The 72,089-nt window shown below is 43.1% G+C and overlaps 2 protein-coding genes across 2 annotated transcripts; both read left to right on the plus strand.

The window, feature by feature from the left end:
• The first annotated feature begins 18,469 nt into the window (after positions 1 to 18,469).
• On the plus strand, positions 18,470 to 24,181 carry LOC137361315 (probable G-protein coupled receptor 139). Its single transcript, XM_068026205.1, has 4 exons — positions 18,470 to 18,539; positions 19,441 to 20,300; positions 22,905 to 23,043; positions 24,087 to 24,181. The coding sequence occupies exons 1-4, from the start codon at positions 18,470 to 18,472 to the stop codon at positions 24,179 to 24,181; spliced, it is 1,164 nt and encodes a 387-aa protein (XP_067882306.1).
• Positions 24,182 to 60,466: 36,285 nt separating this feature from the next.
• LOC137361310 (probable G-protein coupled receptor 139) lies at positions 60,467 to 66,462 on the plus strand. The gene is made up of 2 exons (XM_068026199.1): positions 60,467 to 60,536; positions 65,558 to 66,462. The coding sequence occupies exons 1-2, from the start codon at positions 60,467 to 60,469 to the stop codon at positions 66,460 to 66,462; spliced, it is 975 nt and encodes a 324-aa protein (XP_067882300.1).
• The last annotated feature ends 5,627 nt before the right edge of the window (positions 66,463 to 72,089 follow it).

Here is a 72,089-nt window from a genome sequence, read left to right on the forward strand (position 1 = left end):
AGTATATTACCCCCAATCCCACGTGATTTAATTTTGCACACTAACCTCTTGTGTGGGACATTGTCAAAAGCTTTCTGGAAATCCAAATACACTACACCCACTGTTTCTCTCTTATCTATTCCACTAATTACATCTTCAAAAAAGCAGATTTGTTAAGTATTATTGACCTTTTTTAAACCCATGCTGACTTTGCCCAATCCTGTTTATGCTTTCCAGATGTTCTGTTATCACATCCTTTACAATAGGCTCTAGCATTTTCCCCACTACTGATGTAAAGCCCACTGGTCTGTTGTTCCCTGTTTTTTCTCTCCCTCTTTTTTTAAATAGTGAGGTTACAGTTGCCACCCTCCAATCTGTAGGGCCTGCTCCAGAGCCTATAGAAATTTGGAAGATCACCATCAATTCATCCACTGTTTCGAGCACCACATCGTTTCGTGCTCTGGGATGTAGATTATCAGGTCCTGGGAATTCGCCAGTCTTTAACCCCATTAATTTTCCTAGCATTATTTTTTTACTAATACTAATTTCCTTCAGTTCCCCTCTCTCATTAGACCCTTGGTTCCCTAACAATTCTGGGAGGATATTTGTGTCCTCCTTTGTGAAGACAGAACCAAAGTATGTGTTTAATTGTTCTACCATTTATCTGTTCTCCATTATAATTTCCACGTTTCTTACAGTAAGGGACCTACATTTGTCTTCACTATTCTTTTTCTCTTCTCTTATTTCTAGAAGTTTTTACAGTCAGTTTTTATATTCCCCGCAAGTTTACTCTCCTACCCTATTTTCCCCTGCTTAATCAACCACTTTGTTCTCCTTTGCTGAATTCTAAAATGCTCCCAATCCTCAGATTTGCTGCCTTTTCTGGCAATTTTCGATGCCTCATCTTTGGATCTAATACTAGCCCTAATTACTTTTGTAAGCCACGGTTGAGCCACCTTTCTGTTTTATTTTTGGACCAGACAGGAATGAATAATTTTTGTAATTCATGTACACATTTTTAAAATTTTATCCATTGCTGATTCATTGTCAACTCTTTTAGTAAGGTTCCCCAATCGACTTTAGCTAACTCGAGCCTCATACCTTAATAGTTTCCTTTATTTAGATTCAGGAGCCTAGTTTCGGATTCAACTACTTCATGTTCCACCTTAATGAAGAATTCTATCATGTTATGGTCGCTCCTCCCCAAGGGATCCTGTACAACAAAACTGTTAACTAACCCTTTCTCATTGCACAGTATCCAATCTGTTCTCTAGTTAGTTCCTCAACATATTGGTCTAAAAACCGTCACGTACACATTCCAGGAATTCCTCCTCCACAGTATTATTCCCAGCATTATTATTGCAGTATTATTGATGAGTGGCAGGTCAGATGATTTGTTATCATATCAAGAACGGCAGAGAATGACTAAAAGGTCAAGCAGGAGAAAGAAATTAGTGTGTGACCGGAAGCCAGCTACAAATTTAAAAACAAATAGCAAGAGTTTCTACAGGTATTTATAAAGTAAAAGACTCAGTAAATTGAGTGTTGGTTCTCTTGAGAGTGAGAATGGGGAGTTACTGAGATAATGAGGAAATGGTGGGTGAAATGAACAAACATTTTGCTTCTGTCTTCAATACAGAGGAGACTAAAAACATTCCAGGAAAAGATATAGATCAGGAGGTGAAAGGAAGAGAAGAACTTGGTGAAATTACAATCCCCAGGGAAGCAGTACTGAGAAAACTCATGGAGCTGTGGGCGGGTAGGTCCCCAGTCATGATGGGCTTTATCCCATGGTCTTAAAAGAGGTGGCTACTGAGGTAGTAGATGCGTTGGTGTTAATTTTTCAAAATTCACTAGATTCTGTGAAGGGCCCTCCAGACTGTAAAGTAGTAACTATAAAGCCTCTATTCAAGAAGGGATTGGGGTTGGGGTGGGAGGCACAAACAGGTCAGCTAGCTTGACGTCTGCTATGGGGAAGGTGAGAGAATCGATCATTAAGGAGGCTATACCTGTGCACTTAGAAAAGCTCATGGTAATCGGAAATAATTGGCAGGGTTGTGTGAAAGGGAAATCACGTTTCATAAATTTATTGGAGGTCTATGATGGTGTGCTATGTGCTGTGGATAAAGGGGAGTCTGTTGACGTACTCTACATGGATTTCCAGAAGGAGCTTGATAAGGTGCCATGTAAGAGCTTATTGTGTAAAGTAGGAGCTCGTGGTGTAGGGTGTAACATATTAGCATGGATTGGTTGGCTGGCAGGAAACAGAGAGTATGCATAAATGGGCCCTTTTCTGATTGGCAGGATGTGACGAGTGAAGCCCTGCAGGAAAACATCAACTTTTACAATTTATATCAATGACTTAGATGGGGGGAGCGATGGCATGATAGCTATCGACTGCAGAATTCCGAGGTGCAGAGGGATCTAGGTGTTCTAGTGCATGAGTCACAAAAAGTTAATATGCAGGTACAGAAAATAATAAAAAGGCTAATGGAATGCTATTCATTATAATGGAAGGAATTGAAAATAAAAGTGAGGATGTTATGCTTCAGTTATACAGGGCATCTCGAATACTGTGCACAGTTTTGGTCTCCTTGTTTAATGAAGGATGGAAAAACTTGAAGGACTCGGGCTCTTATTGGAAGCAGTTCAGACGAGGATCACTAGATTGATACCTGGAACTAGCGGGTTGTCTTTTCAGGGTATCTTATACAGACTGGGCTTGTTTTCACTGGAGTTTAGAAGAATGAGAAGAGACTTGTTTGAAGTATATAAGATCTTGAACTGTCTTGATAAGGTAGATGTGAGAAAAGGATTCTTCCTCTTGTCGGTGAGTCAGTTCTGGGGGCACTGTTTCAAAATTAAGCGTCACCTTTTCGACAGAGATGAGGAGGATTTTTTTTTCTCTCAGAGCGCTGTGCAACTTTGGAACTCTCTGCCTGAGAAGGTGGTGGAGGCGGGGTCATTGAATATTAGTAAGGCGGAGGCAGACAGATTCTTGTTAGGCAAGGGAATCAAAGGTTAGCGAGGGTAGATGGGAGTGTGGAAGTCAAGACAGAAACAGATGATCTTATTGAATGGTGGAGCAGGATCTAGGGGCCGAATGGCCTACTTCTGCTCCTAATTTGTATGGTCATCTGGTCATCCTTTTAATAATCATGGTTCTCTGAATCAAGTTAAATGAGAATAGCCTCTTACCATGTACCTCCTGGAACTCATCATCACTTCCCCAGCAGTTGGATGCTCGCAGGCTTGTCAGAATCTGTGCTCCAGGGGACCGGAGGCCAGATGATTTGGGCTTTTTCGAGCGCGCCAGGATTAAATGGAATTGGAAATGAGTGACTGGTAAAAAGGACACGGAATCACAGTTAATAAGTGAACCTCATTGATAATCGAAGGACTCGGGCGATTCAGAGCGTAAAGTTTTAAGAAGGTTCTTGAATATCAGAGTGAGACATCCTAACTTGTTTGAGCACACAGGTCATGCAGTAATTGCAAACACAACTAATGATAATTGGCTAATGATTTAAATGCGTTATAGATCTGAAAAATACATCTTGGCCTTTGTGAGTCAGAATATTTATTACAATATTGCAACTTTTATACATTTCCCTCACTCTCTGCAGGAAGCAACCTACATCATACTGCATGTTATATAACTGCATTAAATTGTTATGAACAAGTAGTTAATTAATTTATTACAATATTGCAGGTTTTATACGTTTCCCTCACCAGCAACCTACATCATACTTCATGTTATATAAATGCATTAAATTGTTATGAACAAGTAGTTAATTATTTTGAAATAGATTTCTCTATCTCCCACAACCTGTCCATAAACAGATTATGATTGATTTAATCAATTAGGAAGTTATTCAGGGAACTCAGCTGAGCACTTTCTCCCCTTCAGACAGGTCCTAGAAGAAAGTTTCAGCTAACCAGGCCTGCGGCTCAGGATCACTCTTACGAAGACCTATTACACCCGCTGGCTTTTCTTTTCACCACCAGCATTTAAGCCTGGAGTGACCCACTTTGTTGCAGTGGGAGCACTCTTGTCCCTGGGATTTCTTCTGGTAGACTTGGGGTGGACTCCATTCACCCTCGTTGTCCTTCCCTTTCCAGCTGTGGCTTCCATTTTAACCCATTCTTATTCCTTGTCCTCCCACTGCTTTTTTGGCTGGCTTTGGAAGGATCTGCCTGAGTTGCCAAAATTATGCCTGAGGTCATAGCTATCGGGAGAGACTGCAGCCTCTCCAGCTGTGCGGTCTCTCTGCTCCTCTAAGTGAATTCTCAGATTTGGAGGTCGCCAATTTTTGAATTTCTACAGCAATATTAGCTCGTGTATTTCATCATAGGTGTGCTAACAAAGAACAAAGAAAATTACAGCACAGGAACAGGCCCTTCGGCCCTCCAAGCCTACGCCGATACAAATCCTCTATCTAAACCTGTCGCCTATTTTCTAAGGGTCTGTATCTCTTTACTTCCTGCCCATTCATGTATCTGTCTAGATACATCTTAAAAGACGCTATCATGCCCGCGTCTACCACCTCTGCTGGCAATGCATTCCATGCACCCACCACCCTCTGCATAAAGAACTTTCCACGCATATCCCCCCTAAACTTTTCCCCTTTCACTTTGAACTCGTGTCCCCTTGTAATTGAATCCCCCACTCTGGGAAAAAGCTTCTTGCTATCCACCCTGTCTATACCTCTCATAATTTTGTACACCTCAATCAGGTCCCCCCTCAACCTCCGTCTTTCCAATGAAAATAATCCTAATCTACTCAACCTCTCTTCATAGCTAGCGCCCTCCATACCAGGCAACATCCTGGTGAACCTCCTCTGCACCCTCTCCAAAGCATCCACATCCTTTTGGTAATGTGGCGACCAGAACTGCACGCAGTATTCCAAATGTGGCCGAACCAAAGTCTTATACAACTGTAACATGACCTGCCAACTCTTGTACTCAATACCCCGTCCGATGAAGGAAAGCATGCCGTATGCCTTCTTGACCACTCTATTGACCTGCGTTGCCACCTTCAGGGAACAATGGACCTGACCACCCAAATCTCTCTGCACATCAATTTTCCCCAGGACTTTTCCATTTACTGTATAGTTCACTCTTGAATTGGATCTTCCAAAATGCATCACCTCGCATTTGCCCTGATTGAACTCCATCTGCCATTTCTCTGCCCAACTCTCCAATCTATCTATAGTCTGCTGTATTCTCTGACAGTCCCCTTCACTATCTGCGACTCCACCAATCTTAGTGTCGTCTGCAAACTTGCTAATCAGACCACCTATACTTTCCTCCAAATCATTTATGCATATCACAAACAACAGTGGTCCCAGCACGGATCCCTGTGGAACACCACTGGTCACACGTCTCCATTTTGAGAAACTCCCTTCCACTGCTACTCTCTGTCTCCTGTTGCCCAGCCAGTTCTTTATCCATCTAGCTAGTACACCTTGGACCCCATGCGCCTTCACTTTCTCCAGCAGCCTGCCATGGGGAACCTTATCAAACGCCTTACTGAAGTCCATGTATATGACATCTACAGCCCTTCCCTCATCAATCAACTTTGTCACTTCCTCAAAGAATTCTATTAAGTTGGTAAGACATGACCTTCCCTGTACAAAACCATGTTGCCTATCACTGATAAGCCCATTTTCTTCCAGATGGGAATAGATCCTATCCCTCAGTATCTTCTCCAGCAGCTTCCCTACCACTGACGTCAGGCTCACCGGTCTATAATTACCTGGATTTTCCCAGCTACCCTTCTTAAGCAAGGGGACAACATTAGCAATTCTCCAGTCCTCCAGGACCTCACCCGTGTTTAAGGATGTTGCAAAGATATCTGTTAAGGCCCCAACTATTTCCTCTCTCGCTTCCCACAGTAACCTGGGTTAGATCCCATCCGGACCTGGGGACTTGTCCACCTTAATGCCTTTTAGAATACCCAACACTTCCTCCCTCCTTATGCTGACTTGACCTAGAGTAATCAAACATCTGTCCCTAACCTCAACATCCATCATGTCCCTCTCCTCGGTGAATACCGATGCAAAGTACTCGTTTAGAATCTCACCCATTTTCTCTGACTCCACGCATAACTTTCCTCCTTTGTCCTTTAGTGGGCCAATCCTTTCTCTAGTTACCCTCTTTCTCCTTATATATGAGTAAAAGGCTTTGGGATTTTCCTTAACCCTGTTTGCTAAAGATATTTCATGACCCCTTTTAGCCCTCTTAATTCCTCGTTTCAAATTGCGCCTACAATCCCGATATTCTTTCAAAGCTTCGTCTTTCTTCAGCCGCCTAGACCTTATGTGTGCTTCCATTTTCCTCTCAGCTCGTCTCACAATTTCACCTGTCATCCATGGTTCCCTAATCTTGCCATTTCTACCCCTCATTTTCACAGGAACATGTCTCTCCTGCACGCTAATCAACCTCTCTTTGAAAGCCACCCACATATCAAAAGTGGATTTACCTTCAAACAGGTATATTTTTACAGGTCAGATCTACTAATCTAAAGTGATTTACCTTCGCCTTTCGCATTCCAGACAACTCTGCACAGGGTTCTATTGCAAATTCCTGAATTGCTGGCGATATGTCTCTGGGACCAATTCATATGCACTAAGGATGGCAGCTTTGGTCTGCTCGTAATTAGTAGAACTTTCAGGGGTCTGCATAGAATCGATCTTTTGAGGCTTCCCTGCTTACTGACCCCGAATTATGAGGGTCCACATTTCTTGTGGCTATCGTAGCTGTCCAATACCTTCTAAAAAGTGGCAAAAAAGGATTAGACCTTACCCTTTTGAAATTTTGGTATGAACGCAGCATTTTCAAGAGGCCCAAAGCCTGATTCCGGATTAGAGAGATTTGGGTGGTTACCAGGTGAAGAGAGACTTTCCCTAGCAGCCTCCAACTGTCTCACATCACTCTCTGCTTGAGCCTTCAGCTCTAGTTCCAATTTATTTATGGCTGCAAAACTCTTCTTCTCTCCGTTTTTTATCCCGCCCCCCCCCCAACTCTCTCTCCCTTTCCTTCCTTCATTCCTCTCGCTCTTTCCTTCTCCTGAAGCTCCAGTTGGATCCTAAATTTTGACAGTTCGATTCTGGCCATGGGAGATATGTAAGTTACAAGTGTTAATTCCTCATCAACCTGTTCCGGAATGGGACACTGCCCAAGGTGCTCAGACAGCACTTGAAGGTCTTCAGTTCGTTTTTCTTTGCTGGGCCGCTGCACTTGTATATCTCTAGCTAGAGCTTTTAACTGGTTTTACAACGTTTCAGCAGTGATATCACTTTGCGCTCCAAAAACATCTTTGAACCAAAATGAGACAGTTTCCAATGGTAGCGTAAGAGAATTTTGCTGTGGTTTTTTATTTGTCTTAACAATCTTTTCGGCTGCCAGCTTATCCCCTTCCAATCAATTGGTTTTAATTTCTGATACGTCCCTTTTCTTATATTTTGTCTGTTGCATCGGTTTATCATGGTCCTAGGCTCCCAATTTCTTGTTATGAACAGGTAGTTAATCATTAAAAACAAACTTCTCTGAATTTGCTGCAACCTGTCCCTAAACAGAGTATGATTGATTGTTTCCCTCCCTTGAACCCTGAGTAGTAAAGGTCCACAACAACAATACAGTGGTTAAAGTTAAAACAAAGACGTAGGGTTTATGAACACACTCTTAAACTCTTGAAGGGGATTAACTTCACAACACACTCTCACAAGAATACAAGGAAAGGTTCAAGGCATAAAACAGGCAAGGAAATATAGTAAATAGACAATTAGCTTAACTAGAAACTACCGTGAGTTTCAGTTGAAACTAAAGTCTGCTTTAATTAACAAAAGTCCAAAAACTGGAGATCACTGACTGGAAATGCCGACTGTTGTTGGAGTCGCTCAAAATACCTCTTTATTTACATTTGCTTCTTCTTGCACTCGTGGAGGTAAATGGATGAAGCTTAATTGCTGAAGTCACGTTTTTGATGGAGAGAAAACAGGCAGAAGCTGGTTTTCTTGCCGTTTTGCAGACTGTGCCTTCTTTTTGATTTTCATGCTGTTTTACAGACTGTGTCTTCCTTTTGAAATTCTTATTTGTACACTGCCTTCTTTTCCTCTGCTTCTTGCAGGAAGGCCTCGGAGAGAAGTCAATCAATGCAGCTTGGAGGCTGCAGTGGTGTCGAACAAGCTGTTCCCTCAACTGCTCGAGTTTCAAATTCAGGCAGGCTGAAAAGGGTGGCGTCTGGGTCCTGTGACTGGACCCCTTCAATCTCTGCCCCACCTCATTTCCTTCTTCCATTTTAAAATGTGGGATACCGAGGTAAAAACTTATCATGGCAGTTGACAATAACAGACAAGTGCACAAAACACAACTTACACTGGAATCTCACCTGTTCATAACAATGTTTAGTTGAATATGCCTCTGACCAGAAACTTCCCGGAACTCATCAGCACTTTCCCAGCAGCTGCAATGCCAGCAGGTTTAGCAGAGTCCTGGCTCCAGGGGACTGGAGGCCAGGTGGATTGGGCTTTTATCAGAGCATGAGGATCAAGTGGAATTGGAAAGGTGTGACTGATAAAAGGGACACGGAATCACAGTTCATAAGTGAACCTCATTAATAATTTAAGGACCCAGTCTATTGTTAGTGTAAGGTTTTAAATAAGGTCTTGAATATCGGTGTTAGGCATCCTAACATGATTGAGCTCACAGATCATGCAATAGCTTTTAAACATACACTTAAAAGGCAATAATTGCAAGCACACCTGATGATAGTTGGTTGAAGATTCACGTTACAGATCTGAGCTCAGTATCTTCGGCCTTTGTGAATCAATACTCATTACAATATTGCAGTTTTTGTGCATTTCCCTCACTCTTTGCAGGAAGCAATCTGCATAATACTGGATGTTACATGACTGCATGGAATTTAAAAATGCAACTTCATATCAGGAGTATTGAACTAAGTGATCCTTGATCAGTGACGATCGCTTTCTTCTGTTAACAAGCACTTTGTTTGTTGGACTAACAAGCTTAATGCCCTCAGACCTATGTTTTCCTGTTTGGCAAGCAAAGGATAATTGCTAATATTATTAGAATATAACGAGAAACCGATACAGTAGGACACTAGCAGACTTCAAGACAGTCTGATGATTCATTCCCAATAGTGCCCCAGTCTGTTGGTGCTGGAGTATTTAAAGTCAAGAATAAATAATACCTAAGCCAAAAGCAAAATGCTGCAGATGCGGAAATTTGAAATAAAGCACTAACTTCTGGGAATACCCAGCAGGTCTGGCAGCATCTATGGAGAGAGAAACAGAGTTAATGTTTCTGGTCGATGATCTTTCATTAGTTCTGATGTCTCGGGCAGTGGCTCAGCTGTCAAATACATTCGTTTCTTTCATTGTTCAATATAAACAAGGCACAATTGTTGCGTTGAGAAAGCTGTCAATTAACTACCCAAACTCCAATTTCCTGATGCTGAATGGTAATAAAATAGCAGATTGATTTTTGTGTGCGTTGTGGTCAGGTGATGTTCAGTGAGAATGAAAAGGGTTCACGTGGACAATCGTGGGTCTGTGGAATTAATGAAATCATACCAATATTGGTAATTCAATTTTATAGATCTATCAATACAAATAGATTGAAGTGATGTTGCGACCGGGCTGTTAAAGGGATTGGAACGAATAGCTGAGGTTTGTGTGTGTGTGTTGGGAGGGGCAGGGAGTGGGGATGGAATATGACGACAATACGTGGGAGGTCAAATAGTCCATTTCCCGTTATAACGTTCCAACTTTCACAGCAAAATCAATGCAGAATTGCCAATGACCACGATTGCAACACAATTCATTCTTTCTGTCATAAGAAAAACTTTATTTCCGATTTTGCAGCAGAATGGTGATAATTTATTGAGTGTAAATAGGACAGCAACATCCAGCACCCACATTTGCACATCTAAACACATACACACACACAATGCTCTCCGAGCGACCATGCTGAATTTTCTTTTCACGATGTGACACATATTACTTGCTGGCATCAAAATGTTACTTTTAAAAGTGTGGGGTATCATTGTGTCAGCGTTTAATTGTTGTTGGAGATTTAACAGTGTTTTTAATGTAGCTTTTATTCCCTCTCTTTTACTTCCCTCTCTTTATCCCATCTATCTTTCCAGCTCTTCGTATCTCATTTATACCTAATTTGGCAAATGATTAAATATTCTAATGTTTAGACGTCAGTTGTCTGAATCCGGATTCTTCAACCTGATTTGTTAATGAGACACACCATTACTTTCCTTGTGCACACAGATCCTCTGTAGAGGTTGCAGCACGCTTTCCACGCTCATTACTACATTTCGCAGTGCAAAAGTCTAAAAATGTCTGTGGGCACGAGAAAGTGTAGTGTACAACTGGGGACATTCATTCCCTGCTGGTCGCAAATGTAGGAGTTGGGTCAATATCAGTAATGTTAGAGTAGGTTCACCACCTGTAATTTTAGGATTAGCTCCAGCAATGACTGGCTACCAGCAGTAAAGTTAGAATGCAGTCATCACGTAGCATAACTAGAATGACGTCAAAACCAGTAATGCTAGTCCAGTTTCATAGACATAAACGTTGGTGTAGGTCAGCATTAGTATTGTTGCAGCAGATTTTCCAGAAATAATGAACACAACCACCATCAGTAATATCAGAGTAGGTTCACAAGCCGTAATGTTAGCATGGCCACCAGCAGAGCGTTTGTCATTCATTCACCTGCAGTCGTAGTCATAGAATCAGAATCTTGACATCAGTGTAGTACAGAAGGAGACCATTCAGCACATAGATTCCATGCTGGCTCTCTATAGTACAATCCAGAGAACTCTATTCACCTGCTGTACCCGTAGCCCAGCCAGCATATTTCCTTTACGTGCCCCTTTAATTTCATTGAAATCATTGATCGTCTCCACTTCCACCATGCTCGAGGGCAAGGAGTTCCAGGTCAGTACCACTGACTGCGTAAAAGGTCTTCCTCCTATCGTTTTGCATCTCTTTCCCAAAATTTTAAACATGCCCGCTATTCCTTGTATCATCAGCTAATGGAAACAACTTTTATTTTCTACCTGATCTAACATGTCATATTCTTTTACACCTCTATAAAATCTGTTTCCAATCACCTTTGTTCCAACAAGAACAAACCTAGCTTCTCCAACGTAACATTTTAGCTGAAATTCCTCAACCCTGGAACTTTCCTGGTAAATTGTCTGTACATCCACTCAAGGACACTCTCCTCCTTCCTAAAATGTAGTGACCAAAACTGCATGTAGTAATCCAGGCAATTAACCAGGCTTTTGCAGGTTCAGCATAACTTCCCTGCTTTTGTTCTCAAAGCCTCTGTTTATGAAGCGCAAGATCTCATATGATTTGCGAACCACTCTCTCAATATCGCCTATAACATTGAAACATCTATGTACATAGACTCTCAGTTCTCTCTGTTCCTGCATACTCTTTAGCACCGTGCCGTTACGTCCATAATGATCATCCTAGCCTCTCTGCCGAAAGGCATCGCTTCACACTTCTCTCTATTAAATTCCAATCTATCACTTGTCTGCTTATTCTGCTCGCATACCCATGTCATTTTGCAGTAGATTTGTATCATCCACTCTGCGTGCCTCTCCTCTACATATCAAAGAAACAGTTATCTCAGCACTGAACCTTAGAGAACACAAATATCTACCATTCTCCAGTCTGAAAAATTAACCATTAACCAAGCTCGCTGTTTCCTTAAGCAATTTTGCAAAAGTCAAGGCTGTTGCTGACCATCCTGTTCCATGATTATCCATGTATTTAACCTGCTTTTTAAGTGATGCTTTGTCAATCACTTCATTGAAATCCAAATCAGCAACATTCATTGCATTTCTATCATCAACCATCTCTGTTGCTTCATCCAAAAATGCATTTAGAATTCAAGTATGATCTGCTTTTTTACAAATCCGTGCTGCCTATCCTTAATTAATTCAAACTTCACCAAGTGCCAGGACATTTTCCCCTGAGGTTGTCACATTTTCAACTCTCCTATTTGTTGGCACCTCCGTCACATCTGAGGAATATTGGAAGATCATGGCAATGCCTTTATCTATCTTCACTCCATGTTCCTTTAGCAACATGGGATGCAAGCCATCAGAACCATGTTACCTATCCACTCTTACAATTGCCAGTCTTTCCAGTGCGTCACATGACTCAGTTTTAACCCCGTCCATTATCTTTAGCATCTCCACTTCGACCGATATTTTGTTAGATTCCTCTTCCTTCCGAAACACAGATACAAAGTAATTTTGAGAATTCAAGCCTTTGCCTATAAGCATATATCACGCTCTTTGGCCCTAATATGACCCCTTCCACCTCTTTCTACCCACTTAACCTGACGGTGGGAGATTTTTCGGTTCCCTTTTATGTTGACTGCCATTCTTTTCTCATATCTTCTCTTTGCCATTTTTGCCAACCTCTTCAATACCACTTTCAACCAATTGTATTTCACCTAGTTCTCGCTTGAATAATTCACCTGACATGCATCATACACCCTTTTTTGCGTTATCATAATCCCTATCTCCCTCGGCATCCAAGGATTACGGGCTTTGATTCCTATACATTTCACCCTTGCTGCCAGGTGCCCAGTCTGGACTTGATGCATCTACTCCTTAAAGATCACCCAATGCTAAGTTCCACATTTTTCCGACATTCTTTGGATCCATCTGAAGCTGGCTAGATCCTGATTCATTCCATTGCAGTTAACCCTCTTCAAATTTATACATTCCCCGTTAACCTGTCCTTGCTGTTCGACGTTACATTAGTTTAGTACAAGCAGCAGGGATATTAGGGGATGGTGTTGGCATAGAACCATACGCAATAGTGGTTAGGTTAGATTCACCAGTAGGAATGTAAGAGCAGGGCCCCCACCAGTAATGTCAGTATAGAACTACCAGCGGTAAAGTCAGAATTGGTTCACCAACAGTAATGTTACTATGCTTTTACCAACAGTTATGATAGTGTACGGCCACAACCAGCAATCCTGCATTCGATTCACCAGTGGTAATGTTAGGTAAAGTCACCACATTCAGCCTTTACGCAGGATCTTCATCTTCTTTGGCCTCCTGTCTTGAGAGACAATGGAGGTGGTCAGTGATTTGTGAAGCAGCGCCTGGAGTGGCTATAAAGGCCAATTCTAGAGTGACAGACTCTTCCACAGGTGCTGCAGATAAAATTGGTTGTCGGGGCTGTTACACAGTTGGCTCTCCCCTTGCGCCTCTGTCTTTTTTCCTGCCAACTGCTAAGTCTATTCGACTCGCCACACTTTAGCCCCGCCTTTATGGCTGCCCGCCAGCTCTGGCGATGGCTGGCAACTGTCTCCCACGACTTGTGATCAATGTCACAGGACTTCATGTCGCGTTTACAGACGTCTTTAAAGTGGAGACATGGACGGCCGGTGGGTCTGATACCAGTGACGAGATCACTTTACAATGTGTCCTTGGGGATCCTGCCACCTTCCATGCGGCTCACATGACCAAGCCATCTCAAGCGCCGCTGGCTCAGTAGCGTGTATATGCTGGAGATGTTGGCTGCCTCGAGGACTTCTGTGTTGGAGATACGGTCCTGCCACCTGATGCCAAGTATTCTCCGGAGGCAGCGAAGATGAAATGAATTGAGACATCGCTCTTGGCTGACATATATTGTTCAGGCTTCGCTGCCATCGAGCAAGGTACTGAGGATACAGGCTTGATACACTTGGACTTTTGTGTTCCGTGACAGTGCACCATTTTCCCACACTCTCTTGGCCAGTCTGGACATAGCAGTGGAAGCCTTTCCCATGCATTTATTGATTTCTGCATCGAGAGACAGGTTACTGGTGATAGTTGAGCCTAGGTAGGTGAACTCTTGAACCACTTCCAGACCGTGGTCGCCGATATTGATGGATGGAGGATTTCTGATGTCCTACCCCATGATGTTCATTTTCTTGAGGCTGATGGTTAGGCCAAATTCATTGCAGGCAGCCACAATCCTGTCGATACGTCTCTGCAGACACTCTTCAGTGTGAGATGTTAATGCAGCATCGTCAGCAAAGAGGAGTTCCCTGATGAGTACTTTCTGTACTTTGGTCTTCACTCTTAGATGGGCAAGATTGAACAACCTGCCACCTGACCTTGTGTGGAGGAAACTTCCTTCTTCTGAAGACTTGAATGCATGTGAGAGCAGCAGGGAGAAGAAGATCCCAAACAGTGTAGGTGCGAGAACACAGCCCTGTTTCACGTCACTCAGGATAGGAAAGGGGTCTGATGAGGCACCACTAAGCTGAATTGTGCCTTTCATGTTGCCATTGAATGAGGTGATGATACTTAGTAGCTTAGGTGAACATCCGATCTTTGCTGGTAGTCTGGAAAGACCACATCTGCTGACGAGGTCAAAGTCTTTGGTGAGATCAATGAAAGCAACATCGAGGGCCATCTGGAGAACATAGAGAACCCCGACATGGTCATCAAACCTGCAGACAAGGGTGGTGCTGTTGTTGTATGGCGTACCGACCTCTACCTTGCAGAAGCTCAACGCCAACGCAAGGACACTTCTTCCTACCTCCCTCTGGACCATGACCCCACCACCGAACATCAAGCCACCGTCCAAAGGACTGTCACTGACCTCATCTCCTCTGGAGATCTTCCCTCTATGGCTTCCAACCTCATAGTCCCACAAACCCGGACAGCCCGCTTCTACCTCCTTCCCAAAATCCACAAATGGGACTGTCCCGGCAGACCCATTGTGTCAGCCTGCTCCTGCCCCACTGAACTTATTTCTTCCTATCTGGACTCTATTTTTTCTCCGCTGGTCCAGTCTCTTCCCACCTACATCCGTGACTCTTCTGACGCCCTACGTCATTTTGACAATTTCCAGTTTCCTGGTCCCAACCGCCTCCTCTTCACTATGGACGTCCAATCGCTCTACACCTCCATCCCCCACCAGGATGGTTTGAGGGCTCTCCGCTTCTTCCTGGAACAGAGGCCCAACCAGTCCCCATCCACCACCACCCTCCTCCGCCTGGCTGAACTTGTTCTCACATTGAACAACTTCTCCTTCAACTCCATGCACTTCCTTCAAGTAAAAGGTGTCGCTATGGGTACCCGCATGGGTCCAAGTTATGCCTCTCTTTTTGTGGGATATGTCGAGCATTCTTTGTTCCAGTCCTACTCAGGCCCCCTCCCCCAACTCTTTTTCCGGTATATTGATGACTGTATCGGTGCCGTTTCCTGCTCCCGCCCCGAAATAGAAAACTTTATCAACATTGCTTCCAATTTCCACCCTTCTCTCACCTTTACATGGTCCATCTCTGACACTTCCCTTCCCTTCCTCGACTTCTCTGTCTCCATCTCTGGGGATAGGTTGTCTACCAATATCCATTATAAGCCCACTGACTCCCACAGCTACCTCGACTACACTTCTTCACACCCTACCTGCTGTAAGGACTCCATTCCATTCTCCCAGTTTCTCCGTCTCCGACGCATCTGCTCTGATGATGGTACCTTCCATGACGGTGCTTCTGATATGACCTCCTTTTTCCTCAACCGAGGATTTCCCCCCACTGTGGTTGACAGGGCCCTCAACCGTGTCCGACCCATTCCCCGCACCTCTACCCTCACCCCTTCCCCTCCCTCCCAGAACCATGACAGGGTTCCCCTTGTCCTCACTTTCTACCCCACCAGCCTCCATATCCAAAGGATCATCCTCCGCCATTTTCGCCACCTCCAGCATGATGCCACTACCAGTCGCATCTTCCCCTCCCTTCCCCTGTCAGCATTCCGAAGGGATCATTCCCTCCGCGACACCGTGGTCCACTCCTCCATTACCCCCACAACCTCGTCCCCGTCCCAGGGCACCTTCCCCTGCAATCGCAGGAGGTGTAATACCTGCCCATTTACCTCCTCTCTCCTCACTATCCCAGGCCCCAAACACTCCTTTCAGGTGAAGCAGCGATTTACTTGTACTTCTTTCAATGTAGTATACTGTATTCGCTGCTCACAGTGTGGTCTCCTCTACATTGAGGAGACCAAACGCAGACTGGGTGACCGCTTTGCAGAACATCTCCGCTCAGTCCGCAAGCAGGACCCTGAGCTTCCAGTTGCTTGCCATTTCAACACTCCCCCCTGCTCTCATGCTCACATCTCTGTCCTGGGATTGCTGCAGTGTTCCAGTGAACATCAACGCAAGCTCGAGGAACAGCATCTCATCTACCGATTAGGCACACTACAGCCTGCCGGACTGGACATTGAGTTCAATAATTTCAGAGCATGACAGCCCCCCATTTTACTTTCATTTTTAGTTATTTTTTCTTCCTTTTTTTTACATACCTTTTTACATTTTTTACAATCTTTTTTTGCATTTATTTCATTTCATCTTAGTTTGTTCAGTTTGCTTACCCACTGTTTTTTTCAGGTTGTTTTTCTTCAGGTTTGCACTTGCTGCTGTTCAATATTCAGTGTATTCACACCTAATCTGTACTAATGCTTTGTCTTTAAACACACCAATAACATATTGTTTGCCTTTTCTCCGTGACTTTTTGGTCAGCTATGTGGCCTGGTCCAATCTGCACCTTCTCCTTTGTTATCTCTTGCCCCACCCCCACCTCACTTGTTTATAATCTGTGACTTTTCTAATATTTGTCAGTTCTGAAGAAGGGTCACTGACCCGAAATGTTAACTCTGCTTCTCTTTCCACAGATGCTGCCAGACCTGCTGAGTGATTCCAGCATTTCTTGTTTTTGTTTCAGATTTCCAGCATCCGCAGTATTTTGCTTTTATTATAGAGGGCAATCTGTTGTTCATGACATTTCTCCTGTAGCTGGCGAAGGGAGAACAGCATGTCAATGGTGGATCTCTCTGTTGGAAAGCCACACTGTGCCACAGGGTAGACATGCTGGAGCCTGTTTGAAACGACTCGAGAAAAGACTTTGCCCACTATGCTGAACAGAGCGATTCCACGGTAGTTGTTGCAGTCACCACTGTCACCCTTGTTCTTATAGAGGGTGATGATATCGTCATCATGCATTTCCTGTGGTACTGCTCCCAGGCAAAGCAGTTCGTAGAGTGCTGAAAGTATAGCAGGCTTGGCACTCTTGATTATTTCAGGGGCTTTCCCGCTGGCTAGAGAATCAATGGCATCACTGAGTTCCGATTTTGTTGGCTGTACGTGCAGCTCGTCCATGACTGGCAGAGACTGGGCTGCATTGAGGGCGGTCTCAGTGACAACATTTTCCCTGGAATACAGTTCTAGGTAGTGCTCCACCCAACGGTCCATTAGCTTGCGTAGGATCACCAGCAGTATTACTAATGTACCATCACGACTGGTAAAGTCTGAGTTTGCTCCCGAGAGAAGTGGCACCACCAGTATAATTCTAGTAAGGTCTCCACTACTTTTGTTACTGTTGCATCGCCAGCAGTACAGGGAGAGCAATTTCCCCTAGAGTAATATTATCATAAGTAAACTTCAGTTAAGTTAGGCTAAGACCACCAGCAGTCGCATATTGCTTTGCAGTCAGTAATTTACAACACTATTAACACCAATAATTTTTATAATATTACTGTACTGTCACCAGAAACAACGTTAAAATAGGATTGTCTATAATGTTAGCGACAGTTATGTCAGAAAAGTGTTATCAATGGTAATGAGAGAGCACGGACACCACAATTAAAATTATATTAGGGTCAACAGGATTGATGCCAGCGCCGTATTAAACCAGTAATGTTAGAGTAGGCTCATCATCAGTGTTATTGTTTAGGATCATCCCGAATAATGTTACTGTCGGTTGACAAGCAATAATTTGATGCAAGTTCACCTTCATAAACATTGAAGTATGGTGATCACCAATAATGTCAGAGTAGGGTGACCGCTAGCAATGCTAGTATAGTGTCACCATTAGTCATGTTTGGATAAGATCAATCGCAGTAAACGTATAGTGGATCATTACCAGTTAGGTTAGAGCCATTTCATCACCCGTTATTTTGCATGGGTCGCGTTATCAGTAATTTTATAGCACAGTCATCACCAATAACCTTGGCTTATCTTCATCACCAGGCATTATCACAGTACGAAACACGAATTTATTATTTAATGGTTAAGTGATGGTTCCATCAAGTTAATATCCGACCCAAAGACCCTAAAATTCTGTCCAGGAGGAATATACTCTCAAGGAGCACAAGGTGTACGTACAGCATACCCCTCAGGAATTACTCTACACTCATTAATTTAATCAAGAAAAGTTTATGCCCTGAGTTGGACAATTTTCCTCCTGGCGTCCCAGACGCATTGAAGTGGCACTTGTTTGTTAATTGACTGTAAGTAACACCATATGTATGACCTTTGTTCTTACCGGAGTGCTGGTTTTTCTATATTCTATAAAAAGGGCAATATTTACAGATCTCAGGTACACTCCCGTTGGAACGCTACAGCCAGACATAATTCACGCATTCTTCTAAAAAATGGTGCGCCCAACAATTCTACAGATAAAGGAGATTTACTACCCCATTCTCGCAATCTTTGGTGTTCCTGGTAGGTCAACATGCCATTTTGTTTTACAGCTGTTTACTATCTGACTGCTAATGACGAATATAAAAGATTCTGAGAATATTCTCATCGCAGAATCATGTATCCACCGAGAAATCAGCGAGAATCCTCCAAGTCTGCAAGGCCAGTGAGTCAGGTTTCAGGTTGGTAGGTCGTGGGCAGCGGGTGCTCAACATTATCCTCGACCACCAGGATAGTAAAGATATCATGAAATAATGCATTGTTTCGTGCCTCATTGGTACTATTGCTCACTGCCCATGTTACTTTGATAGTTGCTCAGATTGCAGCTCCCTTTAATAGAAGATATTTGGAAAAATAATTGTCACTCAGATGTTGTTGCCTTCCCTTCAACTACCAAGAACTTTTGCAGTTCTGCAAGAACCCACTCTGATACAGAGCCACGGGTAATTATAAACAGAAAAAAGCACTAGTTATCGACTTAAATTGACTGTGTTAATCTCAGATTAATAGTTTATTTGAATTCATATCTTTCAGAGATTTCCATGAAATTGTTTTTAACACTTGACAGTGTTTGACTGAAAGTATATTTGAAGGAAGGATGATTCGCAGTCTCTCTACATTGCGTGTCTTTTTTCATTTCGAACAAAAATGGTTTCATCATTTAGTAATAATATAAAGGAAAAATCTATCAGCCTCACCCTACATAGTGACATATCCGTACATCGCACACAAATGCTCTGAGATTTATCTGTGTGTCCTCATACTTACCTCTTGTCACTTTTTTTCTGCAGGACAACAGGGAGTCCATTTCAAAAATTGCACTTTATTGGTTGTAAAGTGCTTGAAGACGTTTAGTTGTTGAGACAGGTTATACATAAATGCAAAAGTTTCTTTCATCTTTCTTTTTTTTTCTTTTTTCTTACAGCGAACCTAATGACAATTGTGATTCTCTCCAGAGGAAATTGTGGTCTGTCCAAATGCATCTCTATCTACATGGTGGCCATGGCATCAGCTGATCTGCTGGTCATGATCTTCAATATCATAACTTACCACATTTTCAGTTACTATTTTCCACAATCATTCTTGTCTTACACTGCCGTTTGCAAGTCAATTGTCTACGTGAATTGTACCACCCTGGATATGTCAGTCTGGTTCACAGTGTCTTTCACTTTTGACCGATTTTTAGCTATATGTTGTCAGAACTTTAAAACGAAGTATTGCACAGTGAGAACATCTACCGTGGTTATCACAAGTATTACTGCTCTGATCTACTTAGAGAATATCCCTTTTTGGTTTGCCTTTGAACATAAGCGAATAATTAACAATGTTCACTGGGGTTGCCTTTCCAGTGTGGAATTCTTCGTTTCTTCTGCTGGCACAGCGTACTCCTGGTTACAAAGCATTTTAGTTACATTGATTCCCTTTGCTTTAATATTACTGTTTAATTGTTTGACGGTCAGGCGTATTTTAGCAGCCAGTAGTGCCCGCAGAGTTCTCCGAGGGAACAACAGTGAGAATCAGAGCGACCCAGAAGTGGAGAATCGAAGGAAATCCATCATTTTACTGTTCACTGTCTCAAGCAGTTTTATACTGTTGTGGCTGACAGCAGCCGTGAGCTTTTTAACTACAAGACTGACAAACACCGTGCATTACGGAGGTGATCATGGTAAACCGGCCTATATCGCCACTGAAAGCGGGTATCTGCTTATGCATTTCAGCTCTTGTACAAACGCGTGCATTTATGCAGCTACACAAACGAAGTTCAGGGAAGAGTTAAAGAAGCTGGTGAAATTACCTCACAGATTTATACTGTATTGGATAATAAAAATGAAGAATCAAACCAGACCGTCCTTTGATAACTCGAGCTCAATTACAGCCCGTGTTCCATTTTAGAAAAGCCGGTTTCCTGTTGGGAACAAAATGTCGTGTTGCTATTAAAATTAACAGCTATCAAAAATATCTATTGCACTTTGTGCCGTGTGTTTGCGGACTGAGATTAATAATTTCCTGCTCAAGATTGAAAGATAAACATTGTGATTGAGCTTCAGTGTTAACTGCCTTGCTGAGCAGGCACTGAATTGAGATTTAAAAGCAAAATACGGCGGATGCTGGAAATCTGAAACAAAAACAAGAAATGCTGGATTCACTCAGCAGGTCTGGCAGCATCTATGGAAAGAGAAGCAGAGTTAACGTTTCGGGTCAGTGACCCTTCTTCGGAACTGACAAATATTAGAAAAGTCACAGATTATAAACAAGTGAGGTGGGGGTTGGGCAAGAGATAACAAAGGAGAAGGTGCAGATTGGACCAGGCCACATAGCTGACCAAAAGGTCACGGAGCAAAGGCAAACAATATGTTAATGGTGTGTTGAAAGACAAAGCATTCGTACAGATTAGGTGTGAATATACTGAATATTGAACATCAGCAAGTGCAAACCTGAAGAAAAACAACCTGAAAAAAACAGTGGGTAAGCAAACTGAACAAACTAAGATGAACTGAAATAAATGCAAAAAAAGATTGTAAAAAATGTAAAAAGGAATGCAAAAAAAAAAGGAAGAAAAAATAACTAAAAATGACGAAAAATGAAAGTAAAGTGGGGGGCTGTCATGCTCTGAAATTATTGAACTCAATGTCCAGTCCGGCAGGCTGTATTGTGCCTAATCGGTAGATGAGATGCTGTTCCTCGAGCTTGCGTTGATGTTCACTGGAACACTGCAGCAATCCCAGGACAGAGATGTGAGCATGAGAGCAGGGGGGAGTGTTGAAATGGCAAGCAACCGGAAGCTCAGGGTCCTGCTTGCGGACTGAGCGGAGATGTTCCGCAAAGCGGTCACCCAGTCTGCGCTTGGTCTCCCCAATGTAGAGGAGACCACACTGTGAGCAGCGAATACAGTATACTGCATTGAAAGAAGTACAAGTAAATCGCTGCTTCACCTGAAAGGAGTGTTTGGGGCCTGGGATAGTGAGGAGAGAGGAGGTAAAGGGGCAGGTATTACACCTCCTGCGATTGCAAGGGAAGGTGCCCTGGGACGGGGACGAGGTGGTGGGGATAATGGAGGAGTGGACCAGGGTGTCGCGGAGGGAATGATCCCTTTGGAATGCTGACAGGGGAAGGGAGGGGAAGATGCGACTGGTAGTGGCATCACGCTGGAGGTGGCGAAAATGGCGGAGGATGATCCTTTGGATATGGAGGCTGGTGGGATGAAAAGTGAGGACAAGGGGAACCCTGTCATGGTTCTGGGAGGGAGGGGAAGGGGTGAGGGTAGAGGTGCGGGGAATGGGTCGGACACGGTTGAGGGCCCTGTCAACCACAGTGGGGGGAAATCCTCGGTTGAGGAAAAAGGAGGTCATATCAGAAGCACCATCATGGAAGGTAGCATCATCAGAGCAGATGCGTCGGAGATGGAGAAACTGGGAGAATGGAATGGAGTCCTTACAGGAGGTAGGGTGTGAAGAAGTGTAGTCGAGGTAGCTGTGGGAGTCAGTGGGCTTATAATGGATATTGGTAGACGACCTATCCCCAGAGATGGAGACAGAGAAGTCGAGGAAGGGAAGGGAAGTGTCAGAGATGGACCATGTAAAGGTGAGAGAAGGGTGGAAATTGGAAGCAAAGTTGATAAAATTTTCTAGTTCGGGGCAGGAGCAGGAAATGGCACCGATACAGTCATCAATGTACCGGAAAAAGAGTTGGGCGAGGGGGCCTGAGTCGGACTGGAATTGAGATTTGTCTGGCTAATTAGCAATAAAGGCTGTTTTATTGTAGAAGCAATGCAGCACAATCATAGTTGTTTTCAATTCATTTTCTAATCGTGCCATTAATGTTGAAAACACTGGTCTTCCCATCAGTTTCTGCACCATTTTCTCCTGGACCAAGATAGCATTCTTTAATCTATGGCTGTTGTTTCTGGATTCCTCAACTAACGGAAGCAGTCTGTTTCTATCATTCCTTTCCGAGCCCTGCTTAACTTAAAACACATAGGTAGGATACGCCAAAATATATTAAACTTGTATCGACGCACAACCTATTAATGTTCAGGAAAGTGCAGTATAGGTCGATACATAGAGTTTTCTATTGGAAACGGTTGTGCCCTTGCTGGTATTGAGCAATAAGAATAATCTATTTGATAGCTTGGTCACCACGTGAAACATAGGGATATCCAGGGGAGTTTCAAATGAAACACCTTCAGACCCCTCGCCCCCCACCCAACCATTGATCGATAGCTAGAAAGGGCAAGAATGGTTTCTTTGATCTTGGGACATTTCTGTGTCTGCAGTAGTGATCTGTTATCCAGGAACGGAATCGCATGTTATCTGCATTAGCAGGCACAATTCACAACTTCCAGAGTTACACAGACTGACATATGATGTGACCGCATCTTTGTGTTTGAAGCAGAAGTTTCCTGAAGGGATTTTTAAAATACAAAGTTCACATCTCAAACTTGTAAATATGCTTGGTAGGAGTGTTTGGTTCTTTCAAGCTAAAGGGTGTCGAGAGCTCTTGAGGATCAACATTGACAAAACCATTCTAGGTAAGTTAATCAGAAAGCAACCCCCATTCTTCTGGCTAGACTGGATAATCACCACTGTCTCCAGTCAGACTTTGGCTTTTCATGTGCAAATGCATATGTGGCCATCTTAACCTGTTCTGTTTTTTTAAAAGTTATTTGTAATAATGTCTAGTAAACGTCACAGGCAAATTTCCATTGGACCAAGTTAGTATTTCCATGTTGCAAGTGGGGTTTCAGTTACGACTAGCTGAATGGAAAATTTGCAGAAAGTATTGTGAACACATAGCGTACAACTGGTAAGAAGACCCTCATACACACATTTCTTTATCTGTTTGAACCTCAGAATAATGAACTTACTTGGGTACAATAATGGCTGTGGAAACACATATTTAATAGATTCCAACTGACCTCAATTGACTGTGCAGTCCTGTCTCTTGTTATTGAACTCTGTGAAACAATAAAATTGCCTCAATCTTGGATACTTCTTCATTCAGCGTGGAGCCCCCACTGGCTTGACTCATCATGGCGCAAATGCTGGGTGCATAGGTTGCTTTTCATTTCTCTCTAACCGTTGGGTGAATGTAGAACAGTCACGGTTTGTTTTGTTGTTTTGTCATGAAGCGAAACAAACATTGCCATTAAAGTAGAAGTGGAACTTATGAATAATTGGAGATTATATTGTCTTTATCGGCTGAGTAAATTGATCCTATATTCTCTGAAATTTAGAAAAATGAGAGGTGATCTCACTGAAAGGTATAAGGTTTTGAATGGGGCTTGACAGGGTGTATACTGAGAGGCTGTTTCTGCTGGATGGGGAATCTGGGGGCAGAATCTCAGGAAAAGTGGCCAATCATTTAGGACTGAAATATGGAGAAATTTCTTTACACAAAGGATTGTGAATCTTTGGAATTCTCTACCTTAGATGGTAGAGGTTGCTCCAACGTTGAATGTATTTGGGAGTGGAATGGACAAATGTTTGTGCCTCTTAGACAATCCAAGGGATATGGACACAAGACGGGAAAGTGGAGTTGACACCCAAGACCAGCTATTTTCATATTGAATAGTGGGGCAGTTTCGACGGGCCGTGTGGACTACTTCTCCTCCTTTATCTTACGTCCTTATCTTCTTAAAACAACTAGAGGAAGCGGCCAGCGCCTGATAATTAATTCCATTAAATAATGCTTCATAAGACTGGACAGCGGAGGACAAATAGAAAATTATTTTGGTTTATTTTTCGCATTCACTATTTTGACTCGAAGCGAGTTTTAAGAACTGACAGTTATTTAAGCTAGTTCTGTGCAGGGTTTGTCTGTCACATGAGAGGTTTCCTGGACAGGGAATGTAGAGGAGACGGCAATTCTTTCAGGTATGAATGCTTAGCATTATTAATATCCTGAACATTAAGTGAATCATGTGATTTTAACATCGAATTCTGATGTTTAAAATGTTTCCTATTAATGTGCTGCTGGTTGTTTGCTCCAGACTACATTCATACACAGGCTAGCATTGAGGCCTCGCACACTGCGGGCAAAGCTGCAGAACTTCCAATAAAACACCCGTTGTAACTGAGGCCCCACTCAAGGGGTGGGGACTTGCAAAAATTCCTCAAAAACTTTCGGGCCAGTTACACCTGTGCTGATTTTCACCCGATCCACTACCACCATTTTTCCATAGAGAATGAAATTGGAAATTTCCCCTGGAAAGCATGAGCCAAATTCCAGGGAACAGATGGAGTGTGGGAACCTGTGGAGCTGGGATCCGGCCAAAGGAAAAGTAACCAGCTGATGAGGTTCTGATGAGAAGGCAAGCAGAGAAAGAGAGAACACAAGATAATAAATATAAAAAAAGCTCAAATAGAAATTGGTTCACTATTGTGCATTTATACATCGCTTAGGGGGAAAAAAACAAAGTGAGAGAGGATATCATGGTTAAAGAAAGACACAGGCTCAAGTTACAAAGGGAATTTTAAAAAAAAGTTTAAAGACTGTTGTTCAACCTCAACCCCTCTTCCTCACAAACACACACACTCTTTCTCGCCCTCAAATACACTCTCTCTCATGGACACTATCCCTCTCATAATGTCCATTGCCCAATCATATCTCTCTCTCACGTACACTGTCTCTCACACATACACATAATATCACTGACGCTATCTAGCATCTTTACAGACATCTCTTCTCACAGACATACAATTATTTTCTCTCTCACATACGCACAGACTGTCTCCATCACACTAACTCTCCCACAAAGATCAGTCCCTGATGCCCTCTATAAACCCCCTCTCATTATCCACTCAGACTCTGATATCCTCCAAAAACCCCTTCTCATTATTCACTCAGTCCCTGATACCCTCTATAAACCCCCTCTCATTATCCACTTTGACCCTGATATCCTCTATGCTCATGGTCTCTCTCTCTAACACAGGAAGTCTCCCTACTGCCAGCTCTCTCAAACAAACAATTTTTGTCTGTCACACTGTCTATCACGCCTAAGGACAATTTCTCACACACTCTTACTGTCTCTTTTACAATGTCTATCACTCGCACACACACCACTCTCTCACACATGCACTGCCTCCTGCACACGCCTTTATTTCTCTAACTGTATATCACTTAGACACTCACTCGTATATATAAACCATCCTCCAGTTCAAAAAATAAACTATTGTTCACATTACTGTTTGTTTCCTTTCACTCAGCCATCATTTTATCCATCCCAACACTTCCCCTTTAATTCAATTGGCTTCAACGTTGCTGGAATGTCTATTATATGACACTTTATCAACGCCTTTTGTTCGCCCATATACATATCAGCCACATTAGCCTCATCAAAACGCTATGTTACCTCATCAAACAGTCAATCACGTGCGTTTGCATGAACTAGGAAATGGGCAGAAGAAATTTAGATAATCTAAAGTTTATGTAGGGTGTAAAGTGGGAGTCCGGTCAGTAGTGCTGTTAGAAGTCTAGACATAACAATGGCATGCACAAGGGTTTCAGCAGCAGACGAGGTAAGGCAGCGGCAGCATCGGGCAATGTTACATAAGATGAAATATTCAACTTTGTGATGATGCAGATTTGTGGTTATTCATTCCTTTTGTAGTCAAATGGGATATCAAGTTTGCTAACAATTTAGTTCAGCCTCGGACAGTTTTAATTGTCTCTTGCTCTATCTAATAGGTGCCTTTCATTTTTCTCACAACAAACATTCCCTCTCTCTCACTGTCTCTTTCTCACACCCTTTCCATAATGCTGCCTCCTTCTCTCACGCCTTGTTCACGTTCTCTCACACACACACACACACACACACACACACACTCTTTCCCTCTTTCATATACACACATCCCCTGTCATACACTCTCTGGGTCTCTGGGCCTTTCTCTCACTCATAAGGAGTACCTTGCTCACGCACTTTCTATTTCACAAACTGCCTCTCTCATACAGTTCCTCTCTCTTGCCCTGATAGACTCTCTCACTCGCACACTGCCTCTTTCACACACACAGAGTACCTTGCTCACCTGTGGTCTCTATCACAAAATGTAGAAGACATTAAAAGCATTCCAACAATTGGAGAAAATCAGGAGACAAAAGCAAGGGAGGAAACGAAAACATGTGTTATCACTAGATAAAATGTACCAGAAATACTAATGGGAAGTTAAGGCTGAGAAGCCTCCTCGATCTGATGGGCTGTACCTGCGGGTTTTAAAGAAGTGGCTGCAGAGACAGTAGATGCATTGGTTGTAATCATCCCAAAATTCCCTGGATTCTGCAAAGAAAGCCGCAAATTTAGTCCATCTATTTAAGAAAGGAGGGATACTGAAAACAGGAATAAATAGGGAAGTTAGCCTAACATCTGTCAGTGCGAAAATGCTGGAATCCATTTTTAAGGAAGTCGAGCAGGACATATAGAATACACATAGCACAGTTAAGCAGAGTCAGCATGATTTTATGAAGGGAAATCGTTTTTGCCAAATTTAAAAAGAAAGTTTAAGGATGCAAGGAGCAGGTTGGTAAAAATGGAACCAGTAGATCTAGTGTACTTGGATTTCGAAAAAAACATCTATAAGTGTATTGCACAAAAGAAGTCCTAATTGTGTTGGGGTAATATATTATCATGTAAAGAGGATTGGCTAACTAACAGGGAACAGAGTCAAAATATATGGGTTACTTTCAGGTTATCAAACTGTCACTAGTGGTTTGTCACAGGAATCAGTGCTGAGTCCTCAACTGTTTGGTGATTGAAAGATGATGGACACGCAGCGAACAATCTATTTAGGTGACGTGTCTTCTCTTGGTGCACCATTGTTGATGGCTGTGAAGGCCAAGCCTTGAGAGGCAGGTTCTGCCAACAAGTCCTGCACGTGAAACTGCCAAGTGACGCTGTGAGTTGTTGTTTTTGACGTTGGTGCCTGTTGCCAAGTTGCTGTAGCAACTGGCCACCGTGGTAATGCACACCAGTCCACAGATCTGCAATCTATATCAATGACTAGGATGAAGTGACTGAACTTCGTGTAGCCAAATTTGCTAAGGATACAAATATAGGCAGAAAAGCGACTTGTCAGGTTGAGACAGAGTCCCTCGACCACCGATGCACAGTGGCAGCAGTGTGTGCAATCTACAAAATGCACTGAAACAACTCTCCAAGTCTCCTTCGAAAGCACCTTCCAAACTCGCGACCTCTTCCACCTATAAGGACAGGAGCATCAGATACATGGAAACACCACCATCTGCATGCCCCTCTCCAGGCCATACAGCATCTTGACTTGGAACTTATTGCCGTTCCTTCTCTGTCGGTGTGTCAAAATCCGAGAATTGCTTTCCTAACAACAATGTGGGTATACCTACACCACATGGACTGCAGCAGTTGAAGAAGGCAGCTCACCACCACCCTCTCAAGTGCAGGTAGGGATGGGCAGTAAATGGTGGCCTAACCAGCAACATCCACATCCCCAAAGAATAATTAAGAAAAGAGTAAATGATGAGAGGAAGTTGCCTCTGTGGAGGAGTTTAGAATTGGGGGTTGGGGGGGGGGGGGCGGGGGGGTGCATAGATTCAGAATAAACTGTCGTCCATTTAAGACAGCGATGAGGAGGAATCTTTTCTCTCATGGGGCCATGAACCTTTGGAATTATATACCTCTGAGAATAGTGGAGGGTCTGTCGTTGAATATATTCACTGCTGAGGAAGGCAGATTTATGATCTATGGCAGTGTCAGGAATTATTGGGAACAGGCAGGAGGCTAAGATCAGATCAGCCATGAACTTACTGAATGGCAGAGCAGGCTCGAGAGACTGTATGGTCTAATCCTACTCCTATCTCTTATTTCTCTTTCACACACTGTCACATTCTCCCCCCCCCCCCCCCCCCCCCCCCCCATAGACTGTCTCTTGCTCTCACACACACATACACACACGCACTGTGTTTCACAAAGACACCATACTTCTCACTAACACACTGATCTGAATGTAACCATTCAGCCATTTAACCATGCCACCACACCCCCGCACTCCCCCACCCCACCCCCCCCCCACCCCCCCCCCGCCCACGGAGATGGGCTAGGAGGCGAGGGGGCATAGAATTCTGACGTTAGGCTGGGGCAGAGGGCCCACCACCTTCCTGTTACACTGGAACTTAGTATGTGGTGGGATCGATCGAAAACGGCCCGAGGCCAATTCAGGCCCTGAAGAGACCTACTATCAGCCATTTAAGAGCCATTTCGCTGTTTCGCAGACCTCTGGTCCTGGACTCCAGCTCTGGACCTTGTTCCAACACCCCTGTAGTATCAGCAATCACCACCACTCTCGGTGGCACTGCAGATACTACTGAGCTGCCGGCCGTCTGATTGGCTAGCAACTCTGGGAGGCGGGAAACCCATCTAGAAGAAACCGGGATCCGGGCGCTGGGTGGTTTAGATGGGCGCCAGGAGCCCCACCGGTTCCATTAAATCCTACTCTTTTTTACTGACAGTCTGCTATTCTTTATTAAATACCCACTCTTATCCATTCTGTCTCTCTTTCACACACTGTTGCTCACCCTGGCGCTATTCACCAATGCTCAGACAATTAACTTCCTGGCGGTATGGTCTCATTCAATTAAGGAAGGGATCCCGTCTCCAAGAGTTGCCGGCCAATCAGAGGGCTGACAGCACAGTATAATTGGCATCTCCACTGGGAGTTACGGCCAACGCCAGTACTGCACCAGATCTCGGACCAGGCCCACCACTGGAGCCCTAGATCCTAGGCAAGTGAAGAGTGATCACGAGGTCAGTCAGGCAGGTCCCACCGAGGGGGTACTCCACAAAGCCACAGGGAGCTATCTTGTTTTCCTGGACGAGCTCCTTGCATGGTATAGCCTTCACATTCACAACCACAACCCCCACCACCACCAAGGCTGGCTTAATTACAGCGACAGAGGGAATAGTCACTTAAGTGGCTATTGATTAGCGACTGGAGGGCCTCAGTTGGCCTTTGGGTGGCCCACAGCTTAGTTACAGGCTCACGGTAAGGTGAAGGACCCTCTGCTGCCGCATTCTATCGTGATCCTATTAGCTTTTTAAGTTCTGCCATCTGTTTCACACTCTATAACACGCACCCATGGTCCCACCACCTGTCTAGCACCCTATGATTTTCATCCTCTGTCCTGCACTCTTTGTCCTGCATCCTCCTTCCTGCACCCACTGTCTGCACACTCTGACTCGCACATTCAGTCCCACGCCCTCTCTACTCCATTCTATGTCCCGCATATAGTATCTCATACCCTCTGTCTCGCATTCTGTCTCCATTCCACTGACGAGCAGCCTCAGTCTTGTATGCTCGGCCTCTCTGCCTCTCTGCCTCTGTTCAGATCCTCTGTCTCACACTCTCAGTCTCACCGGCTCTCTCTCACACACTGGGTCTGTCATTTTCTTTTTTGCAGCATCGGTCTCTCACATGCCTCATCAGACATTCTCTTTCGCACTTGCAGTCTTTCACATTCTGTCTCTCACATTCTGTTTTGCACAATCTTACTTGACCCTTTATCTTGCATCCTTTTTCTCTCACGTTCTGTCTTCATTGCTGTGACTAGTGTTCTCTGTTTTGTGCCCTTTGCCTCGCACTCTCTGCCTCTCACATTCTGTGTCATGCACTCACTTCTGCATCCTCTGTCTCTCACATTCAATCTCACAAATTGTTTTACAGCCTCTGTCTCACGGGCAATCGTGCTAAGGTGGCAGGACAGGTAGATAAAGTGGTGACAAAGGCATATGGAATGCTTTCCCCTATTGGTCGATGTATAGAATTCTAAAGCAGCGATGTAATGCTGGAACTGTATAAAACGCTGGTTCGGCCACAGTTGTAGTATTGTGTACAGTTCTGGTCACTACATTACAGAAGGGAGATACTTGCTCTGGAGAGAATACAGAGGAGATTTACAAGAATGTTGCCAGGGCTCCGAAGTTGCAGCTAGGAGGAAAGATTGGATAGGCTTGGGTTGTTTTCCTTCAAACAGAGGAGGCAGAGGCGTGACTTAATTGAAGTGTAAAAAATTATGAGGGGCCTAGGTAGAGTAGACAGGAAGTACCTGTTTCCCCTAGCGGAGAGGTCAATTACCAGGCAGCACAGATTTAAGGTGACTGGTAGAAGGATTAGAGGGGAAATGAGGAAAAACGTTTTCAGTCTGAGGGTGGTGGGTGTCTGGAATTCACTGCCAGGAACGGTGGTGGAGGCAGAAATCCTCAATTCTTTTAAAAAGTACCTGGAGATGCACATGAAATGCTGCAACCGGCAAGGCCATGGACAGGTGCTGGGAGGTGAGATTAGATTGGGTGGCTAGTTTTTTCAGCTGGCATGGACACGACGGGCTGAATGGCCTCCTTCCGTGCCGCAATTATTCTGTGGTTCTATGGTTTAATGATATCAGACAAGACATCCAGAGGTGCAGGCTATTGATCCAGAGACATGAGTTCACCACGGTAGCAGGGGAACTTTCCATTCAATAATTGATAAATCTGGAATAAACTGCTTGCCTCATTAATCAAATTCATTAAAATACTGAATTGTCATAAAAACCACCTTGTTCATGAATACCCTTAAGGGAAGAAAATCTACCATCCTTATCCCATCTGACTCCAGAGCAACAGCAATGCTGTTGGCACTTAACTTCCCTATAAACAGGCCTTTCAAGACACTGTTCAAGGGCACTTAGGGATGGACACTAAATCCTGGCTTTGCCTCCAATGCTCACATTCCAAGAACGGGTAAATGATACCTGCTGTCTCCCACCCTATGTCCATTTCCCTCTGTCTCGCCTCCACAAGGCTTTGTCTCCCACAGCATCTCTGTACTTCCATCACATGCTGTCACTGTCCTCAGATGTTATCCTCATTTCCCCACTTGCTATCTCTCTCTCTCAACTGCCGTTATATCTCTCCCTCAGACGTTATCTCGTGCTCTGTCCATCACACCCTGTCTGTCCCTCTGTCTCTCTATCGCTCTCTCTATCTCCATCAATCCCCATATCACTCTCTCTCTCACATCACATACACTGTCTCTCTATCTCCTACCTGCAACTTCTGCTGCTTAGACAGTCCTTTGGGATTGAGGATAACTTGCTTTTACTATGGTTCGATGACTTATGAGATGGCTGCTAAGTCCAATGTGTTATCTGAAGATTCTGCCACATGAGGGGCATGTGGTGCCTGAAGTGTCGATGGGGATGCTTGATCGCTTTAGGAATGCTTTACGGACATCCTTAAAGCGTTACCCCTGTCCTCCTAGGGTTCTCATGCCGCGACCACGTTGTGAGTAGAACAGCTGATTTGATAGTCTGGTGTCAGACAGGTGAACGACATGTCCCACTCAGCGGAACAGGTCTTGGGTGATTGGAACCCCGATGCTGAGAAGGTTGGCACGGAAGAGGACACTAATTTTAGACCACCTTTCTGACCACCGGATTTAGAGTATCTTGCTTCTCTTTTGAATGCCATGTTTCTTTCTCACACAGGCACACTGTTGCTCTCTCATACTCTGCCTTTCTCACATCTACTCTATACCATGATATGCTCTCTCTCTTTCTCCCTCACATTTTTTCTCCACACACGGTGTCACGCCTCCCTCGCATATGCTCTCTCTCCCTCTCGTGCACAGTCTCTCTTTTCATAGTGTCCCTCGCTCACAGAAATAGCTCTTTTTTTACTGGCGAACAATTATAATTGTTCCCAAGCAAACAATTCTGTGCCTCACACACTGTCTCCATTGTACCTTCTTTTAACATTTGTCTCTCACACACATTGACATTGTCTCTCACTCACGCTCACAGACACACTTTTTCTCTCTCACGCTATCTCGCTCACAACTGGCACTCTCTCCCTCGCACAATTGCGCATTAATACATTGCCTCCCTCACATGTATAGATTATTTGTCACTCTCTCACACTTGCCCCTCACCCACTGTATCTCACACATTCACGGACACACTCCCTCTTTTCACATTGTCTCTCTCTCTCTTACAACACAGTTACTCTCACACTCTATCTCTAGCTATCACGCACACGCGTGCACATTCTCTCAAATGCACATGATCTGTCTCTCTCACGAACGCACTATATCACACACAAACTGGCTATATCAGCCTTACTGTGTTGCACATTCAAATCTACACTGTTTTTCATTTACTTACTCTCCCCCTCACAAAAATATCCAATCACACTCATTCCTTATCATTGTCTCCCGTCTCTCTCACAAGCGTTCACTCTCACACACATTGTCTCTGTCAGATCCAATATTTCAATAACAAACTTTCATTTGCAAATACTCTCAATCACAATATATTGCCTTACACTGTCTCTCAGGCACTATTTTTGTCTCTCCGTATATCAATCCCTCTCTCTCATTCACATTATATCTCACACAGTCTCTCACTCTCTCCAGCATACCATCCCTCGCCACATATATACACAGTGTCCCATACACTCATTATCTCTCACTATTTACCTGCCTTAATCACTTTTGCCGCAATCCTGTTTTATTTTCTCCTCAGGATGTATTGTAGTGTGCCTTTAAGGCTGTAAGACATCAATACTTCTTTAAGACAGCAAGCTCCAGAGACTGTAAACCAAAGTGCAGTCTGGTTGCCATGCAACAACCATACAGAGAGGGAGAACAGGGCTTCAATGCATCTATTTTGACTTTGGAACTGGATATCAGAGACATACAGTTGACAGACTGATTTAGCACGTGAAGGAAATAGGGAAGCTCTCTTTTTAAGTCACTTTAGGTGCTGGGTAGTTTTTCTCTCAAAATTCTAAAAAAAAGTTTCACGCCAAATTAATTCCTTAAAGAAATAACAAATTATCTGCTGTGTTCATCGCTGAAAAGAAGTGTAATAGCACAACTGCTGAACTGAACTTTGACACCCCATCTCTGGAAGGAACCTATTCTCATTGGACCTTGAAAGAGTCCAAGTGAACTCGGATTGCGTTGAATTCTAAGACAGTTCATCAGAAGCGTAATATGCAAAGATTTTATTGTTTTTTTATCATTTTTTTAATAGGCAGCTAATTAAAAACAAACTACTGTTATTTTGACTTTATGTATGCAAATGCAGGATTTTTAAATAAGAAGTTATAAGATCTTTAGATATTGGCTTATCTAAGTAGCGTTTAAGGTTTTTAAATTTTTTTTTAAATAAACAGCTAATTTGTCAATATTTAAAGATACCTTGTTTGGTTTGCGTCATTCAGGGGTTACGAGAATGTTTCATTTCGGCTGCTGATTTCTTCGATTTGGGAATCTGAAAGAAATATAATGCGACCTGTGGAGCAACGGAACTGAACTGACAGTTCATTGCTCCCACCCTAATCAGAATCATCACATATTTTGATTGGGGGCTTTTTCCTGAGCAGTCGCAATACTATCTGCCTCCCTTTACTTCACATGCAGTCAATTGCTATATCTCAAACACAGCTACGCTCTCTTTCACACTCATTCTTTACAAATCTTGCTCTTACACCTTTTCATTCTCTCGTGCGCTCTCCCTCTCTGAAAGCGTCTTTCACTCTTGCATATTCAGTCTCACTCCGACACGGTGCCTGTTGTAGGGTATTCCCAAGCGCAGAGGCACCTGCAGTAAATATCATATTGTTTAAATGTTCTTTGAATAATTAGTAACATATAATCTTAGTGAGCAATGAAGAGGTTGCAAGGCATCATGGGGCTTAGCCAACTTGACCACATTCCACACAGGAGCTGAGTAGCCTAAACCCAAACAAAGACTCATGCATATGTCCTTGTGGAATGCTGACAAAGGTACCAGCCTGTAACGAGGTCGAGATAAGATGCTATGCGTACATGAGAACCAAGGATAATGGATAAGGCGCAATGGAAAACATCATGAGTAATCCCCTAAATGTCTATGGGCCGATCGTACAGTCCCTCCATGCCTGGCAACCACTTCTATTGGCTCTAATAATCAATGTATATGATCTATAATCATTGCGATTGGACCATGTCCAGCCGGGATGGGCTGAGTAACTGTTTGAAAATGTATAAGTATTGATGATTTTTCTTTGTTCGGCGGAGAGGCATCTGGACAGCCCAGTGACCTGCTCCCCGCCGGCGTAATAAACTGTTTGACATTGGAGCAGACCTGAGTGTCCAGTGATTCTTCCAGATTCATTCCCGCTAACAGTGCCTCCCTCTCACACATGCTGCCTCACTCATGTAATTTGTCTTGTTGTCATGCATCTTGCCTCACCCTCACGGAACTGCTTCCATCTCCTACATGCCTTGCTTTCACACAGTTTGCTCTTACAGACTCTAACTCGGTCTTGCACACACTGCCTCATCATCGCATGCTCTACCTTCCTTCCACACAGCCTGCCTCTCGCTAGACACCCAGTCTCACTCGCCCACTCCCTGTCTCACTCTCGCACACCAGGCTTCACTGTCGCATATCATACCTCTATAACTGACACCCTAACTGGCTCTCACACTCCACCTCCTCGTTGTGCACCCTGCCTCGCACACGAGCTTTGCTTTCAAGCACACACTGCCTGACGCTCACGCACTCACAACCCTGACCTCAAACATGCACCAATCTGCCTCGTTCTCGCATTTTGCCTCACTGTCGCACACTCCGCCTTGTTCGTGCCATTCGCTAGCCTGTCTTGCTCTCACACAGTCTGCCTCAGTGTCACAGACTTACCTGGCGATAGTACTGCCAACCTTTCTCATCCTTTGCCTCATTCCAGAACAGCCTGCCTCGCTCGTCACATTTTTAAAAATTATTTCATTGGATGTGGGTGTTGCTGGCAACACCAGCATTTGTTGCGCATCCCTAATTGTCCTTGACAACGCAATAATTCGCCACACCATTTCAGAGGGCAGTTACGATACAACCACATTGCTGTGGGTCTGGAGACCAGGCCAAGTAAGTACAGCAGATTTCCTTCCCTAAGGGACATAAGTGAGCGAGCTGGGTTTTTACAACATTCGATGATAATTTCATTACCAGCTGCTCTGGTGGTATTCGAACCTGAGATCAGCAGGGTGTAAATTTGCACGTTAGGATTACTAATTAAGTGGCATTACCACTACGCCAATATCAGAATGCTACAGCAGGCTAGCAATATGTCCACCAACAGATTACTCATATTTCTGGAGGTGCCACCAGAGGGGATTGGCTACAGCATCACAAGCACAAACCTAACGTCCTCTCTCAAGAAGACGGCATTCGTCCTCCCACAGCTGTCACTCTTCCAGTGCCCTTGCTGTTGACTGTCATCCAGCCAGCCCAGGCTGCTGCTGTCCATGCCTAAATGATGCAACCCTAAAATGATCGAGATCATCCACCAAAGCCATCTTCAGTCACCCCAACTAAAAGTCAGCATCATTTCACCAACCATTCTGCAGTCTCAGGGGAAGCCCTGCACAGGAACACAAGGACATCAAAGGCAGACAGAAGACAGGCACTAAGATAATTCATAAGGGTGATTAGCTGACCTTTATATAGTATATGGAATGATTTACTTTATGAACTTGAAGTGGAATGGTTATTATGTAGTGGGTTTTCTTTTTGATTAGTGGTCATTGGGACTCTGTTATGATCAGTAAGAGAGGGAATGTGGGTGAATCTGACGAGTTTTTTTGTGGACAACCTGGCCAGAAAAGGGCTGTCTCTGTTGTCTCTTCTTTTCATCTTCATCCTGATGTTCTCCTGCTCCTTCTCCTCCTCCTGCTCCTGCTTCTGCGCCTGAACTGCTGTTCATATAGTACATGGTAAGGGCTGAGCCTCAGAATAGCGAACGTGTGTTGCGCACAAAAAGCCGTGCTGAACCCTTAAAATGGTCCTGCCGTGTAATGCAGGGCGCCTCCCGAGCACTCCAGACAACAAACGCGATGTTTCTGCACAGCAATGTTCTGCTGTACCACATTTGTTATGGCAATATGGCTTTCATGTATGCATGGTGCACACGTTTGCATAGGTTGTGCAGAAGATCCATGAGCCATGTTGTCAGCGGATAACCGTTGGCTTGCCGTGGAGGGACAAATGCAGCTAGCATGGCAAACTGCCATGGGGTGGAAGCAATATCACTGCACCCAGAAAACCTGAATTGACATGCATGATTCTCTACCTATCTTCATCAGCTAGATGTTGAGGTAATGAAATCTATTTCAGCTGCAGCATATGGAAGAGTCGGCACGCAGAACCCTCAATGCAATTTTCACGCAGTCAATGGCACATTGGGGAGCCTGCAATCCCAGGGAGGCCGCATGCTCGAGCTTCCTACTTCCCTCGGGCAATACATACTGAAATATTATTAGGTCTCTGTGAATAGAGTGGCAATCACCTTCCTCGCGCTACAGAAGATGTGAAACTGTGAGATCTTGCAAATATCTCCAGTTGCAGATTGGAAGGAGCCATGTACATAAATGGTCATTCCCACTGTCACTTTCACATCCACTGTCAATACGCTGAATTTGCAGCTCTGGATGCAGCAGGTGGCAGCCTTCATTGAGGGTGGCCTTACCAAAACACAGACGTCACACACATTGTTCCTCAGAGAACTTAGGGTCGGAGAATTGCTCTCTGAACACCATGGTTATATGTGAATTCCTGCTGATATCCATCCTCTCCTTCCTCCTCCTCCCTATGCTTTCAATTTTCCCTGCTCTGAGTGGGCTCTGCATTTTCCAACGCATGCTTATTTTAAGCAGAATGGCTGAAAGTGCATCCATGTCTGGGATCAACTCTGTACAGAAGCATTGAAGTCATCAAAAGCTCTTTACCCACCTGTTGCACCTCTGCATTTCAGCTTTTGCAACTTGAGACAACTAGAGAAGACACCAAAAGCTTGGAGTCACAGAGCTTTACAGCACAAAAACAGGCTCTACGGCCCATCGTGTCTGTGCTGGCCATCAAGCACCTAACAATTCTCATCCCATTTTCCAGCACTTGGTGCGTAGACTTGCATGCTATGATTTTCAAGTGCTCATCTAAATACTTCTTAAATGTTGTGAGGGTTCCTGCCTCTACCAGCTCTTCAGGCAGTGCATTCCAGGTACCAACCACCCTCTGGGTGAAAATTTGTTCTTCAAATCCCCTCTCAACCTCCTGTACCTTACCTTGGTTATTGACCCCTCCTCTAAGGGAAAAAGATTTCTTCCTATCTAACCTATCAATGCCCGTTATAATTTTGTATGCCTCACTCATATTTCCCCTCAGCCTTCTCTGCTCTAAGGAAAACAACCCTAGCCTATCCAGTCTCTCTTCATAGCTGAAATGCTCCAGCCCAGGCAACATCCTGGTGAATCTCCTCTGTACCCTCTCCAGTGCAATCACATCCTTCCTATAGTGTGGTGACCAGAACTGTACACAGTACTCCAGCTGTGACCTTACTAATGTTTTATACAGCTCCATCATAACCTCCCTGCTCTTATATTCTATGCTTTGGCTAATAAAGGCAAATATCCCATATGCCTTCCTAACCACCTTATCTACCTGTGCTGCTGCCTTCAATGATCTATGGACAAGTACACCAAGGTCCCTCTGACCATCTGTACTTCCGAGGGTCCAACCATCCATTGTATATTCCCTTGTCTTGTTAGTCCTCCCAAAATCATCACCTTACACTTCTCAGGATTAAATTCCATTTGCCACAGCTCTGCCCATCTTACCAGCCGATCTATATCGCCCTGTAATCTAAGGTTTTTCTCCTCACTATTTATGACACCACAAATTTTCGTGTCATCTGTGAACTTACTGATCATACCTCCTGTATTCAATTCTAAGTCATTGATACACCTACATTGTCCTTCGCCATAGTGAACACCAATGAAAAGTAATCATTTAAAACCTCACCTATGTCCTCTGGCTGCACACACAGATTGCCACTTTGGTCCCTAATGGGCCCGACTCTTTCCATGGTTATCCTCTTGTCCTGAATATACTTATAAAACGCGTTTGGATTTTTCTTTATCTTGCCCACCAGTGTTTTTTCATGTCCTCTATTCGCTCTCCTAATTAATTTTTCATGTACCCCCTACACTTTCTATACTCCTCTAGTGCCTCCACTGTATTCAGCACTCTGAATCTGCCACAAGCCTCCTTTTTTTACTGATCCAATCCACTATATCCCTTGACTTCTTGGTCCTACCCTTCACCTTAATGGGTACACGTTGGCTCTGAACTCACACTATTTCATCTTTGAATGACTCCCACTGATCTGATGTCGACTTTCCAACAAGCAGCTGCTCCCAGTCCACTTGTTCAGGTCCTGTTTTATCAAATTAAAATCGGCGTTCCCCCAATTCTGTACCTTTATTTCAGCCCATTTTTGTCCTTTTCCATAACTACCTTAAATCCTACAGCGTTACGGTCGCTATCGCCGAAATGTTCCCCCACGGACACTTCTACCACTTGTCCGGCTTCATTCCCTAGGATTAGGTTCAGTACCACCCCTTCTCTTGTCGGACTATCTACGTACTGGCTCAAAAAGCTCTCCTGTATACATTTTGAGAATTACGCCCCCTTTAAGCCTTTTACACTAAGACTTTTCCAGTTGATATTGGGGCAGTTGAAATCCACTAATATTATTGCCCTATTACTTTTACACGTCTCCGAGATTTGCCTAGATATCTGGTCCTCTATGTCTCCCTGACTCTTTGGATGCCTGTAGTACACTCCCAGCCAAGTGATTGCCCCCTTTTTGCTTTTAGGTTCTACCCATAAGGCTTCATTTGAGGACACTTCTAAGATATCATCCCTTCTTCCTGCAGTAATTGACTCCTTGATCAACAATGCAATGCCACCTTCTCTTTTACCCGCTCCCCTGTCATGCCTGAAGATTCTATACCCTGGAATATTGAACTGCCAGTCTTGGCCCTCCCTCAACCATGGCTCTGTGAGAGCAATATTATCAAAATACCATGTGCTAATAATGCCCCCAATTCATCTTTCTTACTCGTAAGACTCCTTGTATTAAAATAGATGCAATTCAGAATTGCATTTTTCACTTGTGCCTTAGCAGGTCTATATTTGCTCTGCCTTCCATACTGACTCAGTTTCTCTTCTATATTTGACTGTGCCTCACCCCCTACTGTAACTCCACTCTGTGTCCTATCCTACTATCAAATTAGTTTGACTCCCACCCCCCAACAGCATTAGCAAACCTCCCAGCAAGGATGTTGGTCCCATTCTAGTTCAGGTACAACCCGTCCACCTTGTACAGGTCCCATCTTTGCCAGAAACAGGCCCCGTGATCCAGGAAACTAAAGCCTTCCCTTCCTCACGAATTCCTCAGCCACGCATTCATCTGTTCTATCCTCCTATTCCTATACTCACTAGCACGTGGCACTGGGAGTAATCCAGAGATTAGAACCTTTGAGGTCCTGCTTTTTAATCTGCTACCTAGCTCCCTAAGTTCTTGTTGCACGACCTCATCCCACTTTCTATCTATGTCGTTGACACCAATGTGTACCATGACCTCTGACTGTTTACCCTCTACCTTCAGTATGTCCTGCAGCCGCTCCGAGACATCCTTGACCCAAGCACCAGGGAGGCAATGTACCATCCTGGAGTCTCGTTCACGGCCACAGAAACGCCTATCTGTTCCCCTTACAAGTAAATCCCCTATCAGTATGTATTTCCCACTCTTTTTCACCCCCTCGTGTGCTGGAGAGCCATCCAAGGTGCTACAAATCTTTTTTATTTTTTTTATTCATTCACGGGATGTGGGCGTCGCTGGCCAGGCCAGCATTTATTGCCCATCCCTAATTGCCCTTGAGAAGGTGGTGGTGAGCTGCCTTCTTGAACCGCTGCAGTCCATGTGGGGTAGGTACACCCACAGTGCTGTTAGGAAGGGAGTTCCAGGATTTTGACCCTGTGACAGTGAAGGAATGACGATATAGTTCCAAGTCAGGATGGTGTGTGACTTGGAGGGTGGTGTTCCCATGTATTTGCTACCCTTGTCCTTCTAGTTGGTAGAGGTCGCGGGTTTGGAAGGTGCTGTCTAAGGAGCCTTGGTGCATTGCTGCAGTGCATCTTGTAGATGGTACACACTGCTGCCACTGTGCGTCGGTGGTGGAGGGAGTGAATGTTTATAGATGGGGTGCCAATCAAGCGGGCTGCTTTGTCCTGGATGGTGTCGAGATTCTTGAGTGTTGTTGGAGCTGCACCCATCCAGGCAATTGGAGAGAATTCCATCACACTCCTGACTTATGCCTTGTAGATTGTGGACAGGCTTTGGGAGTCAGGAGGTGAGTTACTCACCTCAAGATTCCTAGCCTCTGACTGCTACTGCTTTCCCCTGGGAGACCATCCCCCAACAGTATCCAAAGCGGTATATCTGTTTGAGAGAGGGATGGCCACAGGGGACCCCTGCACTACCTGCTTGTGCGTACTACTCCCCTGGTGGTCAGCCATCCCTTTTCTGCCTCTGCAGCCATTACCTGCAGTGTGACCACCTCGCTCAACGTGCTATCCACGATGTCCTCAGCATCGCAGATGCTCCACAGTGACTCCATCCGCAGCTCCAGCCACGCAATGCGGTCAGCTAGTAGCTGCAGCTGGACACACTTCCTGTATGCATGGTCGCCTGGAAGTGTCCCTGATTTATTTCCCACATAGCGCAGGAGGAGCATGCCATGGGGATAAACTCTCCTGCCATGACATAGCCTTAGATTAAGCTCTTTCATTACTCCCTTTAATTTTGAGTGCTAATTACGATAAGGACCTTATTCTACTCCAAACACTACCTACTACAATCTAAATTCCCTACCTTTACCCTCCTTCGGCTATTGAAAGGAGTAAAAAAGGGTAGAAATACTCACCTGTTCCTACTTACCAATCAGCTGCCTCCCCTTGCACTGCGTCACCTTCTGAACTGCTACGTCAGTCCTGAAACTCTCTCGCTGTCCCTGTGAGAGTGTGAAAGCTGTTGGAACTCCCACTCGCCTGTCTCCTCGCATGTCCGCCTTGGTCTTGCCTGCTTGGAGAATCAAAATCACTCTCGCAGCCAGAGGCAAAGATGATCAGTCTGCAAGTATACCCCTGGTTGTGGATCGCTGCATACATACTAAGGCCCTTGCCAATATGGCATTTGATGCAACTCACCTCATATGCGTACATGCGTCGCGGTCACCATTTTAGACACCAAATGGCAGCCGTTGCACATAAACATTGGGCGCTACCTATCCTAAATTTGTAACAACTGTCCCTCTGTCTGTATCGCACACATACACGCTGTCTATGAGAAATTAGTCTTAGAGGATGGCGCCAAATGTGTGGTTTCGGATCGGCAGCACATTATATGAACTGCCTGATGCTTAATTGTATTGCAGTCAATCGGATCGAATATCCTGGCAATGTATCACTCTAGAGTTATTTCAGAGAAATTGCCGACTCCACGAAGGGGGAGGTCGCTTCAAACGGAAAATGCTTGAAACTCTTTTTAGAACAGTGAAAATATACTATGTCATCCTCGCAATAATTGGTGTTCCTGGAGAGTGAGAACAATCATTGAAGATGGGTGAATCTGAGTGTGAGCTGCTCTCTGGTTTTGCACTGCGACTGGTGATGTCAAATCCTGATCTATTGGGCAGGCCCCCGATCACCTGTGGACTCCAAGTGTTAAATTACGAGAGTTTCCGCAAACAAGGAGGATTGTGTTCTGTGCGACTTTGAAAGTTAAGGCGTGATGTGATTGATGTTTGCAAAGTAATAAGCGGAACAGATAGGGTAGAACGAGAGAAATCATTTCCTCTGGATTAGGAATCTAGGACTCAGGCCGTAGTATATCCTACGCCAGCCTTTACATGAGGGAAATTAAGAAACATTTCCCAAACAGGAAGGGTAGTAATTTTGGCCTCTCTTCCAATAATGACAATCGAATCTATATCAATTGTGATTGATAGATTTTTATTAACCAAAGTTATGAAGGCTAATGGGGCAAAGACGAGTAGATGGAATTAGGTCACCGACTAGCCATGATCTCACTGAATGGCGGATCAGGTTCGGAGGAGTAAATGGTCTACTACTCCTGCTATGTTTCTAAGTTCCTATGCAATATCATTTCGTTATGTCAAAAGTCCTCAACTACCTCCAGGGATGTAATCCGTTTTGTTAACTAAATGTAAGCCTCTCCTGTAACTTACATGTTCGCTGTTTAATTAATTGCCTTCAATGGAATATAGTGTACATTTAATGAGACCTCTTTGCAGCCAACGCTCTGAGGGATGTTATTATTGGGATAACCTGTCACTGCAGAATTGTACTGCATGTGGGCCAGTGTTCAAAGTGGAGCGCTTGACCCCAGTGGCTTTGCATTACTGGGACAATCACTGCACAACTATAATTAGTGTCATTCACTAACTGGAGTGGCACACCTGCAACCAATACCATGTATTGCTGTCACTGTAGAATTGTTCTTCATGTATATCACTAACCGGGTTGAACAAATCAGTATTGCTTTGAAATCATAACTTTAGGCAACTGATCGCTGTATTTCGTGGAGCTGAATTCTTGTTTCCGAATGTAATCATGGAAAAGGGGAAGATATTTGCCGTTGTTCGATCTGTTGGACCAAATGCGTATAATGCAAAATGCATTTATATTGTTCTTTTTCCCATTGAACTACACCAGTACAAAAAGATGTTAACCATTTACTGCATGTTAAGCACAGAACAATACTGTTACCTTATTTAAATCCTTTCTATAATAACTTAGTCTAAGTATGGTTGTTGTGCACAATTTAGTGCATTGATTATGATGACTAATTCTGTTCCCTAACACGGTCCTGAGAATCTGTTGTCATGAGTGCAGATTTGTTTCATATAATATAATGTTATGAACGATGAATATTGGGCTGTTGAAACATCCATTGTTGTAACTGATTAAGGTTTGAAACACCGGCTCTTGCTCATGCTCAGCATCTTAATACATGCAGCAGGCACTGATCTCTACCCTTAGCAACAAAAGGTGTATAACTGTGAGGAGCCCAAATCAGTTCAAACTTTCTGCATAGTTGCAATCTTCCATTTTTGGTGTCATTGTCGTGAAATATTATACCTTCTCCAGTGCATTAAAAGTATTTTTGTAATATAGATACAAGGACTCTACTGACTACACTAAGTGTGATATAAATAAGGTTCTCTGCAGCTTTAAGATAACTACTTAGTTTATCAACAATATCAATCTTTAAATGAACCCGAGTTCTATGTTTGCATTTTCATGACCTAGTTAATCTTTGTTGCTACTGTAAATGATTTCTGAAACTGTAGCCCTGTATAATTACAACCTCTACCCCAATCAAATGTTAATTTCCCTTCAAATGAAAATGGAGAGTCTGACTATATGTATAAGTACACACAACTACTTGTTCATGGGATCAGTGCATTGCTCACAAGGCAAAGTTTGAGGGGATGAGTAGTTTGAAGTGCTGTTTTAGTTATTATATCAGTTTGTGGTGCTGTGATATTTTGAGATGCCGTATTAGATTGAGGGACCATGTTAGATGCAAATATATAGGTTTGAGGGGCTGTATTCGATCGGGATGCTGTATTAACTTAAGAGGTTGTATTAGTTTAGGTGCTGTGGTAGTTTTGCGTTGTTCAGTGAAGGGCTGCGCTGGTTTGAAATGTGTGCAGTAGTTTAAGATCCTGAAATAGTTCGATGTGCGAATTTAGATAGAGCTGCCCTATTGCTTAGAGTTGCAGTATGGGTTTGAGGTGCTTTATTTGTTTGAACAGCTGCTTCAGTACGTAATGGTGCCTACTTGCTCGATGGTGTGTTAGTGTGAGGTGCTGCTTCACTTTGTGGTGCTGTAACAGTATGGCATACTGTATTTGTTAGAGAGGCTATATCAGTTTCAGGCGCTGCATTCGTTTGAGGTGCTGTATTATTCTGAGCGGTTTTATGAGTTTGAGGAACTTTTTTTCGTTTGAGTTGCTGCATTAACTTAAAGTGCTCCATTAGTTTGGGGCGTTGGGAAGGCTCTAAAGGTCTGCACCAGTTTAGGTTCTTTGTTAATTTGATTGACTGTACAAGCATGGTGGCTTTACTAGTTTGAGGGTCGGCGTTAGCTAAAGTAGTGTGAGGCCTATAAATGTTAGAGGGACATCATGTTTAACCAGTTTATTGGGGTTCTTTGAAGAAGTAACGTGCTGTGTATAAAAGGGACACTGGTGGATGTACATTCCTTAGATTTCCAGAAGGCATTTGGTAAGGTGCCACATCAAAGCTTATTGCGGAAGATAAAAGCTCTTGGTTTAGGAAGTACCATATTGACATGGATAGAAGATTGGCCAGCTAACATGAAACAGAGAGTAGGCATAACTGGGTCATTTTCTGCTTGGAAAGATGTAACAAGTGGCGTGGCGCAGGGACCAGTGCTGGGGCATCAACGTTTTACCATTTATATAAATAACCTGGATGAACGGACCGAAGGTAGGTTGTTAAATTTGATACTAATGCAGAGATAGGTAGGAAAGTAAGTTGTGCAGAGGAAATAAGGAGGCTACAAAGAGATATAGATAGGTTAAGTGAGTGGACAAAGATCTGACAAATGGAGTTTAATGTGGAAAAATATGAGATTGTCCATTTTAGCAGTAAGAATAAAACATGAAGTATATTATCTAAATGGTGAGAGATTACAGAGCGCTGAGATGGAGAAGAATCTGGGTGTCCTAGTACATGAATTGCAAAAGGGAAGTATGCAGGTTCAGCAAGAAATTATGAAAGCTAATAGAATCTTATTATTTAGGCCAAATCTGAATTACTGTATACAGTATTGTTCTCCCAATTTAAGGAAGGACATGCAATGGAAGCAGTTGTGAGAAAGTTTACTCGACTAATCCTGGAATGGGCGGGTTCCCTTATGAGGAAAGGTTAGAATCATACATTCGTACAGTAGAGAGGGTGGACATAAGCAAGTTCCAGGTCATTTATTTATAATACGAAAATTAATGGTTCCAGTACTGAGGCCTGTGGGACGCCCTGAAATTCTTCTCTCCAGTTAGCGACATATCACTTTACCTCCTATTACTTATTCAATTCCGTACCCAAGTTAACACCATCCCTTACATCCTGCTTGTTTCTATTTTGCAAACTGTTTCTTCTGTGGTACGTCATTACATGCCCCGTTGAATGTCCAATATGGGTATATTTGAGTAGTTAGACCTGAGTTTGACTTGACCCTTCTTGTTCTACTTTAACTGCAATAGGTAACAAGGTCAGAAAGCCATTTTAGATTGGATTAGATTAGATTAGAGATACAGCACTGAAACAGGCCCTTCGGCCCACCGAGTCTGTGCCGAACATCAACCACCCATTTATACTAATCCTACACTAATCCCATATTCCTACCAAACATCCCCACCTGTCCCTATATTTCCCTACCACCTACCTATACTAGTGACAATTTATAATGGCCAATTTACCTATCAACCTGCAAGTCTTTTTGGCTTGTGGGAGGAAATTTTCAAATTAACATGTGACTAAAGAAGCCAGTTTGTGCTTTGCATAAATTAATTTACGGCATTAAGCAGTAACAGGTAATAACACATGATTGTAAATTAACTGAAACTTGATTGAGTCATAGTAAATGAATTAATACTTAATAGGAAGAGTGAGTTGTCATTTTAAGTTCAGTTTACCTTCTGTAACGTTGTTCTAAGTTTTAAAATATAATTAAAGTTCAGTTAAGTCTGCTCGAACAACGAACCTTTCAGGGACCCATGATAAAGCCCATTGGATGGTACATGGTGGCCTTCGAGCGCCTGGCTTTAATGCCTCGGGAAGTCATTTAATATCACATTGAGACACATTATGAAACCAATCCATTGCATTCATGTCAGACATTCTGAGGCCAGGTAATCGTTAGGGCAAAATGGTCTTAACTATTTAAATTCACTTATCAACAGCTAGAGCAATTATTAACTTTATAAGACACTGATGCTGAGGTGGTGTGTTGGTCAGTAAAGGGTTAAATGCAGGAATGTTGTATGATTTCGTTGTGCAGAAACATTGAAGATCTTGAAGGCCAAACAAAGTTCTCTACCTGCCAGAAAGACAAAGTACCGCATGACTCTGTGACCAAGCTCGACCAGCAAGTGCATCTGCTAGAGTTCTCTAGTTACATTCCCAAATCTTCAGTGTGTAGGGATGGGGAGGTGGTGGTGGTGGCGTAGTGATAATGGCCATAAACTAACCACGTAAAAAGCAGACTCATGCTCGGGGGATTCCAGTTCGAATCTCACCACAGTGCGTGGTAAAAATTGAGTTTAATAAATCTGGAATGCTGGTCGGTAAATGGCCATAAAACCATTATTGACTGCTTTATAAATCACATCTGGTTCCCTTAAGTCCTTTAGAAAAGGAAAGCTGTCGTCCTTGTCTGGCCTACAAGTGACTCTAGACCGACAGAAATGTGGTTATCTCTGAACTGTGGCCTAACAAACCACTTAGTTCACGGGTAGTTAGGGATGGGTAGCAAATGCTATCCTTGTCATCAACGCCCATGCTCCACAAACTAATAATTAAAAACAAATGCTAAGCAACATTTTACTCTTAAATCACAGAAAACAAATATGGCACAGAGGAGGCTAGTCAGCCCATTGTGCCTGTGCTGGCTGCAAAAACTAACCGCCCAATCTAATCCCACCTTCCAGCAACTGGTCCGTAACCTTGCAGGTTGCAACACTTCAGGTGCAGGTTCAGGTACCTTTTAAATGAGTTGAGGGTTTCTGCCTCCACCACCGATCCACCATCCTCTGGGTGAATAACATTTTCCTCCTGTTAATAGACATAATCAACTTATTTTGTTGCCTTAATTTGTTAAGGCTTGCCTGATTGGTTTAGAGGTCTGCAATTGACGTGCACCATGTATACACCATTTATTGAAATACCTTTATCAATCCTCGTGCTAATTAATTAAATAATACAATTGTGATATTCAGGCAGGATTTGTCGTTAACAGATCCGTGTTGGCTGTTCCTTATTAACGCATGATTCTAGAAATAACAATTTCAGTGTCCTTCCGAGCCACTCACACAGAGTGAAACTAACTGTGTGAATACTTGGCACGCTATTGGACACTGAGTTCTGTGTTAAACCCGATATCCTAACCATCACTGGCACCATCATTTTCCACCTCTGCAAAATTGCCACTTCTCTGCCACTGAAACCCTTCTGCATTCTTTGGCACTTCGAGTCTCTTTTGGTCCAATGATTTCCCATCCTCCAAGAAGTCGCACTTTTTGAAACACAGAAATCAGCATCATGTTCTGAACGAAGTCCCATTCGCCCATTCATGACTTACACTGCTCCTTGCAGCACACATATTTAATTTGAACTACCAATTCTTATGAAATCACTTTATGGCCTTGCTGCATCCTATCACTGCAACATCCTTCAAGTCTTATGTTAACATGCGAGACACCCTTAAGTCCTCTGATTTTCTTTTGTTGATACAACTCTCTCCCGTTACATCAACAGTTGTGGAACCATTGCTGACATTGGCTCCAATGTGCCCTGAACCGATTCTGCATGTCCATCAGTCTCTGCTTTTTAAACATCTTCTCAAAAGTGAACTGTTAGGCCGGGCTTTGGTCATTCCCTGCTGATCTCTTCCCCCATGGATCTCATATCTTCCTATGCCAATTTATGGGAGTTCAAGGTGCTACATAAATGCACGCTTTTGTTTGAATTTGCTATTCAATTTATTGTGTTGTATGGGCACACAAATCCACTGGACGTATTTTGTTTTTACTCAGAACCATGCACCTTTAATTTTCGAACAAACATACACAGATTATATAAAATGTAAATTATATATTTAGCTATTCGAGTGTTCAATTATGCTTCTATATTCTGATTCTGTGATACCGAGTTACTATTTTATGCTATGCAAAACCTTTAAATATGTTACGTTATTCGGTGAAGTTTTTTTGAAATAGAGTTTCCCACCCTGCAACAGATGGAACCAAGAACCATCCAGCCTCACGTACTCTGTCTAACATCTTTGCACCAGTCAGCAGCAAAGGGATCACGGAGAAACTGGACTATCAAAGGGTGCAAAGACTCAAGATGGGGCACAAGAACTGCTCTTCCTTCCCAGGAGGCGCTAGCCCAGAGACCGGAGCTCATGACGGCGTTTGAAGCAGTTCACTCCTTCTTCTTCCAGATTCCACGAGTTCCTTTCCAGCCGGGAGTTTGCAGTTTAAGCTGGTCAGTGGATTGTCTTCACAGGCCAGGTAAGTGTGAATGATGGTCTCCTTCCCTCAGACGGTGAATTGTTTCATTTCACACTGCTGTCTCCAAGTCGTTTGGAAGAGGATGATTGCTCCGTGGAGGCCACCATCCCGCACTAGGTAGTTGAGCGAGGGAGCTCTGCGATCCCAGGCATCCAAATGGCACAGCAACCTGTTCCCCTAAGACAAACCCGCCAGTCAATCCCTGGCCGGTTGCACGTCCATGCATTTGGGCGAACAGTGAAACACGCAGAACAAATATACACTGGCAAGCATTCAAACATTTTCGGCATACATGCAATGCCAAAATAATGAAATCAAAAATAAAGAAATATGCATAAATGTTTGCAGTAGACCTTAAAACTATCATTAGACATTTTCTCCCAGGCATTCCTCAGAGATGTCGCACCTACAACCATGGGTACCCACACCACTCATGTAGATTCACATTGCTCCATCCTCACACTAACTGTGAGCCCCGTTTTAAAAATGGTGTGATGGAACTTTAAACACAAGTGTCACATCATCTAGCTCTAGTGCAGATTCACACTGGGTCCTCCTCACGTTAAATGTGAACTCTGTTTTATAAATTGTGTGAGGATACTTTAAACACAATGGTTGTCACTACATCCAACTCCTCTGTGGGTTCACACTGCCTCTTCTTCGCAGTGCCAGTGTGCTATAAAATGTATTACTGAATTTTCAACACAACAAATGTCATTACATCCATCTTTGTGTAGATTCGCAATGCTACCTCTTCACCTTAGATGTCTTGGACGTTTTAGAAATATTGCGGGAGAATATTGAACACAGATTGTGTAATTGCATTTAGGTGCAGTGTAGATATGCACTGCCCCCTTCTCACATTGCCTGTGAGCTCCGTCTTATAAATAGTGTGTTGGGACATTTAAAGCCAGCATCTGTCTTTGCACCACAGCTCTACTTTTGATTCACACCGCCCCTCCTCACATTATGAGTGAGCCCTAATTTTAACAAATTGCGTGAGACAACGTTGATCCCAACATGCGTCTGTACATCCAGCTCCACTGCGGATACACACTACTCCCTCGTCAGGTTATGTATGAGCCTCAGTTTATAAATAGTATGAGAAAACTTTAAACACATCACCATCAGTGTGCATTCATGAGGAGTAGATGTCTGAATCCACATTGGAGTTGAATACAGTCGCACCTGTTGTGCCTAAACCTCCCTCACACTATGTATGAAAGAGAACTCACTGCAAGACTGAGGAAGGGTCAGTGACAATCTGCACTAGAGCTGGATGGAATAACACCAGTTGTGCTTAAAGTTTCTTCATATTATTAATTACACTCGGACTCACTGTTCATGTGAGGAGGGGGAAGTGTGAACCTGCAATAGATCTAGATGCAGGGACATTTTGTCTTTAATGTTCTCTCGCACTGTTTATAATCTGGGCACACAGTTAATATAAGGACTAGGCAGTGTGATTCCACACAAGAGATGGATGTAATGGTAGCTGCTGTGTTTAATATGCCAAGCACTGTTTATAAACTGGAACTCAGAGTTAAAATGAACGTCCCTCTTTTACAGTAACTGTTTAAGTGAAACTCAATAAGTGACTCTAGATCCAGCTCCAGTGTGGATTCACATTTCCTCCTCCTCACATTAACTGTGAGTTTTAGTTTTATAAATAGTTTGAGGCAAATATTGACCCAACATTTGTCAGTATATACAGTTCCAATGCTGATTCACATTGGGCCCTATTTTGAACAACTGTGAGCCTTTGTTACTAACTAATGTGAAATAAATGTAAGCACAACAGGTGTCATTATGTTCACAGTGATCCGTCCTTACGTTAAATGTGCGGTGAAATTAATAAATGATATGAGGGAATATTTGTTATTACATCCGCCTCCATTTTATCCGTAATGTGAGCGAACTTTAAACATAACAGGTGTCAATACATACAGCTCCAATATGGATTTACACTGTGGTCTCCTCTACATTGTGGAGACCAAACGCAGACTGGGTGACCGCTTTGTGGAACACCTCCGCTCAGTCCGAAAGCTTGACCTCAAGCTATCGGTTTCTGGCCATTTCAACAGTGCCCCTGCTCTCACGCTCACATCTCAGTCCTGGGATTGCTGCAGTGTTCCAGTGAACATCAACTCAAGCTCGAGGAACAGCATCTTAGTTTAGTTTTAGTTTAGTGATACAGCACTGAAACAGGCCCTTCGGCCCACCGACTCTGTGCCAACCATCAACCACCCATTTATACTAATCCTACACTAATCCCATATCCCTACCACATCCCCACCTATCCCTATATTTCCCCTACCACCTACCTATACTAGGGCAATTTATAATGGCCAATTAACCTATCAACCTGCAAGTCTTTGGCATGTGGGAGGAAACCGGAGCACCCGGAGGAAACCCACGCAGACACAGGGAGAACTTGCAAACTCCACACACGCAGTGGGGAAGCACAGTGGCGCAGTGGTTAGCACTGCAGCCTCACAGCTCCAGCTGATTAGGCACAGTAGCCTGCTGGACTGAACATTGAGTTCAATAATTTCAGTGCATGACGGGCCCCCAATTTTACTTTTATTTTTAGTTATTTTTTTCTTTTTTCTTTCATATATTTTTTTGTGTTTATTTCATTTTGTTTTATCTTAGCTGGTTCAGTTTTCCTACCCACTGTCCTTTTCATGTTGGTATTTGTGGCTGTTCAGCTTTCAGTCTGTTAACACCCTCTCTGTACTAATGCTTTGTCTTTCAACACACCATTAACATATTGTTTGTCTTTGCCTTCTGGTCGCCTATTCTCTGTGACCTTGTCCTATCTACACCTTCTCCTTTGTTATCTCATGCCCCAGCCCTACTTTACTTGCTTAAAACCTTTCACATTTCTAATATCTGCTAGTTCCAAAGAAGGGTCGCTGACCTGAAACGTGAACTCTGCTTCTCTCTCCTCAGATGATGCCAGACCTGCTGAGTATTTCCAGCATTTATTGTTTTTATTTCAGATTTCCAGCATCCAAGTATTTTGCTTTTATTTTGGATTCACACTGTTCCTTTTTCACTTTTACCTTGGGCCTTGTTCATATATATCATGAGAGAAACAAGTATCACTCCAGTAATCCAGTGGGGTTTTACACAGTCCCCCATCACATTAACTCTGCAGTTGTGATTATAATTAGTGTGAGGGAAATTTAAACTCAAGAGGTGACACGGTATCCAGCTCCAAAGTTTATCCATACAGGCCCCTCTTCACAGCTCCTTTGAACTTCATTTGTATAAATATTGTTACAGAAATTAAACACAACTGTTGTCGAGTCACATTACCCACTCTGCACATCACAGTTTTATAAATACTATAATGGGCCTTTAAACACAAAAATGTCATTTCACACAATACTAGTGTAGATTCACACGGCCACAAGGTATTATATGTAAGTCCCGTCTTATAAATAGTCAGAGCGAATTGCAAGCACAACAGATGTCATTATATGCCCTCCGAATGTAGATTCGCACTGCCCACTATCCGTATCAATTGTGAGCTCAGTTTTACAAAGAGTAAATATATTCAACACACCAGCCTTCATGACATTCGCTGAGGTAAAAACTCATATTACCCCTCGCCATTTAAACTCTGAGCTCCAGTTTATAAACAGTGCCAGGTACATTAAACACAACGGTTGCCACTACAACCATCTCCTCACATTAACTGTCTGTGCCAGATTATAAATATTGCGAGGGAACATTAAAGATATGTCTTACCATCTAGCTGTATTGTAGGTTCATACTTCCCCCTCTTCACATTAACTGTGAGTCCGAGTTTTATTAATAATATGAAGGAACCTTAACCACAACTGGTGTTATTCCATCAGGCACGAGTGGAGATTGTTACTGACCCTTTCTCACTCTTACTGTGAGCTCTAGTTCATATATAGTTTGAGCCAACTTTAAGAATAACGGTTGTCAAGGCATACAGACAAGTATAGATTCATACTGCATCAAATTTGATCACGTCTTATACACTGTGTGTGGTAATAGGAAACACAGCACAGCACCTCGCTATATAAGTAATGTGAGGTAAGAGTAAACACAACAGGTGTCAATCAGGCAGGCGGCAGAGTAGATTCAGACTGCACCCTCCTCACAATAATTGTGAGCCCCGTTTCATAAATATTTAAAGACGACAGCTGTCATTGTATACAGCTCTACTGTAGATTCACACTATCCCTTCTCACATTAAGAGTGAGCCCCAGTTTTATAAATGGTGTGAGGAAACATAATCACAACATATTTCTCTACATTAGCTCTCACGTAGATTGACACTGCACCCCCTCACGTTATATGTGATTTCACTTTTATAAATATTGCGATGAAATATTAATCAGAAGTGTGTCTCTACAACCAGCTTCGGTGCGGATTTGCACTACCCATCCTTACAGTGACTGTGAATCTCGTACATAAATAGTGTGAGGAAACATTAAAGACAACAGGATTCGCTACGGTCAGCTCTATTGTAGATTCATACTGCCCACTCCTCACAAAAACCGTTAATCCCACTTTTTAAATGGTGTCAGGTAAAATTAAACATTACAGGTGGCACTACATCCATCTATCATGTAAATTCATATTGCCTCTCTTCACACTGTGAATTCGAGCTTATAGTGTGATGGAACTTTAAACACAGCAGGTGATTCTACCTCCAGCTCCAGCGCAGATCATCAATTCTCCAAAAATAAAAGCAAAATACTGCGGATGCTGGAAATCTGAAATAAAAACAAGAAATGCTGGAACCATTCAGCAGGCCTGGCAGCATCTGTGGAAAGAGAAGCAGAGTTAACGTTTCGGGTCAGTGACCCTCCTTCGGAACTAGCAAATATTAGAAATGTGAAAGGTTATAAGCAAGTGAGCTCCATGACCTCTTGGTCAGCTATGTGGCCTTGTCCAATCTACTCCTTCTCCTTTGTTATCTCTTGCCCCACCCCCGGCTCACTTGCTTATAACCTTTGACATTTCTAATATTTACTAGTTCCGAAGAAGGGTCACTGACCCAAAACATTAACTCTGCTTCTCTTTCCACAGATGCTGCCAGACCTGCTGAGTGGTTCCAGCATTTCTTGTCATCAATTCCCCTTCCTCACCTTAACTCTGATCCTTAGTTTGATCAACAGTGTGGGGGAAATGTAACCACAATATATCTGTCCTGGGAGCGTTTGATGGCAAAGTATCGAGGCAGCGTTTCTCTGTTTAGAAATTGTATTGTGTCTGCACTGGGAGTGTTTTACCAGGAAAACGTAGACAGAGTTCTACTCTGTACCTAATCGGTGCTCTACCTGATCACGTTGGGCGTGAGAGGAAGGTTTAACAGGAACTTTGTTCTTTATCTAATCTGTGCATCAACTGGCCTGGCAGAATCTAACTCATGCAGATAATGCCCTGGGAATTTTTGGTGCAGCTGCGCAATGGAAACTCTATCATTTATCTATCCTGGACGTATCCAATGGAAGATCGTTGTGGAAGCTTTAACTTGTATTCAATGTTGCCATTGCGATATCATCCAAAAACAACAGAGCTGGTTCTCCTGATTGGTTTATGGCGTCAACTCCAGCATATCACCACCCCTCTCGACATCCTGACATACCTTACAATGACTCCAAATTATCACATTCCTCTTTCTGACTTCCATTAATGGATGAGCAGAACTATCTTCCAACTAAATATTCGGAATAATGATGTCATTGTCTTTGTTACCCCCAAAAGTCTGTTCCTTAATCACCGACTGCATCCCTCCATCTGGCAACTGTTTGAGATTAAATCAGACTCTTCTCAACTTTGGTGTCATACTTAACCCCAATATGATCTTCTGACGACATATCCACTCGATCATAAGGACCATCCATTCCCACCTACACCACTACCTCAATTCCCTTGCTGTTTAAAGCATCATCTATGCCTTTGCTATCTCTAGATTTGACTATACTAACACACTCCTGTTTGACCTCCTACTCTGCACGCTCCATAAATTGAAGCCATCCAAAACTCTAATGCTTGCATTCTAATTCACACTAATTCCCATTCACCCACATAGTCACAGATTGATATTGGGTCCCGCTCAAGGAACGCCTTGGTTTTCAAATTATTATCCTGGCTTTCATATCACTGTATGGTCTTACACTCCCTCTCCTTATCTATGTAATGTTTTCCAGTCCAGTTATTTCAATGTGGCATTTGAAATTGCTCTGTCAAATATTAGGCCTGCGATTGCAAAGCCACCCTCTGTACATGTTAACTCTGGGTGCTTTATAACGCAGTACTGTACAAAAAGCAGGAAGACTGTTGGATCAAACACTACAGGGCAGGTATAGCATAGGTTAGAAAAGGAGCAAAATTCCAACCACATTGTCCTCTCAATACCCCCAGGGCATGTACAGCATGAGGCCTATACAGAGTAAAGTTCCCTTTACACCACCCTATAAATATTCCCACAACAGGTGCAATGTGACTTAGACACAGAGTCAAGCTCCGTCTAATCTGTTCCATCAAATACCTGACTGATACGTATAGCACAGGTTGGATTCGGAGCAAGCCACCACCTCTACTGTCACATTAAACACTCCCAGGCAAGGCACAGCAAGAGTGAAATACAGATTAAAACTTCTTCTGAACTGCTGCATCATAAACTCCTGAGCAGAGGATAGATATAGCCAAAAGGTCCTTGGAAATTGTCCCTTCAAATATCCCAAGGAAAGCTGCAAGCTAAATCTAGCTCGACAATGTCCTAATCAAACACTCCACATAGTTAAAAGCACCGTTTGTGTTTAAAGTTCCCTCAAACTGTTGATATAACTGCTGTTATGCTCTGGTAAAGTGCAACCATTGAAACTACAAGAGGTCAACCTGAAGAGTTGCAAAAATGGACTTTTGAAAAAGTTGGCAGTGTGCTGCAATATGGCTGGCAAATTTCAAAAGACCTGGCCTTGTATATTCAAACCGTCTACTGTCTGGTAAGGACAGAAGAACACATTCCAAAACTAAGAGAAGTCAATTACACTCATCCTGAACACATCAAGAGTCTTTTTTGAATTGAATGTGTCCTTTGGAAACAAAGAAGAACTGAAGTAGCTACATCTTGGCCATCGTTGGTCACTATAGGGAGAAAGATATGTGTCTCCTGAACAGAAGCAAGATGTGAGAGACTTTTAGCTGCAAAGTTTGCTGTCTGTAGAAAGGGCGTGGGGGAGGGGGGGGGGGGGTGGTGCGGTGCGGTGGGGAGGGGGTGGTGGCGGGGGGAGACCAAGGAAACAAAAAAACAGAAACATCACCAAAATTTGCCCAGCTGAGAGCTGGGAGAAAATCCAACAAGCCATAAGGAAAGTACCCTGCTGTGCATTCTACATTTCAACTTGTGCAACAGAGAACTGGAAGTGACCCCTTGTCTTCAAACTGATCTTTCAATCACCAGAGAAATTTACAAACACAAGCCTGCAACTAAAGATAAACCGACCTCAGAGAAAATTCAACAGGTTTACCGTGAACCACGAAACATTACCTCACTTTAAATTACTTACCACTTTCCCTCTCAAACTTCTTATGTCATTGTGTGCCAGTGAATGCGTGACTGGGTGTGGTCGTAATAATTTCGGGATAAGGCTTATTGCTCAATGCATAACTAATCTTATGTTTTAAAACTACAAGAAAACCCATTGCTTTCTGTTCATTTAGCAAATTAAACACAAATGTGCGAAACCCTAATAACAAAACAATCACTGTAGAAATGCTGCAGTCAGGTGGGAGTTCAACAGTATGACCCACCCACATCCCTCACCATGTGGCCGTAACACTGGGCTCACAGTTTACGTCATCGGGTTGGGCAGTGTAAATGCGTACTTGTCTTGGATGTAATTATACATGTTATTTTTTCAGGGTATCACGTCATTTATAAAACAGCGCTCTCAATTAATGTGAGGACGGGATAATATAAATAACAGTTGGATGGGAAAACACCAGCTGCTCTGCCTAAAGTTGCAGAGTATTTCTTTTTATAAAAATGGGGCTCAGAGTTAACTTGAGGAGGAAAATGTGAATATAAACTAGAGCCTCGATAGCTATTTGTTTAACATTCCCTTAAACTGTTTGTGAACTGGAGCTGTCAATTAATGTAAGGAGGGGGCTGCATGAATCTGACGAGAGCTGGATTTATGAACACATGTTATGATATAAATATCCTCAGACTCTTCATAAAACGGACTCTATATAAATGTGAGTGGTTTTCTGTCAGACTTGGGTTTGCACAGATGTTGCTGAGCTTCCTGTTATCTGTTATTTCAATTCTCCACCTTGCTCCAATTCTGACCGTTTTGTCCCTGGTCTGCTACAGTATTCAATGTAGCTGAAAGCAAGCTCGAGGAACAGCACTTCATTTTCTAACTGGACACTTTACAGCTTTCTGGGCTCAACACTGAGTTCAAAAAATTCACATCATAACTTCTGCTCCCATTTTGTTTCATGCTTTCTTTTTGCTGGTTCGTTTCTTTTTCATTTAAGTTCATTTTAATCACTTTACTTTGCATTTATAAGGCTGCTATCTTGCCATTCATCTGGACAAATATTTTCCTTTTTTCTTTCTACCATTACTATTCCATTTGGCTTTTGGCCATGAAACTATTTGTCATTTCATATTTCCTGCCCTCCATACCATTACAGATCTTCTCTTTTGTTCTTCTTTCCACGTCCCCCCTTTCACGTGCACAAGATCTATTAAACTTGCAGCTTTTCGCAGTTCTGATGAAAGGTCGCCGACATGAAAGGTTAACATTGTTTGCCTCTCCACAGATGCTCTCAGACCTGCTCAGCGTATCAGCATTTACTGTTTTTAGTACAGGTGTTAACCCTGCTCTATGATTCCTGTTGGTAACTTACTCTCACATTACTGATGTGGTGGCCTTACTGTAACATTACTGGTGGTTACCCTACTTTAACATTACCGATGATGACACTGTTCGAGCGTTGCTAGTGCTGACCCTACTCTAATATAACTGATGGTCATATTACTAAAGAATTGATGTCAGCTGTGGGTCAGTTGGCTGTGGGTCAGTTGGTTGCACTGTTGCCTCTGAATCGTACACATCTGGTGTAGGCTGAGGGAGTGTTAAACTATTGGAGGTGCTGTATTTGCATCAGACCTTAAAGTCTTCTTGCTCGGGTGGATATGAAAGATCTCACAGCACTGCTTCGTAGAAAAGCAGGGGAGCGATGTGATGGTGAAATTGCTCTCACATTGCTAGTGGTAACTTTACTCTGATGCTACTAGTTGTGACGCAGATCTAAGATTACCAATGGAGTTCGTAATCTTTGATTACTGCTGGTGACCTTGCTTCAGCGTGACTGATCGTAACCATACTCCAAAATTGCTGGAGCTGATCTTACTCTAATATCACTGGTGGGGGCCTAACTGTAACTGAATGAGTGTAACATAATCTAACATTACTGACAGTGAAATTAATCCAGCATTCGTGTTGGAAACCTGACTCACATTACCGATGGTGACACTACTCTAACTATACTGGTGCAGGTGCAACTCTACCATTGATGTACCAAGGCTGCCCTTACAAAATTGATAGTGACCTTACTCTAACATGCAGTCGCTGACCCTACTGAGGGAAAACTGCTTCTATATTACTGGCGGACACCTTATTTTAAAAATGCTATTGGTGACCTTACTGGAACAATATTCATTATGATCTTGCTGTAACATTAGTGCTGGTGATAAACTGTAACATTACAGAGAGTGAAATGCCTGTAAAATTATTGATTATGAACAGAATTGAACAATGGTGCTGGAGCTATTAGCTTAATCGTAATGATGGTTTAGATACTGTGAGATTATTGATAATGACCTTACTCTAACATTAAAGCAGGTTCCCCCTCTAAAAAATTCCTGGTATTGTCGTGACTGAAACATTACTGGTGGCAAACTGTTACAATAATTCCTGGTGGAGATATTACACGAACAAAACTGCTGCTAACCCCACTGTAACATTAATGATTCTGTGCTCTAATTTTCTCTAAGATTCTCTAATTTTACTTCCATTGATTCAATTCTCACACGAATTCTGGAGTAACATTCATTAATAATGGCGATTTTACTCTATCAATACTGATGGTAAATGTTACAGGTATTAACCTTACTTTAACAGTATTGGAGGTGACCTTACTCCAACCTTACTGAGGGTGACCTTACTCGAATAGTACTGAGGGTAAACTTAGTCCAGCACTCCGTCGGACATCCATTAACAATTCTGTTGCTGACATTACTCTAACATTACTGCTGTTTATCCTAAATCAACATTCCTGATGGGCAACTTATGATAACATTGATGTCAGTGATGTTACTCGAACAGTACTTTAATACTGTCTTTTTTAGATTGGATTTGACTGACTTTACCCAGTCTGGCCTATATGTGACGTTTGACCCACAACAATATGGTTAAATTTTAACTGCCCTCTGAAATTGCCCAGCAAATCCAGGACATCGAGGTATGAACAATAAATACTAGCCTTGCAAGGGATGCCCATAATCCCATAATTTTTTAATAGGTAGGTTAGATGGGCTGAAGGGAATTCTGTGGATAGTTGGGATATATGCACTGAAAAGAATAATGTGGATAGGTAGGCTTAACAGGCTAAACAGAACAACGTGGATAGATGGGCGGAGATATTGTGGATATGTGAGATAGGTAAACTGAACTGAACACTGTGCATACTTGAGCTAGATGGGATTAATGGAACATTCTAGTTAGATAGGGTGAGGAGAACATTGTTGATCGAGATGGACCAAATGTCCTGCCTCAAACCACAATGTTATTATGTCGCAACCAGCAATATATGAATCCTGCTAAATCTGTTCTGATCACAGATTACGGTCAAAACAGCTGTCTTTAACCTTTAATCTTGTCTTCCTAAGATTTTAATTCAGGGAAAAATAAAGCATCATGTTGAACAAGCAGGAGAAATCATTATCGTTGTCAAAACGAGGATTAAATTTATTTTAAACTTTTAAACAAGTACTCAGGATTTGTGCAATGATGACAAGGTTACAACTATTGCCCATCCCTCGTTGCCTTGAAAGTTGAGCTTCTTCTTGAACTGTGTAGTACTCGTGGTGACGGGGGTCCCTCAATGGTGCTAGAAATTGAGATCCAGGGATTTGACCAGTGGTAAATAAGGAACAGCGATATATATCCATGTCAGTATGGTGGGTAACTCGAAGGGATATGCTCAAATTAATATGAAAAGCAAAGTCCCCACAGTTAAATGCTCACAAATCCAATTGCAGTGCACATGAATCTGAATCTGAGATATGTGAATTTCAGTAGGAAAAGATGCAGTGTATACATATTTAATAATGACTGTACCAACAGCTGCATTGTTACCAGCACAGGTTTATATATTTTTCTCTTCTGAATAAATTTTAAAACAGTATTACATTTATTTTTGTTGCAATAGTCCTTAACATAGATTCTATTGCATAATAACCTTTTAAATAAAAGAGGCTGCTTGGCTGCTTGCTCAAATTACTGTAACTAATATTGCTTATTATGCAACCAGGCTTAATGTCTCTCTAGCGGTTTCACATCACTATAAACGCTGGTTGCTTTGAACATAGTATGAAATCTGGTCAGTCAGAATCACTGAGTTCATACCAACGGACTTCCCTCACAGAAAATGGGATACCCGGTAATCTTTCAAATAGAACGCATTTACTACCCCTCTCTTGCAGTTATTGGCGTTGTTGGTAAGGATTTCGATCCAGTATTAATTGTGTAAACCAATGTTCACTGTTGCTGCTCTTGTGCTTTGCTTAACTGGAACAGACATTCCTTGCTCTGTGCATTACCACGTCATATGAACTGTGCTACTAGTTGAATCAATAGCATTTTTGCTGCAAGGTGATGAAGATGAAATTATTAAAATTCTGAAGAATCTTTATCTCCAATCAATTAATGTTTCTGGATTCTTTCTCTTCACTAAGTGCTTTGCATACCCACTTCCAGAGAAAATACTCGAATAAGATGATATATAGGCATTCATTAGTTTATGCAGCTTTATTTTTATATCATGGTAAGTGATTACCTGCTCAATATAGGGCAATACATTTTCCCGTTTCCGCTATAAACTAATATCTCTATTTCTTTTGATTGCTGTGAATTAATATTTCATTTGGATTCCGTGAAAGATGTGATCAAGTGGACTTTCTCTCATTTGTTGTCGCTTTAATGATTGTATTCTCAGAACACTAAATACCAAAATAGTAGAACATTATGTTTGTCATTCTACATTGCAACCCATAGTTATTTGAGTTCATTAATAACTTAGAGATGAGAGCCATTGATCAGTGCCTTCCAGATCTTCTGACATATATCACTGGATGTGTACTATTCTCTTCTATGAATAATTATACTTCCTGATTTCTGTCACCACAAATTGTGTAATTATAGAATGTGAGTGGTGGAAATTCGTCTCCAGCCATGGTTCGAAACTGACTCTATTGGATTTCACACTCATTGCATGCAGCGCTTGATATTCAGATCCTTTGCAATTAATTTAACTGAATATCGCGTATAATGGCAGCTAATTCGATACCACCCCATTTTTGCCATTGCCCAAAGTGAATTTTTAACCCTCAGCATAAAAATATATTTTTTTGTTTGAATAGAGATACGGCAATAACACGTTCAGTGAATAGACGCATAGAATTTGAAAATAGCACATTGGCTGTACAATCAGGAGAAACAAGAACACAATTCTTGGTACTTAGTACTCCTTGAAATTTTGCGCTTAACCACTGTGCCACTGTGCTTCCCTCTCTGCGTACCCTCTCTAAAAGTTACCTAATGCACACAGGTGAATTTAAGCTAATTCGTGGAGCAAATTATTTGTAGCCTAACTCTCAGCTTTGCAGCTATTGAGATAGCCTATTTCTGTGCTGTACACATCTCTCTCTTTTGCCTTTAATTACTCAATTACAAACCGCAGTTTGGTCTAGGAACTAAAACATCCTGAGGGAATTTTGCATCATTGACGTCTTATTTCCGCACCTAATCCATATTACCAAAGACTTGCACCCCACAACTTGCGTTTTGCTTTGGTTTAGCCCCAAAGTTGTTGCTTGACACTTAACAGCTGGATGCATGTTTCGATGCAATAAAACCAAATATTCATGAATAATTTTATAAAAAGTTTGTTTCTTATTCTTTTTGTGGACTTTTGTGTCGTTGGTTGTAACATCACATATTGCCCATTCTGAGATGTTCATTAGAAGTTGATGTTGGGACGTCCTCTGAACGTAGTAGCTGTCGTTCGTGATGTAAAGGTGCATTCTATTCTTAGAGACGACTGAATGGCTTTCTAGTTCATCTCAAAGTGTGGTTAAGAGTTGACCAGACTGGATAAGAATGTTAGGTTTCCTTCGCTAAAAGGTATTTGTGAATCAATTCGCCTATCACGACAGTCAAACGCCTTCATGACGACTTTTATTGCCAACAATACTTCTTTTCATTTAATTGGCTTAAACAACACGGAAAGAAGGCATCTATACCATCTTGCCAGCGCCTCTGACAGAGCTATTAAACTGTCTACTTCTCTTAGCCCTGCAATGTTTTCTCTTTTTTTCAGTAGAAATTTAAATCCCTTTTGTATCTTACAATTAAATATGTTTCTTCGGACCTTTCAGGCAATGCAATTCAAACCATCTTTCTGAGTAATAAGAAAAGTCCCCATATGCTCTCTTTTTGCCAATTACCTTAAAACTGCACCTTTCTGTTACTCTCACTCCTGCCAAGTGGTGTAATTTTTCTTTACCGACACTATCTACACGCCTTCATTGTTTTGAAATCTCACTTTAGCATTCCCTGCTCCAAGGCGAAAAATCTCAGCTTCTCTATCTCTTCACAGAATTGAATTCCTTCATTCCTGGTACTATTCTCGGAAATCTCATCTGCACCCTCTCTTTAAAAGTTTTAGATCTCTCCCATAGCATGGTGCCCAGAATTGAAGACAATGCATCAGCTCATGCCTAAGCTATGATTTATAAATATTTGTAATAACTTCCTTGCTTTGCGCTCCATGCTTCTATTTATAAAGCCAAAGTTCCTCCATGCTTGTATAACTGTACTCTCAAGTTTAGCTGCCAACATCATTTTACTTATATTCAGTAGTGGGATGTGGGCATCGCTGGCTATTCTTGCACTTGTTTTCCATCCTTAATTGCCTCTGACATAGTGTTGGTGATCTGGCTTGTTGAACTGTTGCAGTCCTTGTGATTTAGGTACACCAACACTAGGGAGTGCCATGATTTTAAACCAACAACAGTGAAGGAATGGCGATATAGTTCCAAGTCAGAATGGTGTGTGACTTGGAGGGGAACTTGCAGTTGATGTTGTTCCCCTCCATCTGCTGTCCGTGTCCATCTGAGTGATAGAAGTCGTGGTTTGGAATGTGTTATCGAAGCAGGCTTGGTGAGTTGCTGCAGTGTATTATCTAGATCGTGCACAATGCTGCCACTGTGCATCTGTGCCAGAGGAAGTGAATTTTGAAGGTGGTAAATGGGGCCCCAATCATGTGCGCTGCTCTGTCTTGGATGCTGTCGAGCTTCTTGAGTGTTGTTGGCGCTGCACCCATCCAGGCAAGTGGAGAGCGTTCAATTACACTCCTGATTTGTGCCTGATAGATGGTGGACGGCACTGGGGAGACAGGAGGAGAGTTACTCGCCTCAGAATTCCCAGCCTCTGACCTGCTTTTTCCACCATTGCATTAGCTGGCTGGTCCAGTTCTGTTTCTGGTAAATGGTGATCCCCAGGATGGTGATAGTGCGATATTCAGTGATCGTAATAAAATTGAATGTCAAGAGGAAATGGTTAGATTCTCTCCAGTTTGAAATGATCATTGTCTGGCATTTGTGTGGCTCGAATGTTATTTGCCATTTATCAGCCAAAGCCTGGATGTTGTCCAGGTCTTGTTGCATCTGGACACGGACTGCTTCATTATCTGAGGAGTGGCGAATGTTGCTGAACATTGTGCAATCGTCAGCAAACATCCCCACTTCTGACCTTATTATAGATGCAAGGTCATTGAGGAAGCGGTTGAAAATGTTTGGGCCTAGGACACTGCCATGAGGAAGGTCTGCAATGATTTCCTGGGACTGAAATGATTGACCTCCAACAAGCACAACAATGTCCCTTTGTGCTAGGTATGATTACAACCAGCTGATTCCCATTGACTCCAGTGTTGTATGTATTCCCTCAGCAGTCTCTGTTCCTGTACTCCATGTGCAATTGTAGCATTAAGTCTATCCTGCATCTCATAAGTTTTCCTTCCAAGATGAATCACTTGCCACATATCCGCATTAACCTGCATGTGTCTGCCGATTTCACTCGTTGGTATATGTCCTCCTTGACTGTCCTCTTCACTGTTTATTGCATTTCCAAACTTTGCACCATCTGCACTTTGAAATTATGGCCGAGATTTCCAAATTCGGGTTATTGTTATTTGTCCTAATACCGAGCTGTGGGTGACATTATTCGTAGGCTTCACGTCAGCCTGAAACAAAACTACTTTCTGTTTTCTTTATTTCTGCTTTCAGTCTGACAGCCAATTTCGTGTTCACACTACCATTGCCATTTTAATCCAATGTGTTTCAATATTTCAATTTTGCTAACATGAGTTATTTTTCAACGATATTTCTATTTCACAGCTGGCATTTTACTTCGGATTAGTCCAGTAATTTAATCGCTACAAAGCTGTAACCGTTGGAAACTATCAGCTAGTCCTATCTCTCTATTGCTGCTGCATTGGATCTAGCCTTCTGCTATCTCCTCTGTGATCCTACCTTCACAGTCTCCGGCAATTTGGAGCCCATGTTTCGATGTGACTAATATAAGTGAGACAGAATGGGAACCAGAGTCCACGGCCAATGATATAGCAGCCAAAACCCCACACTTAATCTTCCTCATCCGCCTTTACTCACCCTTCAAAAACACAAGCAGATGTCAAGTCTTATAATAAGATACCGATTTGGTCCATTGATTCATCCTCCTTCGTCTGTATTGCAATAGTGTCCTTAAATTCTCCATTATAACTTCATTACACATTAAACAATACGCTTATCCTATTCAATGTAATACAATCTCATGATCCATTGTTGATTTGTTTCATTGATCATTATACTCTATGATTTTTACTGTAGTTTACTGTTTGCTGTGACTGCCGATTCTAGCCACCGTATTTCAGTCAAGGGGAAGAAGCACATAAAAGAAAAAGAAGCAAAGCAAATCCTGAGCTTCAGATATCTCAGATGTGGGGAGATATTGAAGTATCTGAGAGTGTTAACTTTGGACAAGGGTAGACAAGGGAAAGAGAATTCAATCATAAATGATCCCTAATAAAATAGAAAAAGATAGATGGATGCTCCTAGTTGCTGTCCATACATTAGCAGCTTTATTTAATTCACTTTAATTCAGTTTCACAACTTGCCCGGGTGAGACTAAAATCTTAAACTTGAGCTTATGAATCATTCCACGATGGCATCCTTCCACTAAAATATTCCAATTCATTTTGATCTCTATTGCTAATCTTGCTTCTTATTGTTTCATTATTTGCTTTCTGTCCAGTACTCCTTGAAATTTTGATACTGATCTAGGAACAGACAGAGAATTAGTTTCAATTGCTGCATTTCTAATTTTCTATATTCTATTAGGCTGATGCATTTTCGGTGACTTTGGCCACTAAAATGACCCTGTTTCATTATTTTTCTTACAGTTAACTTAGTGGCGATCGTGATCCTGAACAGAGGGAATTGTGGTCTATCAAAATGCATCACTCACTACCTGGTTGCAATGTCAGCAGCAGATCTACTGCTCGTTATTCTTAATGTCATACTGAATCGAATTAATAATATTTATTTCCCAGTTAGTTTCTTGTTCATCACTCCTGTGTGTTCAGTGCGAGTCGCCTTGCTTCTTGCAACTCTGGACTGTTCTGTCTGGTTCACAGTTGCTTTCACATTTGATCGGTTTGTAGCCATTTGTTGTCAGAAGCTAAAACCAAAATATTGCACAAAGAGAACTGCGGCTGTTGTTATTGTAAGTGTCAGTGTCGTTAGCTGTGTGAGGTCCATTCCCTGGTACTTTGTATTTGTTCCTTTAATTATTATTGACAATATACCTTGGTTTTGTATCCAAACGCCATACTATTATACCTCAATCTTTTGGTCAACGTATGAGTGGATTGACAGTATTATAACACCGTTGCTTCCATTTGTTTTCATTTTGGTATTCAATGCTCTGACAGTCAGGAACATCATAACAGCCAATCGACTCCGGAGAGGGCTCCGTGGACATGGTAAAGGACAGAATCATATTGATCCAGAAATGGAGAACCGAAGGAAATCCATTATTTTGCTTTTTGCATTGTCCGCAAATTTTATCCTGCTGTGGATTCCATATGTTGTACATTCTTTGAACTGGCAAGTTAAAAACTTTAATTATGCAGACAAAAGTCTTAGCGATCCAATATATATTGCTCAGCAATTTGGATTTATGCTCCGTCTTCTGAATTCCTGCACCAACACCTGCATTTATGCACTAACTCAGTCGAAATTCAGGGAGGAGTTAAAAAATGGGTTGAAATATCCATTTTGTCTGATCGTTAAATTATTTAAGTAACAATACAAACTGACATGCAACAGGAGCTGCATTCCCAGTGCTGCAACTCAGTCTAATTTCAAGTTGCATCCCAAAATGTCACTGTACAGACACTGCAGGAGGGTGCATGTTATACTAAATTTGACTTACGATGGGCAAACAAATCTTCAAAGATTTGGGTCTAGACTTTTCAATCCCACCCTTTGCTTCACCAATTCTCGTCTGTTTTCAGACCCTCCTTAACAATCTAATGAGCCTTGCTTTGACTTAGAATACATTTTGTTGGATTATGCTTCTCCGAAATGCCATAAAATGTTTTTCATACGTTAAAACAACAAGCTGTTATTGTATTTTTAGATTTAATCCTATGTAATTACAATAAAGGAGGCTCCATTACACCTGTGCTGCTCCCTGAAACAATAATACACATAGCCCATTTCAGCGATTGCTTCCTTAAATGTTTCTTTATGTATTATGTCTGAACATCCATTTGCATTAAAACAATCTACTCATGCTTTTACTGATAATATTTCATTTAGGCCTTCAAGTATCTCACTCACCAACCAATGAAAATAGTTCCCTGGTTAACTTCATCAAAAACCTTCAGAATCATAAACATTTTGATCAAATCACCCCCTACACTTGTTATTTCTCATGAAAGGATTTGCAACAGAATTTTCACGGTCCTGGGGTGCAACGTGATCAGTCTGTTTACGCTTCCGTTTTCTCCTCAGGATGTGGAGGTTGCTTTGCGCCCATCTGAATTGACCAGCGAATGTGTTCGAGGGTCGTTGCAGTGTTTGTGATGAAGGTGCTCCCTCAGTGCTGTTAGGGGGCAATTCCAGGATATTGACCCAACGATAATGAAGGAATAGCCAATATATGCCCATGTCATGAGGAGAGGTACCTGGAGGTGGCATTGCGCTGATGTTATCTTTGTTCTTAACTCTGTTAATGATAGTGTCCAGAGGAGGAAGATGCTGTTGAAACCACCGATGTGAGCTCCTGCAATGCCTCAGATGATTTCTACGAATTCCTGTGGCACTGCACTGCGAAGTAGGAGGGATGTCTGTACAGCCTTATGAAAGTAGCTCCTCAGCACCACTCTGGTACACCCATCTCTGCCGGCTCCCACAACCACCAATCCCCACCCGATTCTTGGTTGCTTCTGTGGCTGAAACCCAGTACATTTGTTTGGACAATAGGCCGCTGCAGAAAGAACTGTTAGGAACCAGCTAAGATTGTACTTCTTTGGGCAGTCAATGGCATAAGCCATAGATTTACAAGTGGCAGGAAGACCCAGCCCTTCTTGTCCTTCACCTCCATACACTTACTACCTTCATTTTCCCTAATAGGCCCCACACCACCTCTTACATCCCACTTACAACTTGCCTGCCAGAACAAGATTCTTAGATTAGTTTTTTTTAATTTAGCTGCCATTCTGTTGTTGTATTTTCCCGTTGCCAGTCATAGTTTCCTGCTCATTTTGTTATGATTGAGGCAGGAAGAGTGCACTGTTTTTTCCAGCCCCACTTCTCCCCGCATGGATCGGTTGGAGCGGCAACTGGATGCACTTAGGAGCATGCAGGTGGCAGAAAGTGTCACAGACAGGAGTTTTAGAGAAGTGATTACACCCAAGGTGCAGGCAGATAGATTTGTGCCCGCTAGAAGGGGCAGGCAAGTCAGTGCAGGAATCCCCTGCGGCTATCCTCCTCTCTAACAAGTATACCGTGTTTGGATACTGTTAGGGGGGATGGCCTATCAGGGGAAAACAGCAGCAGCCAGAGCAGTGGCACCACGGCTGGCACTGTTGTTCAACACGGAGGGACAAAGCGCAGAAGAGCAATAGTTATTGGGGACTCTATAGTCAGGGGCACAGATAGGCGATTCTGTGGACGTGAAAGAGACTCCAGGATGGTATGTTGCCTCCCTGGTGCCAGGGTCAAAGATGTCTCTGAACGGACAGGGGGCATTCTGAAGGGAGAGGGTGAACAGCCAAAGGTTGTGGTACACATCGGTACCAACGACATAGGCAGGAATAGTGATGCGCTCCTGCAGGGGGAGTTTAGGGAGTTAGGTAGAAAGTTAAAAAACAGGATCTCTAGGGTTGTAATCTCGGGATTACTCCCAGTGCCACGTGCCAGTGAGGCTAGAAATAGGAAGATAGTGCAGCTAAACACTTGGATGAACAGCTGGTGTGGAAGGGAAGGTTTCTGATATCTGGACCATTGGGCTCTCTTCAGCGACAGATGGGACCTGTACAAGAAGGGTGGGTTGCAGCTAAACTGGAGGGGCACAAATATCCTGGCTGTGAGGTTTGCTAGCGTCACTCGGGAGGGTTTAAACTAGTGTGGCAGGGGGGTGGGAACCAGAGCAGTAGGACAGCAAGTGAAATAAATGAAGGGGAACTAGTAAATAAGGCCAGTAAGACAAAGTGGAAGAGCAGGCAGGGAGATGTTGCGGAGAACAGCGGGACTGGTGGTCTGAAGTGCATTTGTTTCAATGCAAGAAGTAGAACAGGTAAGGCAGATGAACTTAGAGCTTGGATTAGTACTTGGAACAATGATGTTGTTGGTATTACAGAGACTTGGTTGAGGGAAGGAAAGGATTTTTAGCTAAATGTTCCAGGATTTAGAAGCTTCAGGCGGGATAGAGAGGGATGTAGAAGGGGTGGGGGAGTGGCATTACTGGTTAAGGACAATATCACAGCTGTACTGCGGGAGGACACTTCGAAGGGGTCATGCAGCAAGTCAATATGGATGGAGCTCAGGAATAGGAAGGGTGCAGTCACGATGTTGGGGGTTTACTACAGGCCTCCCAATAGCCAGTGGGAGGTAGAGGAGCAGATATGTGGACAGATTTTGGAAAGATGTAAAGGTAATAGGGTTGTAGTGGTGGGTGATTTTAACTTCCGCTATATTGACTGGGACTCACTTAGTACTAGGGGCTTGGATGGGGCAGAAATTGTAATGAGCATCTAGGAGGGCTTCTTGAAACAATATGTCGATAGTCCAACTAGGGATGGGGCCGCACTGGACCTGGTCTTGGGGAATGAGCCCGGCCAGGTGGTCGAAGTTTCAGTTGGGGAGCATTTCGGGAACAGTGACCATAATTCCATAAGTTTTAAGGTACTTGTGGATAATGATAAGAGTAGTCCTCGGGTGAAGGTGCTAAATTGGGGGAAGGCTAATTATAACAATATTAGGCAGGAACTGAAGAATTTAGATTGGGGGCGGCTGTTTGAGGGTAAATCAACAGCTGACATGTGGGAGTCTCTCAAACGTCAGTTGATTAGAATCCAGGACCAACATGTTCCTGTGAGGAAGAAGGATAAGTTTGGTAAGTTTCGGGAAGCTTGGATAACGCGGGATATTGTGAGCCTCGTCAAAATGAAGTAGGAAGCATTCGTAAGGGCTGGAAGGCTGGTAACAGATGAATCCCTTGAGGAATATAAAGACAGCAGGAAGGAACTTAAGCAAGGAGTCAGGAGGGCTAAAAGGGGTTATGAGAAGTTATTGGGAAACAGGATTAAGGAAACTCCCAAGGCTTTTTATACGTATACGTCAGCAGGTCAGTACTGAGGGAGCGACGCACTGTTGGAGGATCAGTACTGCAGGAGTGGTGCACCATCAGAAGGTCAGCACTGAAAAGGCTGCACTGTCACAGAGTCAATACTGAGGGACTGCAGACACGCCAGATGGTCATTCCTAGGGGAGTACTACATCGTCAACAGGTTTGTACTGTGGGGGAGCTTCTGTGCCAGAGGCTCAGTACTGAGGGAGTTCTGCATTGTCAGGAGGTAGGTACTGATGGAGCTCCGAACTGTCATATGGCCATTACTCAGGGAGCGCCATTCTGTTGTAGGATCAGTGTTGAGGGAGTGCTCACTGTCAGAAGGTCAGTTCTGAACGAGCGCCGTACTGTCGGAGGATCAGTACTGAGTGTGTACCGTACCGTCGGAGAGTCAGTACTAATGATGTGCTGCCATGTCGGAGGGTCACTACTGAGGGAGTGCTGCCGTGTCAGAGGGTCAGTACTGAGGGAATTCTGCACTGTCAGAAGGTAGGCACTGATGGAGTGCCGCACTGTCGTATGGCCATTACTCAGCGAGCGACACACTGCTGTAGGATCAGTGTTGAGGGAGTGCTGCACTGTTGCACGGTCAGCGATAAGGGAGTTCTCGTTGCCAATGGGTCAGTACTGAAGGAGCGCTTCACTGTCGGAAGATCAGTACTGAGGGGGCGCCACACTGTCGGAGGGTCAGTACTGATTAATTGATGCATTGTGTGGGTGTCAGTACTGCAGGGGTGCTGCACTATCAGAAGGTCAGTACTGAGGGAGGGCTGCATTGTCGGAGGGCCAGTAATGAAGGAGGGCTGCACTGTCAGAGGGTCAGTACTGAGGGAGGACTGACACTGTCGGAGGGTCAGTACTGAGGGACTGCTGCCATGCCAGAGGATCATTACTAAGGGAGTACGAAATTGTCAACGGATCTGTACTGTGGGGAAGCTGCCGTGCCAGAGTGTAAGTACTGAGCGAGTGCTGCACTGCCAGTAGGTCAGTACTGAGGGATTGCTGCTCCATCTGAAGATTAGAATTAGGGAGTGCTACATTGTTGGAGGGTCAGTACTGAGGGACTGCTGCACTCTCTGAGGGTCACAACGGAGCTAGTGCCACACGGTCTGAGGGCCAGTACTGAGTGAGCGCTGCACTGTCGGATGTTCAGCACTGAGCGAACACTGCAGTGTCGCACGGTCACTATTGAGGGATGGCTGCACTGTCGCAGGGTCAGGAATGAAGGGGTGATGCATTGTCAGAAAGTCAGTATCATTGGAGTGCTGCAGTGTCGGACAGCCAGTACTCAGGGAGGGCTGCAGTATCAGGGGGTCAGTAATGAGGAGGTGCTGACTTGCCAGATGGTCAGTACTCATGGAGAGCTGCCGTGCTGGAGGGTCAGTAATGAGGAAGTGCTGCACTGTCAGAGTGTCAGTAATGAAGTCATCCAGTCTTTGAGCTTTCCAATTCAGTCTCATAAAGAAACTGATTCTATCAGAACACACGCCGAACTCGATGTCGTAATGGTCTGTTCAATTAAACAAAAACACAGTTGGAACAACGTAACAACCTCAATATCCCCATGGAGTTTTCCCTGGTTATAAATTGAAGACAATGGGAATATTGCATCTGAGTTTCATGCAGAGAGATTGCCTACAGCACGAAGGGACAAATCATTTCACGCAGAAAATGCATCTTCCAATTGACAGCATCTTGAAAATATATTACCCAATCGTAGCCAGCATTGGTGTCCCTGGTAAGTGACAATAATCATTAACGTTGTGGAAATTTATGTCTTAGCTGGTGTCTGGTTGTAATCTGTGAAGGTTACATGCTGAGCAAGTAGTCACCATTATACAGACGCCTGATTAATATATCACTGCAGTTAGTCAAATATCCTGAATTACATCTGTGGTTTTGTTCCATTTTGGTCAGTAGGTGTAAAACCTCTATTTGCAAATGACACACTCACTGAAATATCAAGTAGTTGCATTTTGTGGAATATCGTGTACTGCTGAATTAGACCTCATTGAAGGCTACTTGTTTTTATACCTTCTTTGGTGGGATGAAGACGTCACTAGCTAAGCCACTAT

This window comes from Heterodontus francisci, unplaced genomic scaffold, assembly GCF_036365525.1.
Source record: "Heterodontus francisci isolate sHetFra1 unplaced genomic scaffold, sHetFra1.hap1 HAP1_SCAFFOLD_506, whole genome shotgun sequence".
In the NCBI taxonomy this organism is placed as follows: Eukaryota; Metazoa; Chordata; class Chondrichthyes; order Heterodontiformes; family Heterodontidae; genus Heterodontus; species Heterodontus francisci.

What these genes read in the sequence shown, in the direction of transcription:
- LOC137361315 (XM_068026205.1), top strand. Translation starts at nt 18,470, where the DNA reads ATGGTGCGCCCAACAATTCTACAGATAAAGGAGATTTACTACCCCATT. An exon ending in CGCAATCTTTGGTGTTCCTG is followed by an intron (nt 18,540 to 19,440) that starts GTAGGTCAACAT and finishes TTTTTCTTACAG; the next exon opens with CGAACCTAATGACAATTGTG. An exon ending in CATTGACAAAACCATTCTAG is followed by an intron (nt 23,044 to 24,086) that starts GTAAGTTAATCA and finishes CATATTGAATAG; the next exon opens with TGGGGCAGTTTCGACGGGCC.
- LOC137361310 (XM_068026199.1), top strand. Translation starts at nt 60,467, where the DNA reads ATGGGATACCCGGTAATCTTTCAAATAGAACGCATTTACTACCCCTCT. An exon ending in TGCAGTTATTGGCGTTGTTG is followed by an intron (nt 60,537 to 65,557) that starts GTAAGGATTTCG and finishes TTTTTCTTACAG; the next exon opens with TTAACTTAGTGGCGATCGTG.